Genomic DNA, 60,948 nt, shown 5'->3' with positions numbered 1-60,948 from the left:
CAGCAAATCTCTCTTCAACTATATCAGTTAAAGCCACAGAATGCAAATTCGTAGTTAATAACAGCAGGAAGCCACGGAGAAAAGCGAGGCTGGCGTTAGCAAGGGGATTCAGCCACAGCCAAGGTAAAAAGATATCCCAGGCCTGCCTCTCTTCCTCCTGGCTTCTGAGGGGCCATTCAGCTCCCCACCAGCCTCCCCTCTACTTGTTAAAACATCAAATAACACACCAATTATCTAAACATCAGATTTTCTATTTTTATTAAAAACTCACAAATTTATTCAACATGTTTTCTTTCATACAGTGAATGGTCTAATATGCACTGGAGGTCACACAAGCTTAGGTTTATCAGAACAATAAAAGACATATGAGAAATTTAATATATAAAGAAAAAAGTAGCAGCTGTTGACTGCATATTTGACCATAAAATTTAAATATTTTGGACTTTTATTTTAAAGACACAAAAATAAAACCTGTGTGGGTCTATATAAGTCATATTAACAATTCCATGAATGTTCAACAGGACTAAAAATTAGCAAAGATGTTTTTTTAAACCTTGTAACACTTTTTTTTTTTTAACACTTTCTCAGGTTGTGGTGCTAGGCACCTTTACAGTATTTGTGCTATAATTATTCTATTTGGCAAGTGTCTGAATATCATGTTTTCTCTTTGCCTTGTGTAAACAACACCTTTTTACATACTAGCACAGTGAGCTGCGAGCCCTGCAAATCTGTCAGAACATCTACAGGAAAAGAAAATGAACAATTTTGGTTGATTGCTCAAAACATTTTGTTTTTGAACAAGAGGTTTCAAAACAGGATATATTAATAAAACACTGAACTCCTGAATTTAACATTATACGTAAACAGTTGACTGTTTTTAGTTCAATAGTCTTTTTTTTTTAACTTTTTTTTTTTTTTGTATGTGTGAAGGTAGAATACTTTCTTGTACAGTTGATGTTCAAGTCATTTTACTGAGAGGTCTGGCTGGAGACCATACTATCCAGGGTGTTTGTGTGTATCTGTGTGTGTGTAGAGCTTTGTGAAGGTAGAAGAGTTGATACTGAGGGCTTTACATTTAGAATTTTGCTATTTTGGCAAAAACAAAAAACCAAAAACCCAGATAGACAAAAAATATATATATATAGTCCCACCTGATGCACAGCAGGTCGGCGTTTCTGAAGCTATAAGAGTTTGTTGTCGCTGCTCCTGAACACTGAGACAACACTAGTGAGACATTTCCCGGAGCCAGAACCCTCCGGGCTAGCCCGGGAGTGCCCCGGGCTGCTCCACCTCCCTCAACCGGCTGTGCCTCTCCGCCTCCCTCCCTGCGGCTCCCGGCGTCACCACTGGCTGAGCGTCCCCGAGGCCGCCTTGGGTGTTCCTGTGCCGTCCTCCAGCCGGGCGTGCACACTTGGGGCGTCTGTCCCCACATCCGGGTCCAGGTGGAAGATGGGGAGAGGTCTGCATTTCCCTTCGGGAGCCCCAAATCTGTACCTCGCCATCCAGCGCATGGATCTCAGTTCTGCCTCCAGGCGGTTTTGGATCCTGTTTCTTGTCCCCCTTTCCCATCCGGACTCCCCAGACGGAAAATGGTCCCCGAGGCTGAGGGAAGTGTGTGTGTGTGGGGGGGGGTGACTTGCTTTTTATGGGTTTTTTTTTCTTCTTTTTTTCTATTTTTCTTAAATAAAGGTTCATTTCTGTACAACCACGAACTCCGCGGACTGTGCGAGATCCCGCTACCACACGGCCGCCTCGTTCATTTCGGGGGGGTGAGACAGGTGGTTCCCATAGCTCGCCCCGCCATTGACCGACAGCGATGAGAAGGGCGGGCTGGGCCCGAAGACCTCAGCCGACATTGAGTGTAGAGGCCCGGGCAGGCTGGGCTCTGGGCTGGGCGAGTCCCCTGGGGGGTGCGCCAGGATGTCAGTGAACCGTTGCGCTTCGCTCGACGGGTGGTGTCCGGGCAGCGGGTGCTCCAGGCCGCCCAGGGGTGTCCCGGAGGGCCCGGACGACGGCACGAAGGGCAGGTCCACTGGCGTCTGAGCCTGCGAGGACGGGGGGCCTTGCGGGAAGAAGTCGTAGTTGCCCCCGGGCCCATAGTACTCGCTCTGGTAATCTGCGGAGCAGCAGGGAAGAGGATGTCAGGGCGGAGGAGGAACGAGGAGAAAGGCAATAGGGGGAACTCGCTGTTGGGGGGCTCCCCTGCGGGGCTGGCAGCAGGGGGGCTGCCTGGTGCAAACTTTGGAGCTGCTCCCTACCAGCCCACCCGCCTCCTTCACGGTCAGGAATTCAGCACTCGGTGCCGACTATCGACCCTTGATTTACTCCCCAGCCTTCTCCACCTCTCTCCCGCTCGGCACTTCTCTAAAGAAAACCGGGAGCGCCTCCCGCGCTGCCACCCGCTTCCAACGAAGCCAATCCCGGCTGGCCGCTCCCTGCCACTCGGCAGCACACTCACCTCCGTAGAAGGAGAAGGGCCCGTTGGGGATGAGCTCGCCTGGCTCCAGGCGGTCCACCAGCGGCCGCATCCGGCGCGGGCTGCGGAAGAAGGCGTGGCGCCGGGCGCCCAGCGCGCTCAGCTGCTTCATCCTCCGTTCCTTGGAACGTCTGTTCTGGAACCAGACCTGAAGCACACACGCGGCGGGCGAGGTGAGGCCCCCCGGAGACCCTCCCCTCCTCCCAACTTCGGGTGCGCGGCTGATCGTCCCGAACCCCTCCAACCGCTAGCAAGACTCGTGTCTCCCAAGTGTGTGCGTGTTGTGTGTTGTGTTGTGTTGTGTTGTGTGTGGGGGGGTTGGGGTGGGGGTTATGTCTCTGAGTGGGCCGCGCAAGACGGCCCCAGAGCCAATGATATACGGGATTCCCGACTGGGGACCTGGGCAAGCCTCCCTGCCCAACGTGAAGCAGTTGGAGTTGTTTCCAACAGTCACACTGTCACAGTTTCAGCTCCTGGGGGCTCTACACACATAGACAACCTCCCCAAATAGTGTTGGACACACACAGCTTCCCATTCACGGTCCCTGGCAGCTCCCTCCCCCGGCATGATCATGACAGAGAACTAAACAGTCTCCTGTTGACACTCGGTCTACCAATGACAGTGACACCAAAACCCACAATCTCCTTTTCACAGCCATGCAAATCTCCCAGTGCAAAATATACTTGTCCACAGCCTCTCACTGACAAGGACACAGACATGCAACCCTCCATTCACTGCAGGTTGGCACAGCCTCCCAGGGGCTACAAGGCCTCCCCTGGAAGGCAGCCTGCATATGTGTTCCCTGGCACACTCAGCCTCCAGGCACACCCAGCACATCCTTGCAGAGCCTCCGCAAGTGAACCACTCACCTCACTGTGGGCTGGATACTGAGGCCCAAATCACATGCAGCCCCAAGTCCTCACAACACAGTGGCACAGATGCCCAGATACCTACCTCGCCTCCGTATTCCACTCTAGACTGCCAGAGCCTGAGCTGACTCCAGCCCGGGGCCTCTCCCCTTTCAAACCAGGATGCCCCATCTCTCTCTGGAGAAGATGTCCATCTCTCTGCTCTGGGGCTTTTCTAACTTAAGTAAGAGACCCACAAAGTAGGTGGGGGACACAGAGGGAGATCTATGTTGTGGAGAAGTCAGTGGAACTGATTAATTCTGGCATGCTCAGAGACCTCTGGGCTCCTTCCAAAGGTGAGTGTTGCAGAAGAAAGGGTCCCAACTCCCTAGTGGCATCCAACGATGTCCCCTCCTCTGGCTTCAGGCTGAGCTCCCCATCCCTCCCCCTCTGCCAAGACCATTACCGGCTACAAACTGGGAAATGGAGGGAGCCTAGGGATTTCCAGATGCCCTCCGCAACGGGGCAGCACAGCACAGGACACCAGGGTAGGGATGTGTCTGGGCCTCTCCAGTCCTCCCTGCTCCAGCCTCCCAGGACTCACTCCCCTCCTTGAGGCTGGGTTTCCCCAGCTTGGCCTGGGTGCTGGCCTAGCGGAGCCATGTCGGTCTGGATGCTGGGTGGGACTGAGTGGGATGCCCACGCCCTGACCTGGATGACACGCATATTGAGGCCAGTCTCCTGAGCCAGCTGCTCCCGGATGTGGCGCGTGGGCTTGGGAGTAGCAGCAAAGGCCGCCTTCAGAGTTTCCAGTTGCTTTGCCTTGATGGTTGTGCGCGGCCCCCGTCGTTTGGCGCCCAGGTTCTGGTCGTCATTCTCATTGCTGCCCCCTTCCTTGTCCGATACGTTGGCACTCTCCGAGTCCTTGGCATCATCCTGTGATGGGTCTTGGGAGTCTGGAGACAAACTGGGGTCACTGCCCGTGGTGGCTGAGGAGAGGGAAGGGACAGGTGAGCAGCGGCTTCACAGGGCCTTCTTCCCCCAGGACCCGCCCGCCCCTAACGAGCTGGGAATTGGGGCCTCACCCGAGTGGAGGCTGTTCTCTTTGGCGACACTGCTGTTGCTTAGGTAATCCTCTTTGCAGACAAATTTGTTCTCATCAATGATGTAGAGCTCCTCGCCAGTGGAGAGTTGCTTGTTACACATCATGCAGGTGAAGCAGTTTAGGTGAAACACTTTGCTCCGTGCTCTCCGCACCAGGTCGCTAGGGGAGATGCCCTGCGCGCAGCCAGCGCATTTGGTACCGAAACATCTGCGGGATGGGAGAGGACCAGTTGGTGAGGGGCAAGGGGAGAACGGAGGCCAGGAAAAAGACGACAGAGAAGGAGAGAAAAAGAAAGTGGAGGAAGAAGAGGTGGAAGGGGAAAAATGAGGAGAGACAGCGGATGGAACCGTCAAGAAGGCAGGAGAGGGCGCGGGGCACCAGTGAAAAGTCAGACACATGGTTAGAATGAGAGAGCGAAGGGCCTGAGCTGCCCCCACCCCCGCCTCATGCCCAGGGTTGTCCCAGAGGAAAAGAGCGCCTTGGGAAGACGGTAAGGCGGCGATTGGAAGGGGAAGGGAGGCACTTATTTTCCTGTTAGATTCGGAGAACATTCAAAATCTAATCAGAGCTCCATGTAAACGCGTCCCGAGCGCCGCTTTTCTCTCCTAGCGTCACCTTTCACTGCAAAAGGACCCGCGCATACGCTGAGGGTTGGCAAGGTCCAGTCCCGCCGCGGGTAGAGAAACAGCCGCGGAGCGCGCCTCCCGCTGCCGCTGGTCCGCCACCACGTTCAAGCCGAAAGCCGGGCAGGTTGGCCACCGCGGGGCTCTAGATGCCGGGCTGCGCTTTACGGGAGCCAGGCCTCTGGGGCCCGCTGGCAGCTGGCACCGTTCGCTGTTCTCGGGTTCGGCTCCAGCCAGTATTGGGAACAACAGGCGCGGCCGGCCGAGGTTCAGAGGCTCAGCCCGCGCTTCCTCCCGGCGATATCAGCTTCACAGCGCTTTTCTCCATGGTTCCCCGCAATCAGAGACACGCTTCCTGGGGCAGCGCGTTCTGGGCCACTGAGCAAAGCGACCCGGATGGTTTCGCACCCTCACTCCCACTCCCAGTTTGATCGGTCACCAAAAACTCAGAGGAGAGCAGAGAGCAAGTCAACCGAGTAAACTGGGAGGTTTCAAACCAGTACAGAGGAATTAAAATTCGCATTTGCTCCTATTTCTTCTCGGTTGACTTTCGTGTTTGTGTGGATTTCGTGGCAAGACAGTGCGTTCGAGAGAGTACATTAAAATGCTAAACGAAGGGAGGGCGTCTGGAGAAGTCTGCCGGCTCACAAGAGCCGGGCCTGGGTTTTCCCCGTTTTCGGCAGGGAGGTGGGGCAAGGGGATGGCGGGCAGTGCCTGGGAGAGCTCCTAGCGGAGCCTGCGCCACAAAGCCGAGGTTCGCGTTGGGCGGAGGCAGATACTCCCGCCAACCCAGCAGCCGGGAAGCCGAGGGAAAAGGTCTTCCCGGAGGCTGGAGTCCTGGGGGCATTTCACAGGCGTGGTTCACTGTGCCCAGGCCGGCGCTTGGAAGCCAGTCGGGGTTTCAAGAACACCCTGGAATGTGCACCATAGGCGTTAGGGCAGAGTTTTTCCCTTTCGCCGCCAAAGCGAGGGACTCAAAACACTCCAACGCAAAAGCCTCCGCGGTTCCCGCCAAGACCTTTTGGAGAGGAAAAGGCAGTGGCATGGATCTAGCCGGGTAAAGACAGAGCTGGGGTTACAACGTCCTAGGGCTGTGCTGCTTCCTTCTAAGCTTGGAGGGGCTTCTGGGCTTCTGGGATCAAGCGGACTCACACCCTTTCTCCCCAGGCACGTGCAGCTAAGCCGGGACCCACAATTTCCAAGACGCAAGCTGGGCCGCGTCCCCTGCGCACTGCGCGCCAGCTGGCGAACAGGCGGGTGCCCATGGGACTTGGCTGCCCTCTCCAAGGCTGCTCCTACCACGGTTGCTTCGGCCACGCTGACCTCTGATCCCAAGCTGGCCGGGAAGAGCCCACGGGGAGGGAGCAGCAGAGGCGCACCAGGGAAGTACTCACCGGAAAAAGTCGTTCTTGCAGTAGAGCTTGCCTTCCCGGGAGAAGCACTTCTCGGTCAGGTTGCATTTACATTCACAGCACTGGACGCACTTGACGTGCCAGGCCCTGTCCAGCACGTTCAAGAGGAAACGGTCCAGGATGGGCCTTTTGCAGCCGGCACAGTGCACCATGGTCTTTGGTTTGGTCGGGTGAGGCCGGGAGAGAGAAGAGCAGGTAGAGCCTAGGGGATGACTCCCGAAGACCTCAGCAAGAGCTCCTCAGCCCCTCCAAAAAGAGGAGACACACTGGGGGTGCAAGCCAAAACCCGCACCAGGAAATCAAAAGGGGGTGAAAATGAGGCTGATGGGGAGCAGAGGGCACCTCGGTGGACTGTGCAGCCTGGGAGTCCCAGGGCCCCGGGACACAGCAGCGCCGCCGCAGCTCCTGGGGCGAAGAGTCTCGGCAGGCGAGAACGCAACTCTTCTGCCCAGAGCCCACGGAGGAGTGAAGGTCACCGAGATCGGCGACGGGAACCGAAATAAATAAAACGGATTCGGAGAAAGAAGAGGAGGACGCAGCGAGCTCGGGTTGCAGGGAAAGCGCCGTGGAGTTCTCTTGGGCTTGAGGTAGAGCTGTCAGAAGTCAAAGTGCATCTGCTTTTGTCGGGGTGTGAGGGCGGGTGTGTGTGTGCCAGGCTGCCTACCACCGACCGGGATTTCCCCTCCTCTTTTTTTTTTCTTCCTTCCTTCCTTCCTTCCTTCCTTTCTTTCTTTCTTTTTTTTTTTTTAAAGAAAAGAACAAAACCAGTGGAGAAGCTCTGGATCCTACACTGCCGGCATCGCGCAGCGGGTCCGGACTCGCAGGGCGCCCGCCGCGGGCCTGGGGAAGAGGGAGGGGGTAGGCCAAGGGAGGAGGGAGGGAGGGAGGGAGGGGAAGGCAGGAGGAAGATCTCGTTGTTGATTGTTGTTGCTGCTTAAATTTCCCCCGTTTGGAGAAGTGTTTGTGTCAATCGTGAACGCAGAGGGACAACTCCAGGCGGACGCAGCCAGGTGCGCTTGCTTGCTCCCCACCTCCCCAGCCCCGTCACCTCGGCCCGTGGCCTGCCTGGTGGCCTCCGTGTTTTCAGGACGGCCCTCCCTGTTCCCGGACTCCTTCAGGGAGGTGAAACGGTCTGGCTCCTCACCGCGCCTGGCCGTGCATCGTGGCTCCAGTCACAACTCTCGGCCGCCTGTGCGCGCAGCCCCGCATCGCTCGGCCCGCGCTCCGGGGGCCTGCGTCCAACCCCACAGTCGCTGGACTTTCTTTTCCTTTTCCCCCTTTTGTCGCTGTGGTGGCAAATCTGGGTTTCCTTTCTAGCCTCTTTCCTTCCTTCCTTCCTTTTTTTTTTTTTTTTCTTTTGCAGCGGGAGGAGTCGGGGGGAGGGGGAGTAGCTTGGAGAGCTTGGAAAAAACGTCCTGGTGCAGCAGCTACAGTTCTGTGCGGCTGGAACAGCTCAGCAAGGGCCGCTGCTGTCGCCACCCAGGCCGCAGTTCGTTGCTGGCTGTCCCCGGACAAGCGTCCCTCTGTCCCCGGTCTCCTGGCCCAGTCCGCCGCCCTGGCGCGTCTCTCCCCAGCTCCAGCGGCTCGGTCACTGCTCCTGGCTGTTGGCTGAGCTCTGGAAGCCCCCTCGCCTTAATGCAGCGCCCGCCGACGTCACCGCAGCCTGCGACCAATCAGCGGCTCGCGGTCCCTCTGTAAACCATTCTGCATCCCCCGGCCGGGGAGAGTGCCGGGAGACCGCGTTTAGAGGATCAGTGGCGGCCGCATCCGCCGCCCGGCGCGGTGCGGGCGGCGGGCAGCGAGGTGCCCGAGCCCCTCCTGCTCCGGTAAGGCCTCGGTTTCGATGGGAAGGACTGAGAGCGCGCGGCAGTAAGGCGCAGGCGGAGGGCAGAGTACTGTTGGAAGGTGGGATTAATCCAAGGTGGAGCCTTGTTGAAGGTTCGGGTGCAGCTGGGTCCGGGAGCCCTTGTGAACTGTTTGACTTTGCAATTCAGCGGGTGTTGGTTTTTGTTTTTGTTTTTGTTTTCCCTTCTTCGTGCTTTCTTGGCCTAGAAGTTTGTCCCGAGCACAGCGCGCGTTTTAGCGGGAGTGGGGGAGGGAGAGCCACAGGATCTTCCTCCTCTGGTTCCTCCGTTCCTCCTCCCCCAGTCCATCCAAAGTCCACAGGGTCTCGGTCTCCCAGAGACCTGGGTGTCTGTTCCCGCAGCGCGGTCTTGGAAAGTTGATTCCGGCGCTTTCCTGATGGGGGCGGGGGAGACCGGAGGCGCGGCACTCGGGAGGGGGAAAGGAGTGGGTGGGGAAGCGCCACGGGTGAGGAGTTGCAACCCCGGCGAGAAGTTGTGAGAAAACTGTGATCCGGAGACACCTTTTACATACAAAAACAAACGACTAGGCGGGAAACCGCAGGGCATCAGTGGCGGCTGGCGGGTGGAGGTAGTGGCCGTTGGGAGCAGGGACGTCTGGGGCCCCACGGAAAGGCTGCAGTGGATTCGGCTGTGCAACGTACGGGCTGAGTGGGCTCGGCTTCTCCTCCTCCCCTGTTCCAGGTTCCGGGCTATCAACACCTTCCGGACACAAACCGCAGACCATACCCCCTTGTAGTTCTCTCCTCAGGGAGCTCTTACCTCCCTAATCCCAAATATAACGTCGGGACCACTGCCTGGAGGCAGATTATTCCAAAGGCGGAGTTCAGGTCCGGGTCCTGAGAATCCTCGTCTCCAAGAGTTACTCGTTTCCTGGATTAAAGCCAGTCAAATACCGAATTCCGTTTTGATAGCACCATTTCTGTGCTAAACCGGGATTTCTCTTGAGGTCTGAAGGTGGCAAGGCGGGCCGTGTTGTTTTGCTCTTTTTTTTTTTTTTTTTTTTGCTTGGGGGCGGGGAGTGTGTGCTAAGAAGGCGAATTCAACCTTAGTGTGGAAGAAAATAAGGTTGGGTGGCTAGCCAGGTCTAGCTGGTATTTTGGAATTGGCCTTCTGATCCCACTCATGGTGCGACACTCAGACATCCCACACAAGAGCCCGCGACTAAGTTGGGAAAAACGCGCGCTGAAACGTAATTGCGATGAACTTGAGCCGGCGGGGGATCCAGCTCTCGGCAAACGGAATACCCTCTTCGGACGAACCGGGAAGCCGATACAGAAAATTTGGTTTACGCTCAACGGAAGTGGAGTTTTAGGGCTCTGCCAACGCCCCTTTACTGCCTTCAAGCTTCTGCCCGAAGCACCCTGCAACCCCGAGGCCGCCAGCATCTTCCACCTTGCCTTCTACATCACCTTTTCATTGGAAGTCAAAGCCGAGGTCCCGCGTGCGCTTCTTTGGTGCTCCGCCCATCCTGACCTCTGGGTGCGGGGCCTCTAACATCTTCTCTGCACCCTCTCCAAAAACACCTGGGCTGGGGGTCCCCGCTGCGGGGCGGGCGGAGTGTTGAGACTAGTTATCTCTCTCTCTCTCTCTCTCTCTCTCTCTCTCGAATCAGCCCCTTCCGTGGGCCTCTCTGAGGGCTCCGCTCAGGTCAGGAGTAAGATGGGGAGGATGGTTCTCCAACCCAGCAGCCGACTTCGCGAGATCCGACTAGGTTTTTGTGCGCCTGCTGCTGACCAGAAGCTCTGAGGAGCGAGTCGATCCCTAGCCAGTACTCCAGCTCCCGCGGAGGCGCTAGGAGCTGCTTGGCTCGGGGACCCCCTCCCCTCCTCCCGGAGCCCGAGGTGCTTCCCGAGCCCCCTGCGCTGAGTGAGACCCGCGCGGAGGGGCTGGTCCAGTCAAGTGGTCCCCATGCTCCCCCCCCTCCGCCCCCAGCTGTCTTGGTTCTCGCCGCTAGCGCCCTCGACCCAACCGCCCCTTTCTGGAATCTAAAGCCGTCGGAGTCCCGAGTGGCTCAACCCCCGCCCCCGTCCCAGCTGGGCTCCTTCTCATGCAAAGCAGAGGGGCCGCGGGGGTGGAGGGCAGTTGTCGGGGACCTACCGGGCGACAGCTGGACCCGGCTGCGGGCCCTTCCTGAACCCAAGGCCCGCTGCCTTCTTTCCGGTGGACAGGAGGGGGCTGCTTCACCCGTTTGGGGGTGCTGTGATCTTGGGACCTCGACATGGTGGAAAGAGGACCCCTCCCTGCGGGCAGACCCACGCGGTAGGGGAATTGAGGACGAGAACGGGACGCCGGCTCTGGGGCATCAGGCTCTGCTTGCCCTGTGTCCAGATGGTTCAGTAAACCCGTCTGCGGGGACCAACCCCAGCGTCTACCAGGGAGTCCTGGAGCGCAGCTCTAGGCACGCCTCTTGGCTCGATTATAGGTTTCAAGTCCAGATTTAACGCCTCCACTGCGACAGCACACTCTATTAATGTTTTTTTCCCCCGTTTCCATTGAGTTTTTATTTTAAAATGTATTTGGTTGCACAGTCATGGAGAGAAAACTGACGCCGCTTTCCAAATTAGCCACCTCTTCAGCTCCTTCAGCTCTCAGCTCTGCCTTTAAACCAATGGCTGCTGGGCAAAGAGCTCCAACCTTCCCTTCTCATCCTCAGTGCCACACTTAACTGCCAGAAGTACACGGAGCTTTCCTATGGAAGGACCTCCAAGCAGCACAGACCCACAGCCACACACACTTCCCCTAGGGCAAGTAAGCTCTAGGCGGGATGTTGTGAAGATCAATTTCCCAGCAGAGTCTGCCCTCTGTGGCCACGGAATCCTCTCCGCCTCACGCCCAGGCTCTCTTGGAAAAGGCCCCAGAGGGGCCAGGAAATGTCTTTCACAATAGGAAATTTCCTTTCTAAGAATCGCCCTAAGGGTCCTGAGAGGCAGCACCCTGCTGGTGAACTGGGGGCAGAAGGGTTCTGCTAGCCCTCCCCAGATGCCCTGCTGTTGGGGGGAGGGGATTGATGGCGCCCTCTCCTGCATCCGATTTCCTCCCGCGATCTCCGTAGTTCTCGGCCCCAGATCGCCTTGCTCCCTCATGTTGCCCAGTGGCTTGCGTGGCCCAAGGACCAGAGCTGGCCTGGCACCTTCAGCTGCTGTAGATGCGAGAGCGGCAACCGCCCGTGGCGGCTCCTCTGCTCACCCAGTGGTTTCCTATGCAGCCCGCCACCCCGAGAAAAGCACGGAGAGGCCGTGGAAGAAGGCGCTTGCGACAGAGCAGACTCTAGGCGGTTAACAACGCGGGGCTTCAGGCACCGGGGGCTGCCAGCCTCGTGGGTGCAGGGAGAGGGAGGAGGGAGCGAGCGGGTCTTCTCGAGGGGTCCGATAGGCCACATAAACTCCCGACAGACTCCGTAGACTGATGCAGCAGATGCAATGCAGTAGACTTTGGTCCTGGGCCCTAGGATCTGATCCTGCATCTTTCTCTCTCCTTTCCCTCTTGCTTTTGCTCCTGATTCAGGTTGCCATATTCTCACTCCATCACTCACTCCTGGAAATGACCTACTTGTGTGCACCACTTTACAGTTAATATCACTGTCTCCCCTGAATCACACTGCGGGGAGGGGGGTCGGTCTTACCCCCTTTTTTCCCCTGGAAAAGAAACCCAAGTTAGGGGAGTTGACCTGAGATCCCTGGGCCAGTGCAATGTGGAAGGTGAGAAATTTGGGGTGGGGGCTTGTCACCTTGCACCGCTGTGTACTTTGCCCCAGCAGTAGTTTCCAAGTTGGGGATGGGAGGGGGTGGGAGACTTCGAGGCCGTGAAAGGGCAGCATCCGGCTGGGGCTTCACGGTGTGCACAGCGTCTGGGTAAACAAGGCTGGCTTCCCACGGGACTGGGGGCGGGGGTGGACCCTGAGCTTGGAAAGGGGGGAAGGTCAAGCGTGGCGGTCTCAGATGCAAGGCAGTGCCGCAGCCCCGCAGAGCAGGGAGCGGTGTGGGTAGACGCAGAAAGGAGAGGGTGAGTGGAAGAGGCAGGAGAGACAGAGAGAGAGGGAAGTAAGGGGAGAGGGACAGGGAAAGGGAATAAGGACAGAAAACCAGTGGGGAAAAAAGGAATGCCGAAAAGTAAGCAGGGCTGAAAGGAGGGAAGACGCATTGGGGAAAATGCGTGGAGGAGTAGAGGAGGAGAAACTGAAGAGCCCCAGAAAGACACCCAGCAATGTAAGAGCCAGCGGGGAGACACGCACAACCGGGCACCCTGCAGGCGCTGGGGGGACATCTGGCGGGACTGGAAGGTGCGCGCGCGTGTGTGACAGTTGCGTTTGTAGGCGGGAGAAAAGGAGACGGCGTGTTTGGTGGGCGACTCAGCGCCCGTGGAAAAGCGTGTGAGCGGCTCTGGGCAGGAATCCAACAAATAAATAAAACGTCTAAGACGGCGTGACAACAATGTGTATTTGGGTGCGTGCCCGTGTTCCTCCGTCTGAACACACACTCACACCCGGTAAGGAAGACAAACGGGGCTCATGCCTCAGAGTAATTAATCCTCTCACTAATTGACTCTCGCCCCTTACCTAATGGTAGTGGTCACTGCAGATATCTGGAGAGATAGCAAAGATGTGGGGGAAAGACCCCCAAAACTAACCATGTTTGGGACTGAGATTTAAATTTTTTCTGGACTTGGCAGCTCTAAGCCCCCCTCCCCTTTGGGGGGGGGGCAGGATTCAATAGATATTGCTGCCTCACCAGCCTCTCCATGTTTGTATTCATTAAGATCTCCTGATCTTGCAGATGACCAGGAACTGTCCACGTACACACGGAAGTCTTTCATCAATCTCAGAGACTAGAAGCCACCCACTGCCCCTCTGTTGGATGTGCCCCACCTTCGGGCAACAGCAAAGTTCCCCCTTCCCCGCTGTTTCCCCAGGAGCCCAGCCCCTGCACCCCTTCCTCTCAGTCATGACTTAGCCTTCCTGGGGCCGGGATGTGTTCTGCAGCCCCTAATAGAGCAGGTGAAGTTGCAAATGGGCTGGGAAGCAGCCTTGGGTAGGTAGGAGGGAAAGCTTCAGAAGGGATGAGGCCACAGCAAGGATGGGAAGAAGCTTCTAGAAACAAACCCACTCATGCACAGGTGGAGAGATACAGAAGCACAGAAAAGAGCAGTGCACCTGGCAAGAGTGAGGCCTCCCGGGGACAGAGGAGGGAAACAAAAAGTAGAGAGCATGCAATGTCAAGTGTGTGAGAGGGCAGACAGATGACCCGTCTCAGTGACCCTGAGGGGGCCAGTTCTGTGTGTTGTCATGGGGATGGAACCCTCCTATTTTCTCCCACAGCACCCTCAGTTCTCAGGACTGGAGAAAGAGGCAGGGAAGAGGGTGTTGGTCTTGGATCAACTCCCTGGTAGCTGAGCTGGCCAGAAAGGGCCCAAGGCCCCACAGTTGGTTTGCTGATGCAGCTTCGAGGCTTGGGTTTGGGAGGTGAATGTCAACTGTCACCCCTTTGAGGTGGCAGCTCTGCTCTGTTGCCCTCCACCGAGGCTAAATAAATAATTGCTGAGATCCATAAACCACTTAGCCTAGGGAGAAGAAGGAGAAGGGAAGGGAAGCTCCCCAGGAAAAAAAAAAAAAAAGAAAGAAAGAAAATCCACTTCCCTCCCCCACTAAACACATTCTTAATTGTCCCTTGGGAACATTTGTACATTTGACCAAAGCAAATCCCCAAGCAGTAACAGCAAAATTCGTCATAGGGGCTGGCAGTCCTGAGAGAGCTAGGGGTCTGGGAAGGGGGAAGGCGGGGAGACATGGCGGGCATGTCTGAGAAGGTGAGAAACTTGGCTCTTCTCTCCCTGTCTCTGTCAGGCCGTAGAGAGAAAGTGAACAAGAGGAATACGGGGCGCCTGGGTGGCTCAGTGGTTAAGCCGCTGCCTTCGGCTCAGGTCATGATCTCAGGGTCCTGGGATCGAGTCCCGCATCGGGCTCTCTGCTCAGCAGGGAGCCTGCTTCCTCCTCTCTCTCTGCCTGCCTCTCTGCCTACTTGTGATTTCTCTCTGTCAAATAAATAAATAAAATCTTTAAAAAAAAAAAAAAAAAAAAAAAAAAAGAGGAATAAAGTTCCAGAGTAAAGAAAGAGAAGGACACATAAAAGGCAAATCCAAACTCGAAAGGAAAGAAAGTGAAGAAGAAAGAAAAAGGTGGGGAGAGATGGGGCCGCGGGAGACGTGCTAATAAAAAAGGGTGAAGGCGGCCCCAGGAGGCTGGGCCTCGTCCCAAACCATCGGTCTTCATTGTCTCCGTGTGTGCAAAGGCAACTCCGGCATAAGGAAAAGCCACTATTGAAGCCGCGGCTTTATTTTATATCCTATACATCAGGAGGGAGGCAAAGCTTTATTTTCGCCAAGAGACAGATATTTTATTTCTCTCTTACGGTTTTATGTGTGAGAGATGTCAGGTTACCACAATGGATGGCTAATGCATAGGCAAGAGGAGGCCGTGTTGGCATGCTGTGTGTCATGGGGTCTTGGGGGGGTGAGCGGGCCTGGGATTTAGGGCTGATGGGACACTCTGGGGGATTTCTGCTAAAACATCTCTCTTCATAAATCCAGAAGCATGGTCAGCTCAACAGGGAGAAGAAGGAGTTTTAGAGGGAAAAGAGTTGGGCTTAGAAATAAATGAACACACAAAGGAGCCGCTTCCTTTCCGACAGGCTGGGGCACCGGGGGGCAAGGTGGCCTGGTGGAAAAGCAGAGACCCACATCCAAACACACGCGCACCTTGGCGAGGAAGTGTTTTCCTACAGAACCCACTGTCATTGTGCTTTCTTTCCCCGATTTATATTTTTCTACCCTTTTCTTCCCTCTCTTCACCAGAAATCTTTTTTTTTTCCCCATCTCCTTAGAGCCTTGGGGGGAAAGAGCTATTAATTTGCAAATCATCTGATCTGTGAAAGGATCAAGATGCCTGTTTTTCACTGCTAAATCCAATGTCTTGGGTGGACACACATATGCACACGTGAGCCCGTCATGCTGAGAATCCTGGGAGTGGAGGTGCCAGATTGGAGTCCGAGAAACATGCCCCACTCCCCGCTTCCTCCTGGGACCTATGGCTGAATTAAGCCTTAGATCCCAAACTGCACAGTGTTCATATTTTTGAACCCAGAGAGAAGGGGGAGATGAGGGGACAAAGAGAGAAAGGGAAGTGTGTTAATGGATGTGTGCCATTCAGGACTTGGACTAGTCTCCCTACTCCCAGCCCCCCAAACCCTTTCTTCCAAGAGTTCCAAGAGCTCTATTCATTCTCAGGTCCTCCTCTTCTAAGGTTGTGATTTCTTGGTCTGTAACCACTGTGGACCAAAGAGGTGATTATGCTCTTTTCCTCTTTTCAGGGGAGGAGAGGCAGCACTGGACCTCTAGACAATGAACACGGTGGGGGGGGGGGGGGCGACCACACATTGTCCATAGCTGGGGCCTCTGGGGAAGTCATTTAACCTTCCAGGGCCTCAGTTTCCTCATCCGCCTTGGGCTAAGCGATTGTTAAGGTCCCTTCCAGCTCCAACCGAATGAGATAATGTGTGAAAACATTTTGTAAACGCTAAAGCCGGACGAATGCCAGGGATTATTATTACGGTTCTAATCAATCCTCCTTTCTCCACAAGGATCTTGGCTGTTTAGCGCCGGCAAGCAGGCTAAAGAGGGCTGAAAGCGAGAGAGCTTAGCGGAGATGGAAAAGCTCTGTGGTGTGGACAGGAAAAAACAACAAAAAAAACCACCCTGCATCTCCAGAAACATTCTGTGTCTGGGTGCCTCCCGGGGTGCCTGGTGGGAGGGGTGGGGAAGAAGAGGAGGCCTGACTCAGTATGACCCACTACAGTCTACGTGGAGGCTGAGAGTGTATTTTTTTCTCAGGCATCATTTGTCTCCAAGTGACTGACACCAGAACCTGATGTGAAGGCGATCTGCGATTGTTTTTTTTTTTTTTTTTTTTCCAGCAAGAAAGGAAAGAGCAAGGTGTAGCTGATTAGCAAGTTAATTATTTCAGTATCCCAAGGGTTCCGGTGTAGTGGTAAGTTGCCCAGCCCTGGTGTAATTTCACAGTCCGTGCATTTCCTGGTGAGCACCTGGGGCGCCCGGGTCTGTCTCTCTATCCAACCACCAGCCTCCTGTCTTCTTGACACACCTGGGGAGATGGGCAGGGCTGAAGAAGAAGATGGCACAGTGCACACGTTTGGCCTGGGCCGCACGTGGGGGGCCAGCAAGAGAACACAGCGGAGGAATCCTCTACCGCCACTGGGTGTTTAATTATCTGGCCTTTCCTTTTTTTTTTTTTTTTTTTTTTAAATCTTTTGTTTAATAAATATTAATGAAGCAGATTATCAGAAAGTGGAGGAGCTATGAGGTTATTTTCTCCACACTCAGTGTGCAGAGCCACCAGGCACGAGGGGGGCCCTTTTGCCTCTCCCTCCTCCGAGCCCTTGCCAATCTCTCCAGCAGTCAGGTTTGCTTTCTTAACTCTGCCCACCACTTGGTCTGCGAAGGCCTCCTCTAGTCTGACTTCAAGGTCTGATTTCCCCTTGCGGGAGAGGATTGTGTGGTCAAATGGACGATTCCCTCTGAGAGATAAGTTGGGGATATGAGCATGAGCCCCAGAACCAGCAGCTTCGGCCACTCTGCTCTCCAGGGCTGGAAGGGCCAGCCCCCTGCCGCTCCTCCTGAGGTGGACGGAGGGAGGGCTCTGCCGTTTACTTAAGACTGGTCCCATCTGCTCAGACTGGCCTTTCATAAGGGGAGGGATTTATGCAGTGTCCTTGTGCACAGACCTGGGATTTGCCCGAAAACCTCGGACCTCCGAGAATATTGTTGAACGCTAAAATGTTCAGCCACGGAGATGATTTACGATTTGTCTGCATGGACAGGGTGTGTGTGTGTGTGTGTCTTTGTTGGGGAGAGGCACAAACATTGATGGGTGCTTTTCACCATTCCTACTTCTAAATCCAAACATTAGGAAACTTCTTTTTCTGTATTTAACTCAGGAAGCAGCCCACGACATCAGGCTCTGGAGAGCCAACTTCTTGACTTCAGTGATGTGAAGATGGTCTAATACGTTTTTGGTGCCGGCAAGCAGCTGTCCCCCAAGCAGGTTGGCTGATATCCCTGCTGGTGGAAAGGGGCCGGGGGCTTATGGAAACACAGCTCTGATGGTTGCTTCATTGTGGGTGGCAGAGGATTTGGGGAACAGGGCTGGGTGAATTGCTGTTTCAACTCCTTTGGGCTGTCTTTACCTTACAGGCCTTGGGGATCTCAGTAGGGGAGAAATGGGAGAAACTTAGAACACAGGAAGCAGGTGTAGGGAGTTCCTTGGCTCAGTCTTGGTGCCACGCCAAAATGAAGCCTGGGGATGGTAAACAGAGATCCTACAGAGCCGTTTTGGATGTTCCACGTGGGATCTTGGCCCTGGTTCCTGGGAGATTGAGAAGACTTTAGCAAGCTGTGGGGACACCTACAAATTCCATTTATTCATCAGCTTTGGGAAGTAAATGCAACCTCTTTTCACTGCCTAATGGCTGGGTAGGCGCATTTTCGGCCTCCGTGAGCTTCATTTGGGGTTCTGCCATTTTCTTGCTCATGTTCCAAGTTTGGACTTCCCAGGTCTTGAGTTTTCTTTTCCCTCAGGCCATCCATAATTTAGCCAACAGCCTAGGCCAGGGGGCGGCACACATTTTGAAAGGAGAGCTTGGCAGGCCCCTAACTACATTGGAGTTGGTTCTCATTTGGGCTCAAGGGATGATAACGGCTTCCCCTTAAAAAAGAAGCATTTCTGTGACTCTTTTAATGAAGGGTTTACTACTAATTTGATAAGTTCAGTGCCCTTTTTCTCCCTCATTCTGAATGAATAACTTTGTCAGTCAACCCCGAGGGTCTGCAGAACCTATAAAAATGCTTCCTTTGGTCTCCGGATTTTAACACATTCTGGGGCTGGGGCTGCCTCTGACAGACCCAGACCGGGGAGGGGCAGAGACATTCCAGAGACCTGGGCTTAGAGTGTTATCTCTTCCCCTACCCCAAATCCTCACCCTCCATGTTATCTGTCTTTAAGTCACAGGCAGGGACCTCCTAGGGAAATGCGAAGGGCGGGGTCTTAATCAGGTTTGGGGAAGCAGAGGGAATAAGTCAGCTCAAAGAAAGATGGGGATGGTCAGAATGTTGGGGGACCCTCCTCTCTTATACTTCTTATGTGTTGTCTATGAAGGTCTGCAAATTATGCACTGGTTGCAGTCATCTGAAGTGTATAGGTCGGAATTTGCCAAATGCCACTTGGCGGAAACAGTGTTAAATAAAATTGTAAGAAATGCTACTGGGCCTTGCATGGGTTATTTAATCCTATCAATGATAAACAATATTAATGGGTAGCATCTCAGCTGGCACAATATCGTGTTTCATTTATATACACCGAGATATATTTAAGCATGAAAGATAGAGTTTTTGGATGCATGTATTTCTCAGCGATTACTTGAAGGAATGTGATGGAAGCAGTAGAAACACCTCTTCTCTCACCATGTAAACCTGCCCTCTGCACCCACAGGCTGCCAGTCCTACATATTTCCAGGGCTGGCTGGCCACACACACACTGTCACAGGTGGGCCTCCACTGGTAGGTGTGGTAGGTGTAAACATTGACGCTATAAGTGTAGGTCCAGGTTTATGCACATGTACACGACAACACACACACACACACACCCGCATATTAGAGTGACACATTGGGTCTCCCACCCTTCTGTAAACGGATGCTGCTGTGAACATGCAGACCATCCCATGGGTGGATATTTACATTACACAGATATATTTACATGCACAGATACAAGTGTTCTCACACGCGAGCACCTCTGTACGGAGGCTCCTACCTGAGTGTGCATCTGTGTACGTGAGCACCTTTGTACACACGTCCTCCTACACCTGCGGTGTCCATCGACAAGCTCCATATGGCTTCAGTGTCCCAGCTGCCTTGTTATTCTCAGAGGCTCCAGACCTGGGGGACAGTATTTGAATTGGGTGTTTGCCCTGTATGAGCCCTGAGGCCTCCAGAATGGAAGGCCAGAAGGAACAGGGTCAACATTGCCAGCCTGCCTGGCCTCTGATGAAAATAACATGAAACCCCAGGGGATGGGACAAGGGGTTGCGTAGCTGGTCTCTGCAGCTAGGGATGCCTCCAGAAGAAGATCAATCTTATATTTGCTCATTTAAATGTCAGGATACCTGAGTGGCTTCTGTGGTCCTGTTTCTGTTGCCACTTGTCTGTGAGCTTAGGTAACCTGCTCTCTGGGCTTTGCTTTCTGCCTCTGTAAAGTGAAGTATTGGCCCTGACCTGTGGTTCTCAGCCATGGTGGGTACACAGTAGAATCATCTGGGGAGCTTTTTAAAAAATACAGACACCTGGGATCCATCCCAGACCAATTAGATCAGACTCTCTTGGGGGGAGGGCGGTGCCCAGCATCTTATTTTTTTAAAAGCACCCCTGGTGATTCTATATTCAACCAATGCTGAGACCCACTGGCCTAGATACTCTCCAAGGCCCTTCTAGCCCTAAAATTCTGTGCTCTGGAGGACCTTTTAATATATAAAGCACCATTCAGGGCACCAGGGCACTCTGCTGAAAGTTCTGATTCACTGACTTAAGATCCTACAAAGCCATTAAAATCACTCTTCTTTCCATTTAGGAAGAAGGAAATTAAAAAAAAAAAATTGTTTATTTATTTGACAGACAGAGATCACAAATAGGCAGAGGCAGGCAGAGAGAGAGGAAGAAGCGTGCTCCCCGTTGAGCAGAGAGCCTGATGCGATGCGGGACTCGATCCCAGGACCCTGAGATCATGACCTGAGCCACAGGTAGACTTTAACCCACTGAGCCACCCAGGTACCCCAAGAAGGAAAATTTTTTTTTTTTAGATTTTATTTTATTTATTTATTTTTATTTGACAGAGATCACAAGGAGGCAGAGGCAGGCAGAGAGAGAGGAGGAAGCAGAGAGCCTGATGTGGGGCTTTATCCCAAGACCCTGGGATCATGACCTGAGCCAAAGGCATAGATTTAACCCACTGAGCCACCCAGGCGCCCCAAGAAGGAAAATTTTTGAGCAAACTACCTATCCTGGAAAAACTCACGTCCGCCTTTCCAGTTGTCTCTTTGTTTCCTTCTATCTTTGTTCTAATGCCCCATCTCTCACACCCTCACTCATCAAACATTAATTATATGCCATATATGCAAATACTATAAGCAGGCGCCTGATCACTGTGATAGAAACCTTGCTACCTGCCCATATTTTATGTCTAGTTTCCCACCCAACTTGGCGGGTGGCAGAGTATTTTTAGTAGGGTAGATGTTAAGGCACAGGCCCCCAGAGGGTTGGGGTGGGGGAATGTTTTCTCCCTCCCCCAGCTCTGAGTCTGGGAACAGCCGCCCCTCGGCCCATGCCCCAGTTCTAGAGGCTGGCGAGGTGGCTGAAGAAAGCCTTGAGCTTCGTGTCCTAGAAAGCTGCTGTCAGACTTGGGCCTTTGGGAATCCTACCTTAATATTCTCCAACAGCCGTTCACCAGACAGAGCCAGCCCCCCTTGAAAACACATCGGCTTGCAGCCCCACACCTGCCGAAGGAGGCTGAGCCCAGCTGGGGTGTCTTATCCACGTGGCAGGTGGAAGGCAGAGCTGGGCAGAATGGGCTGCCAGCCTGGGGGGCCCTTTTTCTGGTTGGGGAGTGATGACGAGAGTAGGGGCAGGGGTTCAGCCTTCCACCTGGGGGGTGGTGGAGCAGGAGGGTTCATTCTAGACAGAGAGCCTCCATTTCTGCCTCTATGCTATCACTCCCCAGAGTTGATGTTTGGGGTGCCTGCCCCCAGAGAAAATCAGCCGTGGCTGGTTCGCTTTCCCACTCTTTCTCTCTCTTCAGCTCCACCAGCTGGCTGACGAGACAGGCTCGGCTGGGTTGATTTTCTCCTGAAGGTGTTTGGACGAGTTTTATTTATTTATTTGTTTGTTTAAAGCTTTTATTTATTTGAGAGAGAGAGAGAGAGAGCAGGAGAAAGGGAGAGGGAGAAGCAGACTCCCCAAACAAGGAGCCTGCATGGGGCTCCATTCCGGGACCCTGGGATCATGACCTGAGCCGGAGGCAGATGCTTAACTGACAGGCCCTCAGGTGCCCCCGACAAGTCTTCTTTAGGGAAATTGCTCCAGTGTGCCAGGTGGGCACTGCGATGGGGCCTGAGACCCCTGTGGTTTCAGCTTAACGTCTCCTGTCCACGTGTGCTATTTCTCCATTTGCCTCTTGACTCCCCCCCCCCTTCTTTTGTTTTGTCTCCTTCCCCCCTGTAGACATGCCAAGTCAGGTCTTGGCCCCCAGAGAGGCCTTCACATACGGTGCTAAAGGTGGTTGATCCCAGCAGCTACCCTTCCTCCTTCCCCCTCACCTCCCCTGCACTGACAGCAGGCCTGTTGCTAGGGAGGGAGCCCCACTCACCGCACAGGATCTTCAGATCGTCTATGCAGAGCTAGAGCCCAGCTTCCCACGCTTGCGCTTGTGCCCCTTCCCAGGGCCTACCTCCCCTTGGGCCTGGGGAGCATCACACCCCAGGATGTGATGGATTCCCCAGGCACCTTCAAAGGGCTCCGCATTTGTTTGCAATGCAGACCTTGAATCCTGCTCTGGTCATAAATGTTGTTTATTTTGACTAGGACCTACTGAAAGGGGATTGGGGGTTAGGGAGGGCACAGAGAGGATGCCTAGGGAAGATCATAAAACCATTAGCAGGACAGGGCTTTTAGAGGTCAAAGGATCATAGAATTTTCTGGCTGGCAGGAACGTCGGCCATTAGGAAGGTCAGAGATGACCCTCTTGTCAGCAAGAGGCGTCTAAGGTGCCACATGGAGCTAGGGTGGGGATCTTTGGGCCTCTTTCTAGAAAGTGGACACAGGGTGTGGGGGCATGACCCCCCAATAACCTTACACGGGGTGGGGCACTAGTTTGCTGAACATGATGGATTTGCCCTCCCAGTGGGAAGAACCAGTTGCTCGAATGTGCAGTGGAGCTCCTTGTTCTGGGGAGTGGGCACAGCTCAGGATAAAGGAAATACAGTCTTGCTCCTATCATTACTTGGAGCAGCTAGTAGATACCAGGTGCTAAGCCTGATCTCTTCCAGTACCTGCAAAACAATTTTGAAAGAGAAGTTACTGCCATTTTGCAGAGAAGATAAACTGAAGCTCAGAGAGGGGAGGTGGTTTGCCCAAGGCCACACAGCAAGTTAGTGGTAAGGATAGAGCCAAATCTTAATGCTTTGCGTTCTTTAAACCTAATCTCCTTCCCACCTCCTCTCCCCTCCACCACCTGCTTTGGTCTGGTCCTAAAGTAACCAAATGGGAGCTGGGCTCCCACCCCTCTAAAGCTCATGGTAGGGGCTCAGGAAAGCTCAGGAGTAAACCTCCTTCTAGTAAGAACATCAGAGTCCAGGGCTCCTTCCAGTCCCTGGCATAGACCTGTCTCACTTTGCAGAGAACATGCTCCCATAAATCCTGCCATAGTCTGGAAACCTTGCCCTTTGTTTGCTGTGTGACTCAGAACAAGTCACTTTACCTCTCTGAGCCACACTCTCCGGATCCATCTTTAGACCTGAGATCTTCATGGAAGGTGAGGGTTGGTGCTGGAGGTAGTGGCAAGCTGGTCCCGTTTGAGCTCCTCTGTGGGGTCATAGCTCTGAGGGGTAGGAGGAGATGAGATTTGGTTTTGCCCTTAAGGCTGACTCAGACCATGAAAAAGACAACTCAAAAGCAGACAAGGCTAGGCTGGTTAAGATCCCTGCTGAGAATGGGAGGGTGAGAGCCAGGGCAGAGGCTGGGCTGTGAAGAGGCAGCTTAAGCAGCAAGTTATTCCCTGATCTCCTGACTGTGTAATCCAGTTGCTTAGAGAATGGAAAATCCCTTCTCCTCCCTCCTCCCCCACAAAGGCCTCCTAACAGGCCTGCCAGCCTTGGGGCGCTCATCAGCCCAGACATCACTCTGAGAACAGGCTGCCAGGGTTCCCTATCATCCCCATCCCTCAGTGGAAGATGGGGAAGTTGGGAGAGGGGCAACGGTCTGGGGACTTGTGTGTATGTGTGTGTGCGTGGGGAGGGTGTCTCCAGCTCTCTGGCCTACCCAAAGGACTGGGGACACTGATGGGCCTGTGTGCTGAGGGAAACTTCAGGGCCAGGGTCAGGGGCAGGACGGTCGGGTCTTAGGGCAGAGGTGCCTTGGGCAGGGCTTACTATAAAACAGCCCATCATTTCATCCCGCATGTTCCTTTCACATTTTTATTTGAAGATGGCTCCCTCCCGAGCACCTTTGCCTCCCCACCCCCTACACGTTCACTCATCCGTCTCTGGAGCGGCTGACAGCTGCCCTGCGGGTGAACTCCAGATCCTCCTGCCGCTGGAGAGACCCTGGGTGGTGGTGGGGGGTCGGTCAGGCCAGAGCACGCCCGGTTCCAGCTCCCCAGCCCCCCAGGGAGTCACTCCCTCAGGATAGTGGCACCTTTGGTTCCAGGAACGAGAGTCAGAGGGAAGAAAATGAAGGAAGGAAGGAGCAGGTAGGAGAACCAGGAGGAGGATGAGAACGGAACAAAGGAGGGGGGCGGAAGAAGAGGGAGGAAAAATAAAGCCACGCAGCAGCAGTGGAGAGGAGAAGAGGGGACCTGGGATAGGAGAAGGGAGAGGAAGGAAAGGAGGAGGGAATGCTGGGGCCAGAGGATTGGGAAGAACTCCTAGGGAGATGCTTAAGAGGTTGGGGAGCCAGACTGGGGCTGGGGGCTGGGGTTTGGAGGAGGGGGGGGCTACCCTGATACAGGAAAGCCCAGGTCTCCCCAGGTGTGTGGGATGAAGCTGGAGGGGGCCTCCTGCCCACTTAGGTCTACCTCTGGGAACTCAGCCCTCCCTCAGGCTGAAGGCTAAGCACTAGGAGGCCATGGACACAGACCGGTGCTCTGGGCTGTAATCAGGGGGTCTCCTGCTTGTGATGGTCAGGGCTGCGATGACCAACCTGCTGAAATCCTTTAGTTCCTTCCCACACAGTGGTGACTGTTTCTTCCCAGCCGACATGCCCATGCCCACCTCATCTGGCCTCACGGCTAGCCTCCATCCTGCCTGCTCCTCTTTGGCTGCAGTGCCCACTGGGAATCGGTCCTAATTGTTGGTGATGTGATGTCGGACCGGACCTTAAAGACCAAGTGTTTTCTTTTTTTTTCTTTAAAGATTTTATTTATTTATTTGACAGAGAGAGAGAGATCACAAGTAGGCAGAGAGGCAGGCTGAGAGAGAGAGGGGGGAGAAGCAGGTTCCCTGATGAGCGGAGAGCCCGATGCGGGACTCGATCCCAGGACCCTGAGATCATGACCTGAGCCGAAGGCATCGAATTAACCCACTGAGCCACCCAGGTGCCCCAAGACAGAGTGTTTTCTACCCCTTCACTTTACAAGTGGGGAACTGAGGCCTAGAGACGGGAAGAAACTTGCTCACAGTCACGTTGTGAGTTAACGGGGAGCCCTGCCTTTCTAATATCGCAGGCAAACATGGAAACAACAGCCAAAGGTTGGGGGCAGCCTGGTGTCTCTCTGGAGAGGGCTAACATTCGATCCCCTCTGCTGGGAACACCGCCACGGGGTTTTGCATCTTAGCGGAGGGAAAACACTTGTGATTCCAATAGTTAACTACATTCTGAGTGTATGCCAGCAACTTTGATGTATATTATTCTTGATAACTCCTCATACATATCCTGTCTGGGGGATAGTCTATGGCCTGCATTTACAGAGACATAAATCAAGGCCCAGAGATATTAAGTAATTAACTCAAAGTCACACAGCTAGGGTTTTGAGATGGGATTTGCTCATGCCACATTCTCTCTTGGATGATGACAGCCAATGCTCTCTACCCTCACCCTATTCTCTAGCCCCTCCCCTCAATGCTCCAGGGATTAGACCTGAGTCACCCCCCCACACCCCTGCCCCATGCTGTACAGGGCTGATATTGCCAAGGAGAACCCAGCTGGGTACGACCCTCTGACCATGACCCACTGACTCCCTCCAAAGACCCCACAAGGACAAGGGTAAGGTCTCCCGAGACTCTGTGTGATTTATCTGGTGATATTGTTATTTTATGGGATGGGCCAAAGAGGTGTCAGGAAGCAAGTTTGCTGTAAATCTCTTTTCTCTGCTCCCTTTCCCTTTGCATGTCCCTTCCTGGGATTTATGGTAGAAAATGTTCAGAGCTAGGGACTTGGGGCTTGGGTTCAGGCTTGGGGTGGGAAGGCAAGGGGCAATACATCTTCCTCCTCTGAGACCCGCTACACGTGCAAGTGTGTGTGTGCGTGCGTGCGTACTAGCCACGCTCCATCGCAAGCCTGCAGCGTATAGACCGCAAAATCTTTATTAAGACCTCCATGGCACTTGACTGGCTCTGTGGACAGAGTGTATTACCTGCACTTGAGGTGTGTGATGGGGACAAACCCACAGGCTGGTGCCCCCTGTGTGCTTCCCTCACCGGTGCTGTGTGAATTTCTGAATCAATCCAGGAACCTGGGAGCAAGAGCCTTCCTGGGAGCAGATGTGTGACCCTCCAAGGATGGGAAGAAGCAGGGGGCTCCCCATGGGGCAGCTGGAAAGGAACCTGCTTGTGGGTACTTTTTGCAATTGGGGACGCAGGTAGGAGGACAGCTTAATGTCTGCCTTTAAGAGACACCAAAGCTCCTGTCCCTGGGTGAAGTAGGCCCCAGTTGGGGAAGTTGCCTTGGTTTGTACTGTGGGTGCTATGTTCCGACCCAGCTCCCTGAGGACAGGGAGCAAGCAGCTGCAAAGCTGATTCGCTCAGCACGTGGCCATCGCTTTGCTGGAGGGTCTGTCCCAGGAGGTGAGCACTGGTGCACCCTCTCCCCTTTCATCCCCCCCCTCATCCTGAGCTTTCAGGGCTGTGAATGCTGCATTGTTTCTCTGCTACAGTCAGAGGTCTAGAGAGAGCTCCACCCAAAGAAGGACAACACAGGACACGGGGATGGGGAAGGAGAGGGAAGAATCTGAGTAGGGAATGGGAAGAAGGGGAGAAGCTGGGAAGCCTTTCCTGACCCCCTTCCCATCCCCAAGCTTCTCACACAGCTTCTGATGTTCTCCACTTCTGGTCCCCTCCATTGCAGGGGAATTTCTCCAGAGTCTGTGGTGCCCGGAGGACATGGCCGGGGCACCCCACAACTCGCCACAGTCCTTCATCCAGTGTACAGGACCTCAGGGAGCACTCAGTGAATCCTGCCAACTGAATGCAGGAGAAAAGCGGAGACGTCACCCTTCGCATTAATACCAGGTCAGTCTCCCACCCCGTTTTCTCCCCTGCTCCTCTCCCCGCTGCCCAGACCAGGGCTGTGCTGTGTCTCTAGTTAAATATATGGAATTATCTATTACAATACTTCAATATTTATTACATTGATTTCACTTTAAATGCTTTGTAAATCATAGCAAAAAATAATGGCCTTCCAACAGAGAGTCATATACCGTAATCAACTGGAAGAAAGTCGGCATTGTAATTTAAAATAAAAAAAATCCTTATGTGAGGCTCTCGTTTAAATTAAGAGACAGGACGTGATTCAAATAATAAGACACCAGTGAGGCTGGCTTTTCTTGGCAAATTAGTAGAGGTTTTAACTGGAACTGAAAAGGTGTTAAGGTGGAACGCTGACCTTATTAGACCTTAATTATTTTCTGTTGTTACACTCCTGGAGCAGAGGTCTCCCCCCTACCCCCACCCAAAGTGGCCATGTTAAGCCTCATCGCAGAAACTTTGGCTTTAGAGAGATATCACTTCTCAAGAGGTATTAGTGGGATAAAGAGGAGACACTGGGCAGATGTCCCTTTGCTTCATCCCAGAGTTTCTGGGGCCCCCACAACTCCCATTTGTAGGCAACTCTCCTTGTCCTTGAGAGCAGAGAATTCACCTCACCTCACTGTACCTCTGGCTTCTTGCAGTCAAACTTCCAGTGTCAGCCTCCTCCCCGGGGTCTATGTCCCCTGTGGGTTCCCAAAGCCTGTGTCCCTCTGGCGGAGAGAGAGGAGGGGTCTGTGCGCGCCAAGGGATGCAGCCGCCCGCGCTTTCCTTGTTTTTCACCCCAACCTATCTGCTCTGCCTTTCGTTGTGGCCAAGTTTGTCTGATTATTGGTCCCCAAACTAGCCAGACCCTGCCCAAGATGCCCAGGGCCCCTGGAGATGATCTCAGCAAATTCCCTCCTCTCTCAGGATAGATAAGTCGAGTAAATGACCTAGCGCTGTGCCTGGCGCAGGGTGGGCACACAAGAGTGGGGCTTTTATTTTTTGGCTTTTTAATTTTTTTGTCCTGTGTTGTCCAAAAATAAAAGGAAGGAAGGAAGGGCAGTCAGGAAAGTCTTTTCCACTTGCTCCCAGAACCCCCCCCCCCCACCCCCACAATATATCCCGCTGGCCCCCAGGGTGGGGTGCAGTGATAGGAAAGACATACAGAGCCCCAGGAAGCCCCAGTGCAGATTTCCATTTCCACACACTCCTCCCGGAAGATCGCCCAGCTGAGCTCTTTTTATTAAACTCAATCAGCTCCATTCCTCCCACTGGCCTCCAGACTGACTTCAGATTTGATCAGAGAACTTTCTCCAAGGCCTGGTGACTTGGGGACCATGTCTGGTGGTTCATCACTATGCAGGAGAAGGTTGGGATGGAGGTGGAGGATGATGGAGAGTGATGGCACAGGCCTGGAGGTGGCGTTGGGGGGGACCCATGAGGCCATTACAGGTGAGAGGGATCCCCAAAGGAAGAGGGAAATGATGGCTTGATTCTGTTGCCCATCAGCTGTGAATGTCGGGGCATATACTATAGCCGTGGGACCTGTATTCTTTGGAGGATATCCAGAATCCTAGAACCGCAGCTCTGAAAGGGTTTTAGGAACTATCTAGGCAGACTCTCTGGCTTTATAAAGGGGACCCTGAGGCAGTGTAAAATGATCAAACACCCTGCCTGAGAGTCCATGGAGGCGCAGAGTCCAGATGGTGAGGGAGGAGACACAAGCTATATGTGCTGTGGTCTCTGGCCGGGGGGATTGGCCGAGCTGGCATGCGGGAGCCTGGATGTGCAGACGTTGACCTTGGGCCAGGCATGTACTGGCAGGGGTGGACCAGTCCCTGCTCCTGGCCAGCTGGAGTGACCCTTTCTGGACCCCATTTGTGTCTCTCATCACTCAGAAAGGCCATGGATAAAGGACATTGTGCCAAAGGAGCCAAGGGTTTGGGCTCCTGCCAAGGCAGCTGTATATGACCCTAGAAGCATTTCCCTTCCCTGTACCCGTTGCTTCCCTGCCCCGGGGTGATGAGTGGGCTGGCCACAAGCTATGGCGTGCTACATACAGGTTGGAGGGACTTTTGTGGCCAGCCTGGGTGTAGAGATCCAGATATAGAGATAATGTAATCAAACTCTGCTTTTGTAGGCTCTGAGGGAGTTTTGCTTCCCTTTCTCCTATCTTCCTTGTGGCTTACCTCCAAATTCTGCCTCACGCCTACCAAGATGGGACAAGGGAAGAAGCTTAATTTCCTAACAACATGACTGCAAGATAGCTGACAGGTCTCTTCTACCCATGTTACAGGGAAATAAACTGAGGCACAGATAGATTCTCTACCCAGCCTTCCCCTCTCCCCAGCTGCTGAGAGGCAGAACCAGGATAGGAACCCAAGTGTGTCTGACCCTGGATCCGTGATAATTCACGGATTATGGGCTCCCTGAGGGGCAGGGATTTGCGGACGACTTGTTCACTGCCCTATCCTCAGTCGCTGGAATAGTGCCCAGTACACAGTGATGAATAAATATTATTAAATGATGAATGTCAACTTGGAGGGAAGGTTTGGTGTAGCAAAAGCGGGTTAGCAATAAACTTATTGGGGGCTTTATCTTACATCACAGTTTCACAGAAGGCTCTGCACAGTGAAGAATTTGGAGTAGCATTTCCTTGTTCCGGGGAGCCCTTTCTGGCTGTTTTTCTATCCAGTTACCATCATGCCAGAGGTTGGGGCCTCAGTGGTTAAGGGAAAAGGAACTAAAATGCAGAAATGGCAACACTGGTGGTAGAGTCATATCTCTGTAGACATTCAGATGATGTCACAGAGGGAAATACTATCTTGCTCCTTGGGAGAGCCCCTGGGAAGAACTTGTGGAGAAGAGAACTTCACACGTTTTCCTAATCAATTCATCCTTTAGTTTTATGACTTCAGAGATTGGCCCTCGATGCAAGGGCACCAACCTTTTACTCAGCCAATTTTTACTGAGCACCTACTACAGGCCATGCACTGGGTTAGGTCCTGGCAGGTGCAGGAAGGCGCAAGGCATGGCCCCTGGCACTTGGGAGCATGGTCAGTGCCTCAGCAGCCAAGCTGGTCCAGCAGCTTGCCTGGCTCTTCCTTCTCTCCTCCTTGGTACACAGAGAGAGTCACTATCTCCCTCCAGGTCAGCCTAAGGGTCTCTCTGCCCACTCCCACCCTCATTTCTCACCCTCCACCCCCAGCTCCTTGGCTGACTGAAAAGGTGCAAAAGGGAATCTGAGAGATTCTGTGCTGTTTGTTTTGGGTTCAATGGAATCTCATTTACACGTGTTAATTGCAACTAATTGGCACTAATTGGATGAACAGGAAACCCTCTGGGAACACTCATACCTTTAATTTGTAGTAAATATCATTAATTAACATATGCTAATTAGAACCAATTAACATTGATTAAGGGTTTCCAGCTACTTGGAAAGTACAACTCTGTGTCCTCCTCCCTTGGTTGCCTGAAGTCAGCGTAAAATACACCATGTAAAGTCTGGGCAGGGAGAGGACTCCCCTTATGGAGACATCTCCAGGTGCACCCAAGCTGGGTGTTTGAAGGATGGCACCCTGTCCTCTCCCATCCCCAGGGGCAGAGGGGTATGCAGGGGTCTGGGCTGTGAGGTTAGTGAGAGAGTCTGATTGTTGGGAGGTTCTCCCCTGGCCCTGGCTCCCAGCATGGGTTGAAATGGCACCCTAGAGGTTAGCCACTTAGCAGAGAGGGTGCAGCTGCTGAGACCAAGCAGTGTTAAGCCTCTCCTTCAAAGATACTGGAGGCTAAGACACCCATCAGCCCGAGTCCTGTTTGGTGTTTGTGCAGGCGCGCACACACACGCGCGCGCGCGCGCACACACACACACACACACACACACACTCTCTCTCCTCCTCCATCTGACAAAGTTATGTTTATGTTGACCTCCTCCATCTAACAAAGTTATGTCAAGGTTGACCTCCTCTATCTGACATTGATGTATGAATGGGGATACCTCCGTGGTCTGACGGATGCATGGATGGTGGGACCATCTCAGTCAGAGATTTCCGATTTCTTTTGCCCATGTTAGGATGTCTCTCACTCAAGACCGGGATGCTGTTCAAATTATCCAGAGGATTGGTGTCAGATTAAAAAAAAAAAAATCATTTGCCTGGGAACCATAAGGCTTTTCAGTCTACTTTCAGTTCTATTACTAACTAGCTATGAAACTCTTGGATTCATTAAAGTATGCATGTAAATTCTTTTTAGTCCAATTACAAAAAATTAAGTGTTTACGGCAGACTTCCCCCTTTGCCCCCGCATCCAAGATTGCCTTTTCTGTAATAAGCTTCCAAGGCCCTACCTTTCCTTTTCTGCAATCTTCACCTCACTGCATTGTGTCCCATGTCCATCTTCATCATCAGGACACAGGTTCCCTGAAACCAGGGTTCAAGCCTGACTTGTTCATTGTGGCACTTCACGGGCATTAAACAAGCGGCTGTTGAGTTAAATAATACATGGGACGAAAAAAAAATTGTTGAACAAATGAATGAACACATACAACAAGGCCATCTTTAATTTCAGCCACCACAGAGGAAACAACATTTGTGGGGTGTGTGTGTGTGTGTGTGTGTGTGTGTGTATAAATAAAATATGTTATTTATATCAAATGTACTCATGTAACACGAATATCTATCCCCAAATCTTAATGCTATTTTTGCTCTAACAACTTCAAAAGTATGTGTTCCAAACTTTAAAAACCAAAGAAATCACTTAAAACTTTCATTATTTACATCTATTATGGATTTATTTTTGTGAATTTTGAATAATACTTTTTTTTTTAAAGATTTTATTTGACGGAGAGCGAAATCACAAGTAGGCAGAGAGACAGAGGGGAAGCAGGCTCCCTGCTGAGTAGAGAGCCCGATGCGGGGCTTGATCTCAGGACTCTGAGATCATGACTAGAGCTGACGGCAGAGGCTCAACCCACTGAGCCACCGAGGTGCCCCGTTGAATGATACTGTTTGTTTATTTATTTATTTATTTATTTGTTAGAGAGAGAGAGAGAGAGAGAGAGCATGAGTATAGGCAGGCAGAGTGGCAGGCAGAGGCAGAGCGAGAAGCAGGCTCCCTGCCGAGCAAGGAGCCCGATGTGGGACTTGATCCCAGGACCTTGAGATCATGACCCAAGCTGAAGGCAGCCACTTAACCAACTGAGCCACCCAGGCGTCCCGAATAATACTGTTTTAATTTAAATGTCTGTTTCAGTTCTTCTGAATGGAGGTAGCAAACAGTGACTCAAAAATTAAAACTACAAGTTTATTATTAAAAATTCATGAGACTAAATATGTATACTTCTGCCAGCACTGAGAACTGTTACTGGGTACATCCTGAAGCCAGTTTTCTCGTCTGTGCCATGTGGCTATGGGTACTTGTACTAACTCTCTAGGCTGCTCATGTAGGAAGTGTGGGTGATTTGATAACCCCAGGAAAGGAGTATTCTCTAGGCCACCTGAGAAGAAATGTCTCCCTAACTCTCTAACTCCCAGATCCTAACTATTGGCTCTGATGTAAAAAGATAAGGGCCTGAATGGGACAGAACCTGGCAGAATCCTCACCTCACCTCCCAGGGGACCTTGGTGGTAGATCCTTCCTTACCTAAACAGAGAAAAACAGGACTGGACAGGGCAAGGAGGCGGGGGAGGGAGTGTTTTGGGATTCAGGACAATGCAAATGCAAGGTTGGAAAGTTTGCCCTGTGAGAGGCTTTCCCCCCACAAAGGAAAAAGTGGATTAAAAGCCTCTGGGGTACATGCATTCATTCACTAAATTCTCCTATAACCTAATGATGCAGGCATCATTATACCCATTTCACAGATGAGGGAACTGAGGCTCAGAGAGGTCAATTACATGTCCCTGCTCACACAGCCAAGTGGCTGGGCTACAATTTGAACTGAAGTTTGGCTGCTCTGTGCTGCCTCTGTCTCCCACCCACATTTTTGGTGCCCATAGAATGGCTCCAGGAAGCTGTGGCTCCTGGGGTGTTGTCTGCAAGGCAGGGAGCTCCTGGCCCTGTTTCAGTCTCAGCAGCATTGTGGAGTGGATCCCCCATTCTCAGCTCCCTCCCCATGGAAAGCTGAGGTCTGAGGGAGAGCTGCTGGCAAGGTTCACAGCAGCTTAATTACCAAAGTGATTTTAATTTGTTTTTGTTAATTGAAATCTCATTAAGCAAGTAATTTACTCCAACACAGCTCAGGAGTCCACAATTCTATGGGTGAGGAGGCAAAAGGGGTTTTTAAAACTTGCCTTAATCTGGAGAGTGTGCTTCTCGCTTTGTCTTGTGGCCTGTGTGTGTGTGTGTGAGTGGGTGTGCACATGAGTGGGTGGGCACGTGTTCCTCCTGTGGAAGGGCCATTCTGGCTGGCCAAGGATACCCTTTCTCCTTCTCAGCCTGTACTCCCTTGTCCCACCACCCCAGGGCCCTGGAGCCCACCTGCCTTGCCCCATACCCTGGGGTGATGAGAAAAAAGGGAACCCAGGTCATCCCTCTGTAGAATGTGTGTGCGCCCAGGCATAGGGCCTGTGGTATAGACACCACTGGTATGCCAAGGACTGCTCTAGGCACGAGCTGGAGACACTGGGGGCATGCATGGCCCCTTTTGAAGAAGGTCTTTTCTGAGCTCCGGACTTTGTGGGTTCACCTGCTAAATGCTCTGAGTCATCTTTCCTGACTCCAATTATCCCACGCACAGCAACCCCTTTGGCAAGGTTGTGCTCCCCAGATTGTAAACTCCCAAGAGGGCGGAGTCCCCTCTGCTTCCTCCGGGCTGTGGCCCTGGCTTAGCTGTGGGGCTTCTTACCTAGGTTTGGGTGGGCCAATTCTTTATCGGATGACACTCTACTGGGAACTGCAAGTCTTTTGAGCATTCCTGTCTTGCTTATTTAATACCAGGAGCATATCTCCAAATAACAGTGACAACTCAAACACGCCCTTCTCCTGTTTCCAACTTCTTCCAAGTGGAGTGGGGATTCGAAACCAGCCCAACTGTCCACACACTGCCTGGCACATGGTAGGTCTTCCATGAGCCTTTGTTGAGTGGGTGACTGAGTGTGGATGTGTGGTGCCTCCAATCTGGTCGGTGCTTGTTCATGATGTGCGTGCATGCGTGTGTGCGTGCGTGTGTGCATGTGTGTGTGTGTGACTGAGCATTGCATAAGTTGCTCCTTTGGTCTGTGCCCCTGGATGTCCCGCGCCAGCAGTGGGTTCTGAGCCCTACTGCAGGCTGGGGTCCCGGTTCTCCAGAGCTCAGACTACACCCGGCATCTTCCCTCTCTCTCTTCGTGGCCTTGTTCCCTGGCTGCCTCTCCGAGGCCCCCGCCACCCAGCTGCCTCCTCCTTTTGCCCCCGACTACGGCCACTTGGTAGTTTCCCAGGCCTGACATTTCCAACATGCAATGCCATATGTATTGCCACTCTCAGGTAATTATCACGTAAAATTAAGCTAGTCTTGTACATGAAACCAGCAATTAGCCAGGGATTGAAGGTCAGGGAGAGCTCGTTTATAGAGTCGCTAACAAAATGTTAAGTGGAAGTGTGTGTCAGATGGGCCAGGAGGCTGGATTAGCTGGGGTCGCAGCAGTGGGACTGGAGAGCCGTGGAGACTCCCGGCTCTGCAGCACTGGGCACAGCAGGAGGAGCTGGGGATTTATAGCTCACACTTTTCTCTTCCAGCTCTCAATCTGGGGCGCGGCTTTGAAAGGTTGCTAAGCCTGCTAAATCCTAGTGCACACCAACACCCCATTCATCTGGAAACCTGGTATGTTCTGCCTAAAAGTCTGGCTGTCAGTTTCACCTCCTGCCTGGCTGCCCACCACCCTGACATTTTACACTCAAGACTTTTACATCTGCTTTGGGCTTCTGAAGACAGGAAGGTCTTTCAAGACTCAAAACCTTGATACATACTATTCCCTTTGTTTGGAACACCTTTCCCTCTCCACCAACTCTGCCTTATAATCAGCCTGGAAATTTTCTTTCTTTCTTTCTTTTTTTACAGGCAGAGTGGCAAGCATGCATGTGCACATGCTCAAGTTGTGGGGAGGGGCAGAGAGAGAGAGAGAGAATCTTCACCCGCCTCCAGTAAGCCTGATGCGGGGCTCTATCTCACAACCCTGAGATCATGACCTGAGCTGAAATCAAGAGTTGGATGCTTAACTGACTGAGCCACCCAGGTTCTGTATCATATGGCCAGGCCCATTGCCCAAGACGATATTCATAGAGAATCTGCTTCAGGCACAAAGACACAGTCCTGTCACCATCCCTCATGGGACTTAATTTCAACCCTCTTCACCCTCTTTCTTGCCCTCCCTGCGCTTGTTCCCTTTTGTCCAAAAACCTCTTGAGATGCGGCATTGGAACAGGATAAGACTATCACCTTCCTTTGCCTAGAACCTAGAATCTGGGTTGGAATCCAAGACCACGTTATTGGGGCCCATATCTCAACCCTAGGAAACATTTTACCGTGGGAGACAAAGCGGGGAATGGGCAAAATTCTTCTTAAATTCTGTTTTACATTTAAATAAAGTCTGCCAAGGGGCACCTGGGTAGCTCAGTCGGGTGTATCCGACTCTTGATTCCAGCTCAGGTTATGATCTTGGGGTCATGAGATTGAGTCCTGAGTTGGGGTCTGTGCTGAGCGTGGGGCCTGCTTGGGATTCTCTCTTTCCTTTTCCTTCTGCCCCTCCCCCTGCTTGCACTCTCCCTCTAAAACAAGGAAAAAAAAGTCTGTTCAAAAAATCCTACCATAAACAAAGTCCAAACACAAATGATAAGCTGGGGAAAAGTTATTTGTAACTCATATCGTGGGCTAATTTCCTTAATAGATAAAGAGAATCCACAAATCAATATGAGAAAGATCTACAACCTGAAAGAAATAGGAGCAAAGGATAGCAGGAAATTGACAGAGAAGGACCTGAAAATTGTTCTTAAATATATGAAAAGATGTTTAACTTCATTCATCATAAGAGTAATGCAGAATTTTTCACCTGTCACATTACATTGGCAAAGATCAAAAAGTGTGATAACGTTCTGTCAGTCAAGGGAAAGGAAACAGACACTCTCCTATATTGTGGGGGCAAACTGGAGAAATCTCTCTGGGGGGAAATGTGGCTTTATCTGCTAAAATTTAAACATGCAGAAACATTTTGATTTGGGATTCCACCTCTAGGAATGTATCCTGCAGACTGACTGACGCACGCAGGTCAGAAGATGTGCTCAACAAGGGCGGAAACTTTCTCCTATTTTGTCACTTCTCTCTCTCTGGCACCTGGATGGCTGCCCAGGACATAGTAGATACTCAAAAAATGTCTACTGAATGAATGAATGAATATGGAAAAGGACACATATTCAAAGTTATTTGTTGCAAAATTTTTGGTAAGAGCCAAAACCCAGAAATAATGTAGATGTCTAACTCCCATGGAATAGTATATTGGTGTTAAGAAGATCAGGGCAGCTCTCCATGTACCGATCCGTAAGAACCTCCAAGATATTAATCTTATTAAGTGAGAAAAGCAGGGTGTAGAAAAATGTGCATAATAAGAGCACATCTAGATATTTGCTTCTCTCTCTAAGAACATCTCTGGAAGGAAGCTCCCAAGGCAGCCATCATGCTTGCTTCTCGGTAGAGGAACTGGGATCGTGGAGGATGGTGTTAGGAGTAGCTTTACTTTTCGGTGTATTCTCTTAGATTCCTTTAATTGTAGGTCAGACGAAAGTACTACCTATTCAAATAAACAAATACAATTCACAATTTAAAAGGAGCTGGGGGGCACCTGGGTGGCTCAGTGGGTTAAGTGCCTGCCTTCAGCTCAGGTCACCATCCCAGGGTCCTGGGATCGAGCCCCATATCAGGCTCCCCGCTCAGTGGGGATCCTGCTTCTCTTGCTATCTCTGTTGTTATCTCTGTCTCTCTCTCAAATAAATAAAATCTTAAAAAAAAAATAGAAATCTTTTGGGTCTGTTCACTTGCGTACACTCGTATCAGTACATGTCCTGGGATGCCCACGTATGCGTATGCCGACATACATGCACGATTCCGATTTACTTTGCTCACAATTGCGGTTTTGTTTTCCCAGATAAACCTAGTTCCTGAGGCCTTCCCCCCGCGTCCCCCGCCCCCACTCAATAATCTTCGATGGCTCCCTATTGTCTCTAAAGTCCAAACTCCCTGTTCTGGTCTCATTATCTCCTGTTATCTGACCCCGATCTACCTCCCACCCCTCCCTGCTCCTCGCTCCTCGTCTTCCCCACAGGAAAATGGAACTACTTGCTCTCCCACCTGCTGCTGTCCCCGCTGTGCCCAGGACTGTGCTTCCTGGGAAATCAAGAACCGCTCTCCTCCACGGCCACAAGTCATCGGCACTCTTTAAGCCTCATCACACACCTCTTCCTCCAGGAGGGCATCCTTGATACCTCAAGCTGGAAGTGGTCTCTCACTTTTTATCTGCAGTTCTCTTACAGCGCATAGGTTCTTTGAACCTGATAATAAAGCCATTTCCATACCTGAAAACTCTTCTCCTAAGCTATTGGAAGGAAGACAGGGTTCACGCTTGATTCCTGTTTGTATTGTCCTCAGAGCCCTGGGGAAGTGTCAGACACATACTAGGTATTCAAGAAATGCTAAAGGAATGCATAGGCCTAAGTCTAGGTGGTGGGTAAGTGTGTCCAGCGTTTGTATCATCTGCGTCATCATTGTCACCCTCATCGTCAGCAGTGGGGAAAGACTTCCGCAGCTCTACTTGCGCACAGCCTGTGTGGGGCCTTCTGGAGAGTGGCTCAGCACGAGCACATAGCCGCCCATCCACGCCCACCAGCCTGGCCGCAGAAGAGGGGCCCAGACGTGACCAGACGGTGAGGCAGCCGCATTCCAGACGGATGAAGCACGCCTGGGAAGTCACATGTCTGGCTCACCAACCCACCTGCAGGCGCTCAAGCTTTACAGACCCTCAGGCTGACCTGGGGTTCGAGTCCCCCCTTTTGCTGTGTGACTGAGCAAATGACAAGTCACTGAGCCTCGGCCCTCACCTATGACATGGGAACAGCCAGACCTGCCTCGAATGTTGCTCTGAGGATGGGCGAGAGGGTCTGGTAGGTGCCTTGCTGTGGACCTGGCATCTGGCAAGTTCTCTGGGGCTGATTACCCAGAACCTGGGCCTGCCAAGCCGCAGACATTCGGGAAGTCACATCAGCCCGAGCTAAACCTAGAAAGGTAAATGTATTGCCAAAAACCCCATATGCCAAGCAGCTCTTTACTGCAAAGCCAAACAGATTTTTTCTGGCTCAACTATTGTTTGGGTTTATTTTGCCACACTTAATGCTCTGTTGGTGAGAACACTCAAGACCTACCCAGGGTATGGGGCATACGATGGAAACACATGCGAAAGGACTGTGAGTGTGTACACAGACCCATGGAGGTGTGTGCTTACCGTGGAGAGGCATGCACATCCGCTCACATGCCAGCGCACTCCCCAGTGGTCACACAGGTGAGCGTCCCCATGACTGTCTGCCTAAGGCCATTCATATGGTAGCATCGGCATGGTGACCTTGGTTGACGAGAAAGTGCTGTCACAGGGAAGAACGACTCGGTGGAGAGACGACCAGAAAAGATAGGGCAAAAAGGAAAAAGACATGTAAAGACTAAAAATGTGAGGGAGGGGTAAAAGGCGACAGAGTGAGGGGGCTAAGCACGAACTTGAACCCCTCGTGGGTTGAACCCTCCCGCTGCCGATTCCCAGCTCACTAACTCAGGGTGGTCACTCCCCCTATCTCTGCCTCAGTTGCTCATCTGTAAGACGGGGCTGAGAAGAACAGCACCACTCATTGGGACCGTGGTGAGGACTGAGTAAGTGAATACAGGTAAAGTGCTCCATGGAGCCTGGTACGACCACGTGGTGGTGAGGGGCCTGGTGCCCCCCCACCCTCCAAGCCCCGAGCCTCTTTCCTCGGCTCCAGGCTTCTGTCCTTCCTCCTCCCTCTCCGCCCCATTGTGCTCCCTCTGCACCCCACAGCATCCTGGTCTTTGCCAGAGCCAGGCTGGGAGCAGGCAGTGCGTGCCATGGGCAGGGAAAGAAAGCCAAAGGGAGCAGGAGGAGGTAGAGACGCTGGCTCTGAAATGTGGCTTCTTTCTTTCCCGTTTCCCTAGCCACGCTCCCAGAGGCTTGGGAGGTTTGGGGGTGGGGGGTAGAGGGAGGGCTCCAAAGAACAGACAATCCCAGCTATTCCCTGGTGGGCTTGGGGTCAGGCCCCCTCCTCGCTCCATCTGCCTCAGCCACAGCCTGTGCCATCCTGCTTGCCAGCCCAGCCCAGCCCAGCCCTGCCCAGCAGGCTGGGATCCCAGGCCGTGCCAGCCCTGGCCCGCCTAGGGGTAGGAGCGGGCTGCAGCCCAGGGTCTGCAAAGGGCTCTGTCACTTCGTTTGATTTTTCCGTATCCCCTCTTTGCTTTCAGAGCCCCGGTCTTCCCCAGCCCTGCGGCTCTGACTCTGGTCTGTGCCAGCCTCTGGCTGTCTCGTCCATCCCTGCATCTCTGTCACCACCTGCCTGGGAGCTCCTGCCAGCTCTGGGCTCAGGAAGCGTCAGGCCCTGTCAGCCTCGGCTCCTGCACACCCCCTCCCCCCAGCTGAAGTCTGGAGACCCCAGCATCTGGAGGGGCTGGCTCTCTGCTCTGGCTGCCCTGGGCCCAGGGTCCCCAACCCTGCTCCCTACCCCTCCTTCCCCTCTTGTCCTCTCCCCAGCAACTGGAGCCTTCTTGCCACCCCTCTGCCTCCTCCCTGCCCAGGACAGCTTGCTTCCCTCCAGGCCTTGGCTGGAGGCTCACAATGAAACTGCCTCCCCCCACACACTGGGAGGAGGAGAATCACCATGGCAACCAAGAAAGCCTCTCCTCCCTCCCCTTCCTCCCCTCCCCTTCCTTTCCTGGCTTCACTGAAGGGGCTAGGGGTCTGGTGGGGAGTCCGAGGTCTCAGTGATACAGGATGGAGAATGACAGGCAAACGGGAGCGGCTGATGGGAATGTTTGTGAGAGAGCCGGATGAGGGTGGGACTGCAACTCCTGAGGAAAAGGGTCCAAGTGTGTGACTAATGTGTCCTCAGCCACCAGTGGAGTCCTCCAACGTGGCTGGGCTTCATCTGGGCAGCTGGGTACATACAGAGCCTCTGGCACCATGCGAGATCTACTCAAGCCCAATCTCCAGAGTTGGGTCCTAGGAACCTGTATTTTAGAAATCCTCCCCAGGTGACTCCTACACATCCCACCATTGAAGACCCACCAGGATCTGTCCACAAGGCTGGAAAACAACAGACCTGTGTTTTATTATTATTATTATTTAAGATTTTATTTATTTATTTGACAGACAGAGATCACAAGTAGGCAGAGAGGCAGGCAGAGAGAGAGGAGGAAGCAGGTTCTCCACAGAGCAGAGAGCCCGATGCGGGGCTCGATCCCAGGACCCTGGGACCATGACCCGAGCCAAAGGCAGAGGCTTTAAATCCACTGAGCCACCCAGGCGACCCTGTTTTATTATTATTTTTTTAAAAAAAGGATTTTATTTTTAAGTAATCTCTGCACTCAGCATGGAGCTCAAGCTGACAAGGCCCAGATCAAGAGTCGCCCGCTGCATGGACTGAGCCCGCCAGAAGCCTCCCAACCCCGTGTATAAATCCTAGCTTGCTTGTACAAAGTCAGGTGGCAACCCTTGCAATCTCTCTAGAGCTCAGTTTTCACTTCTGTAAAATGGGATTACAGGATCAGCTCCACAGGGGGTTTGAGAATTGGCCCTCCAGGACAAAGCACCTTCCATAGACCTTGACCCTGGCTGTCTCCTGCAGGAGGCTCTGCCATCTCCAGGGGGAGAGGGAGGAGCTGAGCAGGAGGGGATGACACCCTCCCACCAGGGCCTGCCCGGGCCAGGCCTTCTCTGCCATTATGTGTTACAAGACACTGCAAATTCTCCACACCAGAGCAACACGAAATCGTTAAGGCAAAACAATAAATAAAGGCCCAGAAGTTATTACAGCGCTGACAAGCACACAATGCCGTCCTGCAAAGCAAATATGAATTATTTCAGAACATTTTAAGATGAAAAATCCTCTCTTCTTCCTGCCTGGCCCTGTAATCCATTAACTCCTCTTTTCACCCTCTTTTCCAGAGGGGGCGGGGAGAGTGGCCATGCCAGGGAGGGGGGTGGTCCCAGAACAGGGCTTCCTGTGCCCCAGGCGGGCCTTTTCCTGCTGCCAAGTCAGACTGGAAGCCAGCCTGCTGCTTCCTTGGCCTTGAACACCTTCTGGTTCGCTCTAAGCATCTCCCTGTTCCTTGTCTACTTGGAATCAGTGTGTAAAGAGGACCGAGAACTTCTACCTCTCTGTCTTTCCGAGTTGACAGAGAAGCCCCCAACAGGTCCTGGAAGAGGGGCTATGTTCTTTCCCATTTAGAGATGGGAAACAGAGTCAGAGGGTTCAGAGGGTTACTCTGGGCTGGTAAATCGCCAAGTTGGGCCTCAAACCTGAGTCTTGGATTCTGGGCGTAAATGGGACAATATATGCTGAGTACTTGCGTGGCATAGTCGAAACTATTATTACTCTTGTCACTGTTATTATTATTTCTAAGTACTCTTTCTAATAGGCCCCAGCTGTCCAGTCCTGTGGTAGTACTGCTGTGGCCATCTGTCACTTTTGACTGCTCAGCATCCCTTCCCTGTTTGCTGGTAACAGCACCCCTCGCCTTTGGAGTATGGCCCCCTCCTTTCCATGTCACCTGATGAGCTGTCAGTCCCTGTGCTATGCCCTCTTCTGCTCCCCGGCAGGGACGTGAGGTCCAGACTTACTCAGCCCTACTGTGCCCACCTCCTGACCCCAGGGTTCGGACCTTCACAATGCTGAGCTGGGATTTTCCACCCAGATACACAGACAGGCCAGGATCCCCCCTCCCTCTCTTATCAGCTGGACAAGGGGGCCACACTTCACGCTGCCCCCCACAACATGGAGGAAGCCTGTCAGGAGGAGGGAGCATGTGGTCAGCACCTAGAGAGAAGTGGAGGGTAAAGGCTCAGTGAGACTTTCACCTGCCCTTTGGGATTGAGTGAGAGGGACGTGGGTTTCAGTCGCTCACTCGGATAGGCCCAGGTGCTGTGTGTGCTTGCACTCAGTACATGTCCTTTAGCAGTGGCCCCAGTGACGTGGCCTCATCACCTCCTGACCCCTCCAGGGGTATAAGAGACTGAGTGCCCCCTAAACCAGGGATGTGTGTAACCACAGCCGAACCACAGATTTATCCTCTGGGTGGTTTGGAGCAAGCCCCACTTCTCTGGACCTCAGCTTCCTCATTTGTCAAACGAAGGTTAGGACTATATTATCTCAAAGGGGTCTTGTACTGAAAATGCTCTAGAATTCACTCTGTACGCTCACGTGCACTAGGCATGGGCCAAAGGTCTTCCACGTGTGCACTCCTGCCAGCCTCTCCCCTTCTATCTCCCATGATTCCTCCCCCCCCCACTTCACCCCTTGTACTCCATACACCTCTGCAGTCCTACATTCTCATTTACTTTTAGCTCCTGGAACAAATCATCCAACCATCTATCCATCCATCCATCCATCCACCTATCCGTCCATATTCCTATCCATCCATCCATCCATCCATCCATCTGTCCATCCATTCATTTCTCTGTCAGTCCATCCATCCATCCATCCATCCAGCCAGCCAGCCAGCCAGCTATATTATCAATCCACCCACCCATCCAACGAGCTCCTGAAATATGTCAGATACCGTCTCTGATGCCAGAGGGACCGCAAGTCCTTGCCCTCATGAAGCGAACAAGTGAACACCGTGTGTTGAAAACTAGGAAAGGGGAGATATAGGACAGTATGGCAAACTGAGAAAACTGAGGGTCTAAGAAGTATGGGAAAACTGAGGGTCTAAGAAGTTCAGAAGCATGGCCAAAGCCCTAGAAGGGGGCTGTAGCTCTCACAGAGGAAGGGATAGTTCTTTAAGGCAAGTCTTAAGGGTTGAATAAAGAACAGTCATGGGGAGAGGGGAAGCACATTTCAGGCCATTGGAACAGCACAGAGAGTGCTGGGGTAACAGAAACTCCTAACAGAAAGTGCGTAATCAGCAAAATGATGAGAAATGCAATGCGTGGCCAGAGATGGCAGGAGGCAGGCAATCATGACAATCTCTTTGCCCTTCTGTCCATTTGGCAAACTCCTATTCATCCTTAAAAACCCTGCTGAGAAAGTGCCCTCCATTGACCCTGGAGTTAATTGCTGTTTCCTCTGTATCTGGCTTGTACTCCTTAAGTGCACCTGTTCCCCTGCCCTATAGTGAGTGACCTTTTTCCACATTTGTCCCCCATCTTAATGTTCCTTTAGGGCTTGAAGCTATTTGTCATTGCAGTGCCTGGCACATACAGGTACTCAATAAATGCTTTTGGATGGAATTGAATCCCACCGTGTGTGTGTGTAGCCATGAGATAACTATGTTTGTGTTTGAGGAAGGAGCAGGAGAAGTGACAGGCATGTATGTGGCTATCTGTGTGTTTGGATTTAAATTCAACAATGTTTCCAGAGAGCTGTTTGGAGCCAGTGGACTGTGACAAGCTGCTGACCATTTTCTCAACACTAAGAAAACTCGCTGGGCTGGAGGGGGGGTGGTGAAGCCAGTTGGGCTTGAGGCTGAGCTGCTCGCCCCTCCACTCCCCCACCCCTCCTTGCCTTCCCTACACACCTGTGCCCACTCGGTGCCCTCAACTCTTCAGGGCTCTGAGGCAGGGTAAGGCAGAAGATTGAGGCTACAGCCCCCACCTGGGTGCCTACTGGCTGCTGGCTGAGCTGGCTTCTTTAGCAAAGAAGCTGATGGGGGGGGGGGGCAAGTCCCAGGCCCTAGAGGCCATTGTACAGCTATGGGATGGGCAGAGGAACAGCCTGACATGGGGGGATAGGCATTTGACCAGATGAACTCCTCCAGGAGAGGTCTGCCCCAATGTTCTTGATCTATTAATCTGCTTCAGCTCTAAGGGACCTGGTACTTTCCTAGAGCAAGAGAGGCTGGCCAGTGGGGAAGGAAGAGGGAAAATGAGCTACTGTCCCCTCACCCCACCATGTCACCTGCAAGCCAGGCCCAGACCAGAGGCCCTTTACAGTCCCAACAACGCTGAGATGTGGTGCTCCCCCTCCAGCCACGTCCATCCGTCAGTCAGCATGCAGCCCACCCTGTGATTTTGGGGGTAGGAGGAAGCTGTCAGTCTTTGAGGAAGATCTACCATGCGCAGGCTCCTGGCAGAGTCACATTTAATTCTTGCAACAATCTTGGGCAGACACTATCATCCCCATTTAGGAGATGGGAAAACTGAGGGTCTAAGAAGTTCAGAAGCATGGCCAAAGCCCCGAGATTCGGCTCTTTTCTCATCTATTCTGCGGCCCTAAAGCACTGATGCCTGACCTCAGGAGGCTACCCCATCAAGAAAGGAGACAAGACACACCTGAAGATGTAACCAGGCATAGCCTCCAGTTATAAGCGTGGGACCCTCAAGCACCCTCTGCCCACAACTGTCCTCGGCCAGGACTGCCTATCCTTCTCTCTGCTTCTAAGGATGCCTGGGTTCTCTTCTTCCTCTTCCTCTCCTTCTGGCCACTTTATCCCCCAGAAAGCCTTTTTTTTTTTTTTTTTCTGCTGTGGTCTTGGTGTAAGACTGAGGACAGAAGGCCCCGTGTTCTGTTGTCATTGTAGGATGGGAAAGAAGAGAGGGGCAGGGATCCTGTGCCTGGAGGCTAAGGTTGGACCTAGAATGACCTTTCCCTTGTCTTTCTCAAGGTGACAATGACCTTGAGCAGATCACCGAAGCTCTCTGTTTCCTTACTTGTAAAATGAGGCCCCACCTTGCAGAATTTTATAAAGGAGATGAAACGAGGTCATGTGTCTCTGGCTATGTTGCCCGCACTCAAGGAAGGTTTGAAAATAAAAATGGTGAATTGCAGGGTGGCTGGACAGGAGAGAGAACAGAGCTGGTATTCAGGGAGGAGTCAGTTAAGGAAAGAGTATAGTGGTGTGGCGGGCTGGTGGGCTGGGGGAGCAGGAGGCTGCATCTGGGGAGTGGGGCTGGGCAAGGAGAGGTTGAGGAGGGTTCTGAATCCCAAGCTAACTTTGGACTTTGTCTTAGGGATTAACTGTCTTCACACTTGGAGTCCTTTGTTCAAATGAGATCCTGTCTGGAAGTCTATCTAATAGGGTAAGCAGATAACTGGTTAGATTGAGAATGGGAGGTTCCAGGATCCTGCTTTTCACCCTCTGTCTGTATCACCCCCCAGGTCCTAGGAAAGGCTCCATGGAACCCACGGAGCAACACTGAGAAGTTCTGAGCCTCCACAGTGGAGAATGAATCTGAGTAGAACCAGAAGGCCTGAGCAAGGAGAGTGGGAGGGAGGGCTCAGTGTCCTCGGTCTCACTCCTCCTTGTGAGCCCCCGTGCCCTCAGCCCATATACACGTTGACTGTGGCACCTGCTGGGAAGGCTGGGTCCAGCTTCTAGTTCTCTCCTGGTGACAGAATGCAGTAGGTCTCACTGCTGGCAGGAAGGCTCTGGAGAAATTGCCTTACGGGGTGGCCCACCACATGGTCAAGGGTCCATTCCGTCCCCTCCAGCATTTACGCACTGCCACTGCCCTTCTCTGGCGGGGGTTGGGCACATCCTTTCCTCCGCTCTGCTTCTCTACCTGGCCAGCTCCTCCTTGTCATCAGGCCTCAGCTGGGATGCGACCTCCTCCAGAAAGCTTTCCTTCTCCCCCTTCGCACTGGATTGGATACCCCACTCCACGCCCCCGCTGCCCGGGGCTAGCCTCTCTTGTAGCCAAGGAACCCTGAGTGCTGTCGTTGTCTGTCCATGTACCTCGCTTCTCTGTTGGGTTTTAGGTTGGACGGTGGGGATGATCCTATTGCCAGAACCTAGCATGGTACGCTCTGCCGAACACAGTTGGTGCTTAAAAATCCTGGTAAAGGATGGGTGCAGGGAGAGCCCCAACGAGGGTGTGCGCTCTTGACAGATGAGGGCTGAACTTCCGAAGGCTGGGAGGAGAGTGAATCCAGGCACGGGGTGCAGGGCTGGGGGTGGCACGGCTCCACTAGGCAGGTCTCCCTCTCTCCTCTCACGTGTCTTTCCTGCAGGGGGCTTGCCCTCCAAGATGTACTCACTCTCTGTGCTGTCCGGCTGCCCAGCGCTGGGCATGCCCGGTCATGTGTGTGTATGCATACGCTGAGGCATCTTAGCTAGATCTTTGCATCCCTGGTCCTGAACGAGTATGAGTGGGCGCAGAGCTGCCTGGCTGTGTGTGCATGTGCACGCGCGCACTTATGTATTCGCATGCGGCAGCGGTAAGTTTGGTGTGTGCATGCGTGTTTGTGATTCCAGGTATAGGTGTGACCCCTTTGCGCACCCAGCTCTGCATGCGGGACATGACCAGGTGTGTTTTTGTATCTGTGAGCATGTGTGTGTGCTTGCCCAGACAGAAGCGTGATGGCCACTGGGGCTGGGTAGGGCCAGGTGCGTTCCGTCACAGCGCCCTGATTAGCCTTTGCTTGCAAGCATTTAGGTGACAATTTACAGCTGCACCTGACCCTGGCCTCTCTGCCCTGTCCCGTGTGTGTTGCTGCGGCTGCCCCCTGGCCTCTGCCCACCCCCTGCTCCCTGGCCACATAACTGTGATTTATGGCCAGCCTGTGGGGAGAGGCCCCCACTCCACCGCCCACCTCTCTGCAGCTCCTGCACCAGATGGGAGACCTGCTGCCCCCGGAGAAGCTCCGCCGGGGAGGGAGAGGCAAGAGGCCTGCCGCCGGGCGCCACTCGGACCCGTCCCTCGCCCACTGCCCACCCGCTTGCCGGCAAACGCCCGTCATCCTATCTTGGGCTTGTTCTTGGCTATTGGAATTGTGAACCGAGGTGGGAGGTCAGAGTCTGTGACACAGAACAGAAACTGCCCGCGGTCTTCTCGGACTCTCTGCCCCAGACACAGAGAGCCAGATGGACAGACACGCACAGATGAAGGCATCGGTAGGTCCTCCTACGGGGACACTCAGAGGGTCAAGTCTGACACATGCACGTGTACACACACACACACACACACACATACACGGAGTGTTCGTGGGGGATCTGCATATGTGTGGGGGCTGGGAAGGGAGCCAGGCCCCCCGCAGCCAGGCCAAGCCTCCCCCACTCCCCACTGGGTCCCCGCCTCTCTGCTCCTGCATCTACACTCCCTGATGCCAAAGGCTATCTTCTCCAGCTCGTGCCAATCCATTATGAAGGTCCACTCAACCAGCAAGGGCATTTCTGGGGGGCGTCTCGAGGTGGGCCCTTGGGGCCCAGGGCCCAACCCCGGACTCCCAGGCTAGCCTTGCTGGGTGCAGGTGGTGCTAGAGAGACCCCGGGCTGTGTCAGGCTGAAGGTGAGTGCTGGAAACAAAAAGATTGGAGTAAATTATTATTCCCCCCATGGCTTTCCCAAGGAAAGTGGAAGCAGCAGCCTGAGGCCCGTTTTCCTATTTGATGGGGAATCAGATAAATGGCAGGCAGCTTGCTCTGATAAGGCCTTGCTCTGGGCACAACCTCTCTCTCTGAAACCCTCTTACTATGCATAGAGGAAGGCTATCTGTGCAGCTGCACCTTGACACAAATATATCTGCACCCGAGATGAAGCAATTCCCCCAGAAATTACAGCAGGGGGATTGCATCTGAGGAGGGGGCCCTGGGGAAAGGTGGGGGCCGCATGGCGGGGGGGTGGGTGGGGAGGAAGGCAAAGCCTGGGCAGGCAGGGAGGAGAAGAGGGAGGCGGCCGGGAGATTGGGAGTGGGGAGGAAGAGGTCAAGAGGACTGCACCAGGGAGGGGTCCAGAAGCATCTCCATATAAAATTTACACATTTTTTCCCCCTCTGAGTGGCTTTCACAGAAATATTCTTCTCCTCCTGTATCATCTTCTTAATAGGGCAACCCCTCACCACCCCCATTCCCCACTGCCCTTACCACACTCTCCTCTGCCCGCAGAATTAAAAAAAATATATATGTGGACAATAAAATAGATTTTACAATTAGCTGCCTCAATGGAGGGGTCTCAGCTGCCTTCACATTTTTTCTTTCCAGAGGGGGCGTGGGTGGTAACGCAATTTGCATACATAAGTACACAAATAAATAAATGTTTTAGAAAACAGGGAGAGCACAGAGTTCTGAGCGTTCGGGCATTTGAAACACTTTTCCAACTTGTCACATGGCTGTGTGTGTATACACGTGCACACGTATGTATGAACACGTCTACATGTTTGTCTGGGTGCGCTCTCACAGGGATAACTGCTGCACACGCAGATACACACAGCTCCCTGCTCTTTTTGCTTTGTCTGTCAATACACCACACCCTCCCTTTCTCCCCGCTGCCATCAGTGTCTGCCCATCTCAGTGAGCCCCTGTATCAGGCCTCCACCCTCCCTGCTCTGAAGACCTGGAGCCTCCAGCCTCCTTGGAGGTCTCTGGGAAGCCCTCTGGCCCCAGGAAGAGTAGCTTAAGTGAGAGACATCCCACCAGGCACAAGGGTCCTGTCTTCTGCCAGACACCCCCTCCTCTGAGCTCCTCCTTGGCTGGGCAAAGGCGCCCAAGGGCGCTGGCAGCAGGCTTGGCAGGACACATACATGGGGGAAGGGCAGTGGGGCCATGAAGGATGGGAGATTTTCTAAGACCCAGTAAGCCCTGGGTCTTAGAGGTGCCTGGTGAGTTTCCTAGGGTGGGATGGGCAACAGGAGGGACTGCACGTGCAGGGGAGTGTGGGAGAGGAGGAAGTGGGGTGTGAGTGCCTGTGTCCGTGTCCCCTCCCTCCCGAAACTGGCACCTGCCTTGGGTCTGACTGTTGAGCAGCTGCGAGACACAAGAGTCAGCCGACAGATGCCACGGCCAGGCTTTTGTCTGAGCGAGAGAAAAATCACACCCTCCCCTTAAGCCCCTGCGGCGGCTGAGGCTGGGGGGCTTACCCATCTCACCCTGTGGCTCCATCTCCAACTCTGGAAAGCAACAGGGGCCTTCATCCTGCCCCCCCACCCCCCGCCAGCTTTTGGGAATTGAAGGGTAACGGGGAAGATGTAGGAAAGTGAAGGGTTGGGCTGGGGATGTTTTCAAACCCTTTGCCCAAATTGTGTGATACACTCCCAGAGCCCACCTATGGCAGGGGGTGGTGGTATTGGCAGGGGATGTAGCTGGAAAAAGGCTGGGCTGGCAGGCAGGAAATCAGGCTTCTAGTTCTGTCTCTGCCACTTCTCTGTGGCCTTACTTTTCTCATCTGTTAAATGGGGGAAGCAATCATTCAAATGACAGATATAATGTTAAATAACATGGATACAGGTTTTTCCACACATGTCCGACTGATGAGGCCAGAACTGACTGGTTGTGACTGCATCTCACTGCTATGAGTTTGGGCTCAGCCCTGGGGAGCCCAAGGCCTGGTCTTCCTGCGGGAAATAATCCTCTTCTGGGTTGGAAAGCTCTGGACGTACTTGCAAGCTGGCTCTGGAGACAGATTGGGGAACAGGAGTCCTCCAAGGAGAACTGCTGTGGATAACCAGACTGGGCCAAGTTGCAGACAGAACACCGACCCCATCCCCAATTTTTCTGCAGTGGAGGACTTAGACAGGATGGTGAAGGGCCCAGGGAGTTCTGGGAACTGTAAGTGCCAATCAAATAAGAGAAGGAAAAGCCGCCTAGAAAGGCGTAGAGGGCTTGAACAGGTACTGTTTTCCATACTGGCAAGCTGGTGTGCCCACTGGGACACGAACCCCCATCCATTCCTACAGTAGGACTTGGGCTATCATTGATCTCAATTGGGACATTGACTGTCACACCAATTGTCGTATATCACTGCCTGCCATTGATCCTCAAACTGGGACATTGATTCCGTTTAACCAACTCTGAATTGGGACATTGATCTAGACACTGGGATGTCGATTCCCTTACCCATTCCTATGGTTGAACATTGATTCCTCTCAACCAACTCTATTGGGACACTGATTCCTGAAGTGGACCCTGATTACCAGATTACACTGATCAACCAAATCTTCCCTGGGGTATTGATCCCTACTTTGGAATGTGCACTCCTTTCCCATCCAACTCTGCACTGAGGCATTGATCCCATATTGGGACATTGATTGATTCTCCACTCTCAGTATCTGGATATTTTCTACGACCCAAACCTGAATAAAGACACTGATTTTTATTTTAGGGCTTTGGTCCATTTATGCCATCAATCATTCATTTGCTACCTCTACTGTGTGTCAAGTTTTTGCGCTAATGGTTAGGGTCTCTGTTTTTTTTTTTTTTTTTTCTCTTCCTGCCATCAGCCTCCATGTGAAGACCCCAATTCCCCTTCGGGATTCATAGTCAAAGACTGACCCACCTTTCTGCATCTCGCACCCCACTCTTCTGCTCCCAATGACTTAAGTCTAGCTCTATGGCCATCAGTCAGGTGAAGAGAGCCTAATGAAGTTGGGAGCATGCTGGAAAGAGGAGAGACTCTGGAGTTGTTTGTTGGAATCCAGGACTTCACCAAATACCTCAGTTTTCTCATCTTTTTTTTTTTTTTAGATTTTATTTATTTATTTATTTGACACAGAGAAAGAGAGATCACAAGTAGGCAGAGAGGCAGGTAGACAGGGGCAGGGGAAGCAGGCTCCCTGCTGAGCAGAGACCCCCCCCCCAATGCGGGGCTCGATCCCAGGACCCTGAGATCATGACCTGAGCCGAAGGCAGAGGCTTAACCCACTGAGCCACCCAGGTGCCCCAGTTTCCTCATCTTTCAAGTGGGGGTGAGAACACCTACTTTTCTGGTTTCCTGTGCAGATTAAAGGCAAGAATATAGACGGGAGCAGCCAATGCGACCTGGCACATAGATCCCGCAGTACTTCATAGCAAGTCTTTCCTTCCCCTCTCTCTCCCCACCCCAGCCCAGGGAGATGGCTCTTAAGTTCATACACCCATGAGCACCCCCGCACACAGCAAATGCGGCTGAGACGCTCCCTTTCTCCAAATCCACCACAGGCAGCGTCCCTCATGAAGTAGGGCCCTCACAAAATTCCAGAGCTCTCTCTCATTTAAAAAAAAAAATCCATATTCTACAGATAGCAAAGAGGAGAGCAACTTTTCCACCTCGAGCCTGTGTGTAATTACATATTTTGGCCGCGTGCTGGGCCTGGGATAAATCTGTATGGTAATGCAAGCCAGGGGCTTACGATGTAGGCACACATGCTAATTTTTAAACCACAAAATCACGGCTGTTTTTCATTTTCATTTCCAACAACACTGGCAGAGATTAGGTCCTATTAAGCACCATGGGGCCTGTCCTCCCCCTGGCCCCCTGCAGGGCTCCTCATGGCTTTCATGGGCTTTTTGGGCCTGGCGCGGAGGCAAACACAGCCTTCCTAATTGTAGGGCAAAGCTCTGCCCAGGAGGAGGTGTCCAGGTTGGCAGACCGAAGCCGTCTACTCCCCTCACTCCCACCAGGGCTGTGGCTTGGTTTCACTCCACCTGAGGAGGGAGGACTTAGAGCCCCCAGGGCCCACGAGGATTGAGATTTCCAGGCTGATGTCTCTCCTCATGGGAAAGGCAAGTCAGTTGCCCAGCCCCTAAAGCCCCAGGGACTGTCCTCAGGACCCTGAAGATCGAGGGTTTGGGTCACTCACCCCGACAATCTTAGCCCCGCCTCCTCTTGATATGTGACCTTGTGCAAGTCCCTTCCCTTCCCTGGGCCTCCAATTTCCACATGTCCAACCCATGCGAGTGTGAATGAGGTGATCTGAACCATTCCTTCCAGCCCTGATGTTCTGCATCCGAGCCCCTTGTTTCCCGCTAAAGGACAAATGCAGCAGGGATGACGGGGACCAACATGGGTCACCTGTGGACCAGGTGCCGCACCGTCAATGTTCACTATCTCATTTAGTGAACTTGCCTCCTTGAGGGAGCAGCAGGGTAAACAGCAAATCTTGCATTCATCCCTCACTGGTCGGGGGATCTGTTTTCTCACCTGTACAAGAGTGTAACTGACCACAGTACACCAATAACGTATTTCTGAGATCAAACGAACAAGACACTTAGAACAGGACCAAGCACATGGTCAGCCTCATCTATATGCTGGGTGTTATTATTATTTTACAGACAAGGAGATGGAAGCTCAGAAAACGGTAAGTGGCTCACTCCAGACCATACTATTGGAACTCCAGCTGGACCCCTGGCCCTCGTTAGCTCCTGGACTGATGCCTTTGTCCCACACGGAGATAAGGCAAGAAGCAGCAAGGGTAGATTCTCTGCCTCCTCTTAGTCCCCATTTCCGGGCACTGGGCAAAAATGGCAGCAGAGACGCTGAGATAAGCAGAATGGTCCGAGAAGCCCCCTGAACGGGGCTCTGGCCTGGTTGCCACCCCCATCCCCAACTCTCTGGGGTCCGTGGGCACAAGGGAGCCAGCCCAGGCTTCAGCCTGACACTGGGGTCTGGCAGACCCTCTGCTTGTGTGAGGAGAGAGGAGGGCAGGGAGGAGCTGGGGAGGAGGAGCTGGCTCAGCCCCCTTCCATTCTCCCTCCATCTGCACCCAGAAGCAGCGGAGCGTGGCATGGGCCACCCCTCCCACTCCCGCCCCCTCGGCATTCTCCCCTCCAGGGCGAGGGCTGCCCTGTCTCTGGGGGGACCCTGGTCTGTGCTCAATTTCATGCCACTTAATTCCCAAGCCTGCCCGTGAAAATGAGCGACAAATCGGCCCCAACTGCCCAAATGTCCCGTCCCATCTCCGACGTCTCTCTGCACGCCCCCCCCTCCTCTGCCAGGACCTCACTCATCAGGCGCTGAGAGGGCCTCACTGTTGCCCCAACCTCGCAGGGGGCTTTCTTCCCTGACCCTCCGCACGCATCCCTTCACCACCAGGGCCGAAGCCAGAGGCAACCCACTGCAGACTCATGAGGTACACGGTCAATGTCTGGGCACTGTTTCATTTTTGAAACTTGCCGCATAATGCTTTATTCTCTTACTTATTTGTGTATTCTCCTTTAAGAACAATTTATGTTTTGAGTAACTGACACATTCACACAATTCAAGTTTCATAAAGCATAGAAAGGACATGGGAAGAAGTGGTTCCCTCCCACGCTTGCACCCGTCCCCCGGGGGCTCTTACAGCCCCCAGCTTCCATCCCAAGGGTGATTAACACTCCCAGATGCTTGGGTATTCTTGGGTGTCTATGGTGCAGAAATCAGCAAACACAGTCTTTCCTGCCTTGCCCACAATCAGTGGTACCTGCAGATCCGCACAGGTTTACCACGCCTCAGTGGCCGGAGCCTCCTTTCCCACCCTCCCCACACAGGGTGTATTTCGTCTTCTCCTCTCCCGTCACCTGCTCGCCGTTTGAAGCCATGCAGACCAGAGTCCAATCCTACCTCTGCTGATTACTCTCTGGGTGACCTTGACAAGATCAATCTCTTCATGTGAGACCTCCATCTCCAAATCAGTAAAGTGGGAATATTCATGTACACCCGCCTCACAAGACTGCCGGGGGTGGGCGGGAGAGAAAGTGTCAGAGGATGCGTAACTGCCTGTTTCTTTCCCCTTTCTCTCCGTCCTCCCACCGAATGAATGCCCGCTCATCCCTGAGCTGATATGGAGGTGGACGAGCTTCCCACCCAAAAAGAGCAAGAAGTCTTCAGCGGCAAAAGCTGGATCAGAATACAATTGATCCCGGGACACCTGAGTGACCATCGGTTAAGCATTTGTCTTTGGCTCAGGTTGTGATTCTGGGGTCCAGGGATCAAGCCCTGCATCAAGCCCCACATTGAGCCCCATATTGGGCTCCCTGCTCAGGGGGAGTTTCCTTCTCCCTCCCCCTCTACTCCTCCCCTGACTCACGCTCTCTCACTCACTCTCTCTCTCTCTCCAATAAATAAATAAAATCTTTTTGAAAAAGGATAGAATTGATCCAGTTGGCAAGTGGAGGTGGCAAGGGGAAGTAGAGGTAGAGTTTCAGGAGAGACAAAGGAGAAAGTGAAGAGGGGTGTGAGTGTATGGTGACCTATTAGACTTTGGGGGAAAGATAGGACTAAAGATGATTTTAAGAGAGTTTTTTTTTTTTTTTTTTTAAAGATTTTTAAGTAATGTCTACACCCATTGTGGGGCTTGAACTCACAACCCCAAGATCAAGAGCCGCATGGTCTTCTGCCTGAGGCAGCCAGGTGCCCTAATTTTGAGAGAGTTGTGCTGTCTGTTGAGTCATGTAATTTCCTTCCTCATTTTGCTGCTTGTCCAAGAGAGTTCAGTAAAGGCTTTGTTGCAAATCAGTGCTTTCTGGAGCTCGTAGGATTCCTTTTGGATGTGATCTGGGCTGACTGATTGATTGAAAGATTTGATTTATTTATTTGACAGAGAGAAAGAGAGAGAGCAAGAGAGAGAGAACACAAGCAGGGGGAGTGGGAGAGGGAGAAGCAGGCTCCCCACTGAGCAGGGAACCCAACAAGGAGCTCGATCCCAGGACATGGGGATCATGACCTGAGCCGAAGGCAGACGCTTAACCACTGAGCCCTCCCCGCGCCCCTGGGCTGATTTATTTAGATTGCATTGTACATTCTGGGGCAGGCTTAGCACAAGTGTGGAATGATAGAAAATTGAGAAGGACAGGTGGAGGGAAGAAGGGAGGGAAGGAAGCACACTGGCTGTGGCTCTTAGTCCTTTCTCTGGGCAGCCCATGTGATGGACAATGATCACATGTTCATGACAACATGTCTCCTAGGGAGCCTCCAGATTCTGGCGAACCACCTCCCCAGCTCCCCAAATTTGTACATAAATAAAGCCCTCAGGTTTGTAACCAGCACAACTACTAAGGATATCTTGGAAATACTCCCGGTGGTTGTGGCACAGACAAGAGGGGATGTGGGTATTGGGTGTGATTCTCTACCAGCCTCTTTCTTTTTTCCTCTCTCAAGAAAGTGATGAGGAAACAGGTGAGCTAGATACTCCTGGATAACCATTGCCTCATTTTATTCCTTTCAGCAATCTTGTGATGTGGGACTGATGTTCCCATTTTAAAAAAAGATTTTATTTATTTATTTGAGAGAGAGAATGAGCGAGAAATAGAGAGAGAGATCATGGGGGGGAGATGGCGAAGGGGAAGCAGGCTCTCCGTTGAGCAGAGAGCCTGATGCTGCAGGGCTTGATCCCAGGACTCTGGAGTCATGACCTGAGACAAAGGCAGATGTGTAACTGACTGAGCCACCCAGGCACCCCTGACGTCCCCATTTTAATTTCAATTTTTTATTGTTCGTATGTAGAAATACAATTTATTTTTGTATCCATCAGCTTTACTAAACCTATTAGTTCTAGGTGGGGGAAGACTTTTTTTTGTGGGGGAGGATTGATTCTTTGGGTTTTCTGTGAAGATGATCATGTCTGTGAATAAAGATGGTTTGTCTTTCTCCTTTCCAATCTATATGTCTTTTATTTGTTCTTCTTCAGACTGGCCAGGAACTCCAGTACAGTGTGGAAGAGAAGTGGTAAGAGCAGAAATCCTTGCCTCGTTCCCAATCTTAGGGGGAAATTTCTTCAGTTCTTTAGTTGAAAAAATCGAGTTACAGGTGTTCAGAAACAAGTCCAAAGACCCCTCACTAGACAGTGACAGTGCCAAAATCAGGACTCAGACCTGTCTGGCTCCAAAGCCTGTGCTCTTTCTACTGCTCTAAGCTTTGCAAACATTAGTAAAGTACTGTACACATATACAGAGTTATCATAATTTCCTCTTTGTAGCCCCCAGTTACCTTCCCAGTGAACATGGCTGCTACTTGGAGGAAATCTGTTGTCTAATTGGAAGCAAAGCGCAAACAGAGAGCAACATGGAGTGATCTCCCACCTTGACCGGGGTGGGGGGCACAGGGCCATCGGGGTTGGGGGAATTTCCGTTCCTCTCTAGAGACTCACTTTAAGATGAATGGTCCCTTGGGCAGGCAGAGAAGATGTTTCTTGGAGACAAATGAGGGATTCAGTATAGAAGACTTTGAGGGGCAAAAGAGGGTGCAGGGGTATAGCTGGCTCTTTGAAGAACTGGTGGTGGGCAAAAAAATGAAGACTGTGGAGACAGACTTCCTAGGCTTGAAGCCCACTTTCACCACCTGCCAGCCCCACGACCTTGGGTAAGTCCCTCAGCCTCTCTGTGCTGTCGTCGCATCTGTGAAACAGGTAATTGCATTTGTACCTCATAAACTCGGTGTGAGGGTTACACGAGTTCGTACACCGTAAAAGCCCTTGGTGAGTGCTACACGAGGGTGAGCAACTCTTATTATTTTTATTGAGTCACAGGACTGTTGTGGGGAGGACCTCCAGAAGCTACCAGAAACTGTTCCTCTTTCCTCTTTGGAAACACACACACACATCCTGCTTCAAATCACCACACACAACTGTATTTATTTATTTATTTAAACATTTTATTTATTTGACAGACAGAGATCACAAGTAGGCAGAAAGGCTGGCAGAGAGAGAGGAGGAAGCAGGCTCCCTGCTGAACAGAGACCCCGATGTGGGGCTCCATGCCAGGACCCTGGGATCATGACTTGAGCCGAAGGCAGAGGCTTTAACCCACTGAGCCACTCAGGTGCTGCACACAACTGTATTTAGAGACAGCTGTGTCACGGGTGGCCAAGTGGCTTCACCCCTGAGCCTGTTTCTTCAGGTACGGAATGGGTAAGGAGCCCTAGCTCCCGCTGTGACGAGACAGCCAGCCAGGGCACAGGAAAGCCCTGTAAACATTTGGTAACGGCAACTTCCAAGGACCTCCTCTCTCTGAGGCCACCGCAAGCGCTTAATCCATGTGTTTGCACTTCTTGGAATGCCCTTGTGAGGTAGACGGGGTTGTCCCATTTGCTACAGGAGGAAACCAAGCCCTAGAGGTCAAATAACATAAGGGCCATCCGCTGGGATTGGACCCAGGTAGGCCCACTTCTAGAGTCTGGATCTTTTATTATTTTGGCACAGTTCTCCTCCTGGGACCCAGGGGCCTGGGCCCCAGCATCTGGGCACAGGTGTCCCCTCCCCTTGGTCTCCCCCTCCCGGGTCCTCCCCTGTGTGAGGGGCTGCCCTGCGCTCGCTCGCTTGTCCAGCCAAATGCGGGCGGGCGGCGGGCGGCTTTGGTGCATGAGGCAGATGGGACCTTCACAAAAGCCCCGCACCTCTCCAAGCTGGTCCCCCCCGCACGCCTGATTACCCCCCAATACCCAAGTTACCATTGATACAGTGTGCCGGGTGATTCAATTAGCGCAGCCGGCGTGAAGGCAACAGCACAAAGAACGGGGGTAGTTAGAAACTCATTTTCTTTTGATTATTATAGCATCTCACACGTGGAAGCAGAAAATTATAGGCTCATGTGTCTTTGCTTAATATCCTCTGGGGCCAGATTTGTCGTCATGTTGAAGTTAGCTGTCAGAATTGACAAAATCACGCGGAGTTGATGGATTTACAGGGCCTGGGCCCAGCCATGCTGGGAGAAGTGCAGACCCGCACAGATGCACAGACAGACAGACGTGTGCATGGATGCTCAGAGACACACGCACGGATACTTGTGCTCACACACATGGACACAGCCCACACCAACACAGAAGTACACGCCCTGAATTCCAGATGCCGATAAGCAGACACTCAGACACAGATGTACACACTCCCCACATGCTGAAACACACAAAGATACTTCTACACCACATGTATTCACACACACACACACACATACACACAAGTGCACGTAGACACAAGTACCCAGTCTCGCCAGGATATACACTGCTACAACACATACACATACATACCCCCAAACACACACACATACCCCCATATACCATGTACTCCTGTTCAGACACATGTGTACACAGGGCACACCCCGACTCCCACACACGCATCCAGACATGCATCAGAGACAGGTAGACACCCACAGAGCGAGAGACACACAGATGTCTCCAACACACACAGGTCATGGTGACCCCCAGACACCCACACACAGGGACCCAGACAAGTACCCGACGTGCGTGGCCCAGAGACAGAATGAAAGACCATACAGACTGACAGACACGTCAGTGGAGAAGCACATTCACAGAGACACGTGAGCATGAACGCGGCCAGCAGCTCTGGCTTTGACTACTGCAGACCCCTTCCGTTTCCTGTCTCTCTGCCTCTCTCCACACCCATCCTTGCTCAGCTTGGCTGGCCGCGGGAGATCCTGGGGAGCAAGATGGAGATAGAAACATAGGGTAGGGGCGCCTGGGTGGCTCAGAGGGTTAAAGCATCTGCCTTCGGCTCAGGTCATGATTTTGGATCCCGGGGTCCTGGGATTGAGTCCCACATTGGGCTCTCTGCTCAGTGAGGAGCCTGCTTCCTCCTCTAGCTCTCTGCCTGCCTCTCCACCTACTTTTGATATCTCTCTCTGTCAAATAAATAAATAAAATCTTAAAAAAAAAAAAGAAGAAGCATAGGGTAAGGATGGGGGCACCCCCCACTTCTGGTTAGTAAGTAGATCAGGGGCTGGATTTCAGCCCCACTTAGAAATGCGCCGCCCCCCCCCCCCCATGTAGGGTGAAATCTGAGGCAAATTTCTGGGGGAGAAAGGAAGGCTGCCTGATGCTAGAAGTTTCCCTGGACATGGCTCAGGCCCCACTGCCTCTCTTTCCAGAGGGAAAGTCAAGGGCTTCACCTGTGCTCACCAGCAGGCAATGGCACACGTGCTATGGGAGGGGTCCCAGTCCTGCCAGTCTCCTTGGGGAGGGAAGAGGAGATCCGCCCTAGTGGAGTCCTGGGGCAGAGGTCCCTGCCGTCTACACTGTGGTTACAAGCCTGGACTCAGTCCAGACAGGTCCGGGTCAGGCCGGGATGCATTACTTGGGAAGCACCGGGTCGGTCACACCTACAATGTGGAGGAGGAGCCTGTGGTCCCTCGGCCAAGGTTCTGGGCTCCTGAAGGTGGAAGTAAAGAGTCACAAGTTCTAGAATCTTGGAGCTGTGGCTCAGCCTGCCTCTGTCCTCTCACAAGGGGAAAACTGACTCCATCTGAACACTAGGCCAGATGCGTGCTACCTGACCTCCCCTCCTTCTTTTGGCAACCCTGGGAGCGGTCTTCTCCTCCCTATTTGGCCAGAGGGGTGTCTTTCTCACAATCAGAGAAGGAACAGGATGTGCCCAAGGTCACAGAGTTCATGAAGTAGGATCTGAACCCAGGGCGGCTGAGCTCCCAAGCCCTCACACACTCCGGTCTACCATGTGAGGTCAGGCTTATTCAGGCGCAGCAGGCAAGGGGAGACTCCCTGCCTTGATCAGGCATTAGGGTCTAGGGTCCAGCCACTAATTTTCTTGGATGAGCTCACTCAGTTGCTAGGGGGCAATGGCTAGGTGGAGAGCCTGGGCTCTAGGGGCTCAGCCCAAGCCGGGTTTCAATCTGAACTCAAATTTGGGAAAATCACTTTGCCTCTCTGATCCTCATCTCCTGTGTGGCAGATGGAAATGATACTATCTCTCCACCTAAGGGCTGGGGAGAGTCTATATACAGCACCTCGATGTAGGAAGAGCTGTTTTCAGCAGTTGCCATCCAGGGCCCCCAGCAGCCCCAGAACAGGGTTGTCGGCCCATTCTCACTTTGGGATACTCACGCTACCTTCTGTTCCTCTGCCCCTCTTCCACGGACCCTATCCTGGCCCCTGGCCCAGGTCTGTGGCATCTGGGTGACTGGAGACTTGGACCGGCTCCATGGACTTCTCAAGACCTCAGGCATCATTTGGGGCAGAGGTTCTCAGCCCTGTCTACACGTTAACATCAATGCTAGAACCACCGCCCTGGGCCCTCTAAAGTGTGGCCAGGGGACCAGCACGATCAGCATCACGTGGGAACTTGTCAGGAAGGCAGACCCACTGAATCAGAATTAGCATCTTAGGAGGCTCTCCGGGCCATCTGTATTCAGCTCGAAGTTTGAGAGGCCCTGCTCTGGGGCACTGTTTCGTGACAGAAGAGGCAGCCAAGGTCTAGGTAGTTGCAAGGGACACAGCAGGATCAAGGCTCTCATTAAGGTCTTCACTGACCAAAGTTTCACTGACCAAAATATCTCTCTCTCTCTCTTTTTTAAGGTTTTATTTATTTATTTGACAGAAAGAGAGATCACAAGTAGGCAGAGTGGCAAGCAGAGAGAGAAGGGGAAGCAGGCTCCCCGCTGAGCAGAGAGCCTGATGCGGGGGCCCGATCCCAGGACCTGGGATCATGACCTGAGCTGAAGGCAGAGGCTTAAACCACTGAGCCACCCAGATGCCCCCAAAAATCTCATTTCTAGAAAAGGTCTTCAGGGAGCAGACACCTTGGTGCAACTCCTCCCTGTGGGACTCCTGGTCAGCCCACCCCCAGGGGCCCGTTGCTGGGTCCTCGCCTCCTGCATCTCATTCTGGTCCTGAAGATATGCTAATCAGCATGGGAGTCTCCCTTGCACAGAATTACCATATATGAGCCGCTCTTCATCTCAGGATAATTTTCTCATCTGCATAATCGTATTTGACTTCCTTACGGATGTAAAAACCCCCTTACCTTGGGCAAGTTAATCTTCATTGATTGAATATCAAATTCATTCGAATGTGGGAGAAGAGGCTTTTCGTTCTCAGCAGCAGAGCTGGGCTGAAAGCCTTGCTCAGTTGGGGGCCAGGGTTGGGGCGGCTGAGCTTTGTCTCTGTCCTTGCCCGGTGGCTTGAGGGACCCTTTCCTTCCGACTCACTTTCTCTGTGGCAGCATCTTTCCAGCTTCTGATAAATCTCCCTCTTTCTCATTCTTTCTGGGTTTTGTCTCCATTTTTGTATCTGTTGTGTCCCTTAGTGTCTCAATCTTTTGGTTCTGGGTTGATTTGTTGGTTGTCTCTCCCCACCCCCCATCTGACCTCATTTTCCTATCCTTCCTGGTTTCTTTCTCTTCTCTTCACTCGACTCCCCCTTTCCTGCTTCTCTGTCTCAGAATCCCTTGACCTGAAACCCCAAGTGCATCTGCTATGTCCTTGTCTACAATTTGGTGGGAGAAAAAAAAAGTCCCACCCAACAAGGTATGTTCCAGATGTTCAAAACAATCCTGTGGTTTGGGTAGAATTTTCCCCTTCTACAGACAAGGACATGGCAACATGCCCAGCTCCCACAGTAGAGGTGGGATCGGGATTTGAACCCGGGCCTGCCTAACGCTGCAGGCAGCCTCTGGTCCAGGGAGAGGCTTAAAGCCAGGCCTTTTGCTCCCA

General features: G+C 52.6%; 1 protein-coding gene and 1 long non-coding RNA gene across 9 annotated transcripts; one reads left to right on the top strand and one right to left on the bottom strand.

Moving 5' to 3' along the window:
* Nucleotides 1-241: 241 nt before the first annotated feature.
* On the bottom strand, nt 242-8,066 carry LHX1 (LIM homeobox 1). 2 transcript variants are annotated; one of them, XM_059380397.1, is made up of 5 exons: nt 6,447-8,066; nt 4,410-4,636; nt 4,036-4,313; nt 2,459-2,624; nt 242-2,116 (listed from the first exon to the last, which is right to left on the bottom strand). In XM_059380397.1, the coding sequence occupies exons 1-5, from the start codon at nt 6,614-6,616 to the stop codon at nt 1,737-1,739; spliced, it is 1,221 nt and encodes a 406-aa protein (XP_059236380.1). In that variant the 5' UTR covers nt 6,617-8,066; the 3' UTR covers nt 242-1,736. The 2 variants fall into 2 exon arrangements, with proteins under 2 accessions (XP_059236380.1, XP_059236381.1); XM_059380398.1 differs by lacking the exon at nt 6,447-8,066 and adding an exon at nt 5,045-6,409.
* Nucleotides 8,067-8,204: 138 nt separating this feature from the next.
* Nucleotides 8,205-36,624, top strand: LOC132004206 (uncharacterized). 7 transcript variants are annotated; one of them, XR_009400453.1, is made up of 9 exons: nt 8,205-8,290; nt 16,298-16,367; nt 17,335-17,441; nt 25,331-25,417; nt 25,883-26,012; nt 26,498-26,661; nt 33,592-33,709; nt 34,372-34,456; nt 35,864-36,624. It is a non-coding gene; the product is annotated as an uncharacterized LOC132004206 (long non-coding RNA). The 7 variants fall into 7 exon arrangements; XR_009400450.1 differs by having other exon boundaries at nt 16,294-16,367; nt 25,883-25,983; XR_009400447.1 differs by having other exon boundaries at nt 16,294-16,367.
* The last annotated feature ends 24,324 nt before the right edge of the window (nt 36,625-60,948 follow it).

Source organism: Mustela nigripes, chromosome 16, assembly GCF_022355385.1.
Source record: "Mustela nigripes isolate SB6536 chromosome 16, MUSNIG.SB6536, whole genome shotgun sequence".
Lineage (NCBI taxonomy): Eukaryota > Metazoa > Chordata > Mammalia > Carnivora > Mustelidae > Mustela > Mustela nigripes.
The sequence above is the reverse complement of the archived record's forward strand: the minus strand, read 5'-3'. Positions and strand labels throughout refer to the sequence as shown.

What these genes read in the sequence shown, in the direction of transcription:
- LHX1 (XM_059380397.1), bottom strand. Translation starts at nt 6,616, where the DNA reads ATGGTGCACTGTGCCGGCTGCAAAAGGCCCATCCTGGACCGTTTCCTC. An exon ending in TGCAAGAACGACTTTTTCCG is followed by an intron (nt 4,637 to 6,446) that starts GTGAGTACTTCC and finishes CCCATCCCGCAG; the next exon opens with ATGTTTCGGTACCAAATGCG. An exon ending in GCCCTTCTCCTTCTACGGAG is followed by an intron (nt 2,117 to 2,458) that starts GTGAGTGTGCTG and finishes GCTGCTCCGCAG; the next exon opens with ATTACCAGAGCGAGTACTAT.